The sequence below is a fragment of the Lolium rigidum genome, chromosome 1, assembly GCF_022539505.1.
Source record: "Lolium rigidum isolate FL_2022 chromosome 1, APGP_CSIRO_Lrig_0.1, whole genome shotgun sequence".
In the NCBI taxonomy this organism is placed as follows: Eukaryota; Viridiplantae; Streptophyta; class Magnoliopsida; order Poales; family Poaceae; genus Lolium; species Lolium rigidum.
This window is the reverse complement of record NC_061508.1, coordinates 231,556,643-231,628,731: the sequence shown is the minus strand read 5'-3', so window position 1 is coordinate 231,628,731 and position 72,089 is coordinate 231,556,643. Positions and strand designations below refer to the sequence as shown.

The following is a 72,089-nucleotide window of genomic DNA, read 5'->3' as shown; positions in this document are numbered from 1 at the left end:
ATAGCTAGTACATATATTTGGCCAATGAGAGGTACATACGTACACTGGTCTGCATTGTCTTATATCGAGCAGAATCTTAAACCGAGCAACCAAGTTAGTGGTATCTAGAATAGACAGCAGCTCAACTATTGTACAGTATTTAAATTAAACGGAGATTCAGGGAGTGCGTGCCTGCATGATGCATGCTGTATATGTAGAAGTAGCTGTAGCCAGGTACTCAGGTAGCATCTCTGATCTCTGCGCCTTGTCTTCTTCTCTCTGAGATAAGGCGTTTTTTTAGAAAAAAAAAACTGTAACGGCATACCCTAATGCAGGGGGAGGGGAAAAATATATAGGATGGAAAAGGTAAAAAAATGGGCTTCACAGTGCAAATTGGACAGCACTTTGATGGGCTGATTCAGAGAAAGCAGGATACATTCGTCAGTGGGCCAGATCGGAACAAGGCCCGAATCTACATCTCGAACTCTCGATAACGAAAGGAAGAAAGGAAAGAGCTAATTACACCTATAGTCCTACAACTTGTACATCATGTGAAGGTTTAGTCCTACTACTTGCAGAACGTGAAAATGTAGTCCTACAACTTGTCTACTATGTGAAGATTTGGTCCTCAGTTAATCAGAAGATGACATGTGGCGTTATAGATTTTGCAAAAAGATCCTTCATATTTTTTTATTTGCGCAAGTGAGCTCTGTAGCCATCTTAATGCAGGCCCCACCGGTCAGTTCCGCTGAAATAATAAAAATTACTGCGCGCGGCTGGGCTGGGTTTCGATCCCGTGACCTGCTGCTACACTGAAATGGTGTTTGCCGCTAAGACAAGCATCATATGTGGTCAATGTTCTGCACGTATTATTGTTATCAATAATTAGGATGATTTTTTCACCACCCTTAGAAGACATGAAGCTACCCAATTTTAGCAGCACACACATTTTTTTGGGAAAATTGTATAGCATGTAATTTAAAAAGATTAATGGATGAATGTTGTCGTTTTATCTTTGATTGTATATATATAAGATGGATGCATGTTTTCATTATTCTTGAGAGCTTTTAACCATCTATGCTAGCCAATTTAAGAATATAAAAAATAGACTATTCCGTTAAATGATTCTTGGGTCGACTGTGAAATACAAATGCATGGCCCTTTGTTCTAAACTAGTTTAGTGTATACAACTTTCGCAACTAAGCATTTGTTTTTAGAAACTTCATAGTGCCGATTTGTTATTGCAAACGCCATAAATAGATGTATTTTTCCCTAGCTTCGGAGATGTCCATGAAGAATTAAGTAATGTACACCCCCATTTAGCTAGATCTAGAACATGTTTGTAAAACTTTATAGTGCACGATTCGTTATTGCAAGCCTAGATTTCATGAATAGATATATTTTCTCTAGCCTCAGAGTATTTTTTATAAGTTCCCTTATTATTGGGATGATGGAGAAATAACTATTTTTAAGTCGACGCTAAGGACGGTTTTTTGGAAAAGAATTATATTTGTATGTAAAATACATGAGAATATGTCACTTGTGAACTTTACTAGACACATTGATAACTACCTGGTATAAATTATTTTTAAATTAACCGAGAAATCATCACCGTCTTTGATATATTGTCTAAATGTATTCTAGGTGTTTATAGTTGTGTATTCTATTTTTACTACAACTCGTGAAGTAAGTAAAATATAGGAGAAACATGGACATGTAAAATTTGTGAAAACATTAGTATTATGTTTCATTTGATAAATATACATTAGATTACAAATACAATTCAACATATATATACTATGTTATATGATAGAGTGTTTTGTCTTTCAATATTATAATACAGAGTAAATTGAGTTTTAATATACATGTGGTAAATAATAGTTTTCTAAAGGTTGTGTTTTTCTATTGTTTTATACTACTTACTACTTTGTATAAAAACATGTCTTCTCCATTCAAGCGGCCTGTAATTTTTGTGTAGAAATTAGACCACCTATCATATGCGAAAATTTATCTTGTGAAAAGTATTATTTCTAAAACTGAATTTTATCTTTTTACAAAAGTCATTTTTTATGAAATAACTTTGTGAACGCATAACACCCGAAGATGTACGTGCAAAAAATTTATTTCATTTTTTTTGAAATTCAAAATATGTGTAAGTGTCATCCTGGCGAGAAATAGCAAAAAAGACACTAAACAAATGTATAAAGCTATAACGTAGAACATCAAGAAATGTATGGTTAGGAGGCAGTTCGTCTGTATCTTGCGAGTAGGAAACCTCGTCCCAGCAAATAAAATTTTATTTGTTTCCTCTTACTTTTCTATCTAGCTATCTTAGATAAAATAAGCTAACGTCCTCCTGTACATCACAACGAGCTTCATGACCTAGTGGCTACTGTTGTTTTACTGTAAACACGAGATCGCGAGTTCGAACCTCTGTAGGCGCATATTTGATTTTATTTTTCGGATAGGCATTGACAGTTGGGTCCCACATGTAAGAAGACGTCAAGGGTCCAATGTGCCAGCTAAAAATATTAGGGGTGCTTCTGCAAAAACTGTTATGCCACATGTCAGATTTTGATTGATTGAGGACCAAATCTTCACATGATTTTCAAGTTGTAGGACCATGACTTCACACTTTGCAAGTAGTAGGACTAAACCTTCACATGATGGACAAGTTGTTGGACTATAGGTGTAATTAGCTCGAAAGGAAAAGGGTCTATATGCGCAAATGCTCTACACCGACTAGATCCACGCGTATCGCGTGTGGCACACCCTGCATGCGGTAGGAGAGCCCAATTAGGTGCTGGTATTTTTCTGTTTTCTTTTTACTTTTTTCCTTTTATATTTCTTGTAAGATTTTGAAGCACTCCCGCGTTGGGACGGCCAATCTAAGTCTTTTTTCTATTTCCATTTTTTATTCTTTTCTTATCTCTTACTTTCTATCTAGTTTTTATTTTCTCCTTTAACTATTTTACATTCTTTCTTGTTAAAATGTTTATGGGTTCAAAATATTTTGAAACCATAAATATATATATATATATATATAAACCTAGTGAACATTATAAGAAACGATGAATTTTTATAGAAACACATGAAAATAAGTTTTTAACTCACTATTTTTTTTACAAAAATATAATTATACAAAAACCAATCAACACTTTGTAAACTGGTGAACTTTTTTTGAAACCAGTTTTTTATTTTAACCTAGTGAAATATTTTTGGAGCTCATGAAATAGTTTTCGAAACAGCTGAACAATGTTTTGAATCCATGAAGAAAAAAATTAAACCTTCAGATCATATTTCCAAACATGTTAGCGAACTTTCTTAAGACCATGAACATTTTGCCAAACAAAACGGACATTTCGAAAACATAAAAAGAAATAAAAATAAAAATTGAACCAAAAAATAAAAAAAGGAAGGAAATTAAAAATAGAAAGCAATTACAAAAATTAATAACCATCAACGAAAAATCTAAGCAAAAAAACCAAAAAAAAAACATCATGGAATAAGAAACAACAAAAAACCACAAGAAGCAAAGAAACAAGAAGAAAACGATGGAAAAGAGACAAAATCGCGAAAACCAGCTAGGTAAACCGATTTGACAAAACAAAAACAATGAATGTTGGGCCGACCCAACGTATGTTGTTACAGCTGCCTGCATCGATGTGGGGGGGGGGGGGTATAGGATTTACCTGGCTGGTTTAATGATTATCAAATAAAATTGCATGTGTGGACTCATTTTTATTTTCACATAGATTTGGTCAAAGTTTGGGTGTTTTTCGTAACTCTTTGTTGCTGGTATCAGATTTTCTTCCTTCTATGATTTTTTTCTTTCTTCTTTTGGTTTAATGTTTAATTTGATATGTTGTTGATTTATATTCTCAGTGTTTTCTCCTTATATTTTTATTATTTATTTTCCATTTCCCTTTTGAATTTTTTATTTGTTTTTATTTGCACATATACATGCATATTTTTGAAAAATATACATCGTTTTTTCATTTGCATGAACATTTTTTAATGTGTATGAATAATCTTTGAATGATACATGTGACCTTTTTAAACAATGTAAAAACACATTTTTTCCTGTAATATAGCATAGACATGTATGAACGTTTATTTATATGTATGTGAATAGTTATGTTGTTCTGCGGTAATATTTTTGTCTTATACAACAATTTTCTTATATTTTGATTAAAACAACTCGTATAAAATAAAATAAAACTACATACTCCCTCCTAGCTAAAATGTACTGCCTAGAGAATTTTTAATGGTGAAACGTTATAAAATTTGACTAATTATGTAGGAAAATCAATATCATTAGATTTCTCACGATGTACACCTTTGGTATGGTATATGTAGATATTTTTATTAATAAAAATAATTAAAGTTAACACCATTGGACTTATTAAAAATCTCATATGCACTAAAAAGGCAAGAAAATAAGCCTCCCTCCATTAGCAGACAGAGATTCATGAGAATGTAATTGCGGTCAGCTAATTCAGCTGTGGGTGTGGCAGCCGCCACTAGAGCGACAGGTAACAGAACCATACGTGACGTCGCGATGAAGAACGTTTCCTCACTCGCAACCAATTGGCAGCTGGAGCATGTTTCCGTTGTTGAATTTCATGGCATCAACCGGTAATATTGCTTGTGTATTTTTTGTCAAGTTCAAACACGCGTGAGTGAGCGCGCGCGCCCGTCCTTATTTGGATGGTTTCCCTTTGAACGAAGGCGAAACCCCAAACGAAAGGAGAAAAAGTATACACACGCAACGCAAGCTGAGAAAACTTCAACGGCGCCGGCCGTGTAGTTAATTTCGGGAGAGGAACTGCATCTGCCACACACTGAGTGCATCCATCCGTTATTGCAGAAACAGCTGGTGCCATTACTGCCGAAGTTGACCTAACATGATGCTGCTATACTAATTAATGAATCGAATACGTTTGTGTGGAACCTAAATGAATCTGGGCTATTCTCTGTTAAATCTATGTACCTTGATCTTATGAATGGTCATACTAGATTTTTACGGAAATACTTATGGAAGATCAAGGTTCCTCTAAAAATTAAGATTTTTATGTGGTTCTTAAGTAATAGAGTACTGCTTACTAAGGATAATTTGGCAAAGAGAAAATGGACATGATGTCCAAAATGTTGTTTTTGTAGCAACAATGAAACTATTGATCATCTATTTCTTCATTGTCCTTTTGCAAGAATTGTTTGGCGAATGACATTCTTTGCATATAACATTCCACCTCCTTCCAATATAACTAATATGTTTGGTAATTGGTTAAATGGAGTGAATAAGAAAGATAAAACATTTATTCGAATTGGTATTTCGGCAATTTGTTGGTCGATTTGGACTAGCCGGAATGATATTATCTTTAATAAACAAAAATGCACAAATTTTTTGCAGGTTATCCTTCGTGCGGCACATTGGCTACAACTATGGGCATGTTTGCTCCCGGTGGACCAGCGGGATACCATGGTTACTGATGGCGTGTATTTCACACGTTCGTTGGGCAACCCCAAGAGGAAGGTATGATGCGCACAGAAGCAAGTTTTCCCTCAGAAAGAAACCAAGATTTATCGAACCAGGAGGAGCCAAGAAGCACGTTGAAGGTTGATGGCGGCGGGATGTAGTGCGGCGCAACACCAGGGATTCCGGCGCCAACGTGGAACCTGCACAACACAACCAAAGTACTTTGCCCCAACGAAACAGTGAGGTTGTCAATCTCACCGGTTTGCTGTAACAAAGGATTAACCGTATTGTGTGTAGATGATTGTTTGCAGAGAAAACAGTAAAACAAGTATTGCAGCAGATTTGTATTTCAGTATTAAAAGAATGGACCGGGGTCCACAGTTCACTAGAGGTGTCTCTCCCATAAGATAAAAGCATGTTGGGTGAACAAATTACAGTCGGGCAATTGACAAATAGAGAGGGCATAACAATGCACATACATGGCATGATAAGTATAGTGAGATTTAATTGGGCATTACGACAAAGTACATAGACCGCCATCCAACTCGCATCTATGCCTAAAAAGTCCACCTTCAGGTTATCATCCGAACCCCTTCCAGTATTAAGTTGCAAAGCAACAGACAATTGCATTAAGTATGGTGCGTAATGTAATCAACAACTACATCCTCGAACATAGCGCCAATATTTTATCCCTAGTGGCAACAACACAGCACAACCTTAGAACTTTCTGTCACTCGTCCTAGTGTCAATGCGGGCATGAACCCACTATCGAGCATAAATACTCCCTCTTGGAGTTAAAAGCAAAAACTTGGCCAGAGCCTCTACTAGTAACGGAGAGCATGCAAGATCATAAACAACACATATGTAATAACTTGATAATTAACATAACATGGTATTCTCTATCCATCGGATCCCGACAAACACAACATAGAGTATTACAGATAGATGATCTTGATCATGTTAGGCAGCTCACAAGATCCAACAATGAAGCACAATGAGGAGAAGACAACCATCTAGCTACTGCTATGGACCCATAGTCCGGGGGTGAACTACTCACTCATCACTCCGGAGGCGACCATGGCGGTGTAGAGTCCTCCGGGAGATGAATCCCCTCTCCGGCAGGGTGTCGGAGGAGATCTCCGGAATCCCCGAGATGGGATCGGCGGCGGCGGCGTCTCGGTAAGGTTTTCCGTATCGTGGTTTTTCGCATCGGGGTTTCGCGACGGAGGCTTTAAGTAGGCGGAAGGGCAGAGTCGGGGGCTGACGAGGGACCCACACCACGGGCGGCGCGGGCCCCCTTGGCCGCGCCGCCTTGTGGTTTGGCCACCTCGTGGCCCCACTTCGTATGCTCTTCGGTCTTCTCGGAAGGTTCGTGGCAAAATAGGCCCCCGGGTTTTCGTTTCGTCCAATTCCGAGAATATTTCGTTACTAGGATTTCCGAAACCAAAAACAGCAGAAAACAACAACCGGCACTTCGACATCTTGTTAATAGGTTAGTTCCGGAAAATGCACGAATATGACATAAAGTGTGCATAAAACATGTAGGTATCATCAATAATATGGCATAGAACATAAGAAATTATCGATATGTCGGAGACGTATCAAGCATCCCCAAGCTTAGTTCTGCTCGTCCCGAGCAGGTAAAACGATAACAAAGATAATTTCTGAAGTGATATGCCATCATAACCTTGATCATACTATTTGTAAACATATGTAGTGGATGCAACGATCAAAACAATGGTAATGACATGAGTAAACAAGTGAATCATAAAGCAAAGACTTTTCATGAATAGTACTTCAAGACAAGCATCAATAAGTCTTGCATAAGAGTTAACTCATAAAGCAATAAATCAAAGTAAAGGCATTGAAGCAACACAAAGGAAGATTTAAGTTTCAGCGGTTGCTTTCAACTTGTAACATGTATATCTCATGGATAATTGTCAACATAGAGTAATATAACAAGTGCAATATGCAAGTATGTAGAAATCAATGCACAGCTTCACACAAGTGTTTGCTTCTTGAGGTGGAGAGAGATAGGTGAACTGACTCAACATAAAAGTAAAAAGAATGGTCCTTCAAAGAGGAAAGCATCGATTGCTATATTTGTGCTAGAGCTTTTATTTTGAAAACATGAAACAATTTTGTCAACGGTAGTAATAAAGCATATGAGTTATGTACATTATATCTTACAAGTTGCGGGTCTCATGCATAGTATACTAATAGTGCCCGCACCTTGTCCTAATTAGCTTGGACTACCGGATCTTTGCAATGCACATGTTTTAACCAAGTGTCACAATGGGGTACCTCCATGCCGCATGTACAAAGGTCTAAGGAGAAAGCTCGCATTTTGGATTTCTCGCTTTTGATTATTCTCAACTTAGACATCCATACCGGGACAACATGGACAACAGATGATGGACTCCTCTTTAATGCATAAGCATGTGGCAATAATTATTATTCTCATATGAGATTGAGGATATGTGTCCAAAACTGAAACTTCCACCATGAATCATGGCTTTAGTTAGCGGCCCAAAGTTCTTCTCTAACAATATGCATGCTCCAACCATAAAGGTGGTAGATCTCTCTTACTTCGTACAACACGGACATGCATAGCAACTCACATGATATTCAACAAAGAATAGTTGATGGCGTCCCCGCAAACATGGTTATCGCACAACAAGCAACTTAATAAGAGATAAAGTGCATAAGTACATATTCAATACCACAATAGTTTTTAAGCTATTTGTCCCATGAGCTATATATTGCAAAGGTGAATGATGGAATTTTAAAGGTAGCACTCAAGCAATTTACTTTGAAATGGCGGATAAATACCATGTAGTAGGTAGGTATGGTGGACACAAATGGCATAGTGGTTGGCTCAAGTATTTTGGATGCATGAGAAGTATTCCCTCTCGATACAAGGTTTAGGCTAGCAAGGTTATTTGAAACAAACACAAGGATGAACGGTGCAGCAAAACTCACATAAAAGACATATTGTAAACATTATAAGACTCTACACCGTCTTCCTTGTTGTTCAAAACTCAATACTAGATGTTATCTAGACTCTAGAGAAACCAAATATGCAAACCAAATTAGCAAGCTCTAAGTATTTCTTCATTAATGGGTGCAAAGTATATGATGCAAGAGCTTAAACATGAGCACAACAATTGCCAAGTATCAAATTATCCAAGACATTTTAGAGTTACTACATGTAGCATTTTCCAATTCCAACCATATAATAAATTAACGAAGATGAAACTTCGCCATGAATACTATGAGTAGAGCCTAAGGACATATTTGTCCATATGCTACAGCGGAGCGTGTCTCTCTCCCATAAAGTGAATGCTAGGATCCATTTTATTCAAACAAAACAAAAAACAAAAACAAACCGACGCTCCAAGCAAAGTGCATAAGATGTGACGGAATAAAAATATAGTTTCGGGGAGGAACCCGATAATGTTGTCGATGAAGAAGGGGATGCCTTGGGCATCCCCAAGCTTAGACGCTTGAGTCTTCTTATAATATGCAGGGGTGAACCACCGGGGCATCCCCAAGCTTAGATCTTTCACTCTCCTTAATCATATTGCATCATACTCCTCTCTTGATCCTTGAAAACTTCCTCCAAACCAAACTCGAAACAACTCATTAGAGGGTTAGTGCATAATAAAAATTCACATGTTCAGAGGTGACAGAATCATTCTTAACACTTCTGGACATTGCATAAAGCTACTGGACATTAATGGATCAAAGAAATTCATCCAACATAGCAAAAGAGGCAATGCAAAATAAAAGGCAGAATCTGTCAAAACAGAACAGTCCGTAAAGATGGATTTTATTAGGCCACCAGTACTTGCTCAAATGAAAATGATCAAATTGAATGAAAGTTGCGTACATATCCGAGGATCATGCAAGTAAATTGGCTTAATTTTCTGAGCTACCTACAGGGAGGTAGACCCGGATCCGTGACAGACAAAGAAATCTGGAACTGGCGCAGTAATCCAAATCTAGTACTTACTTTACTATCAAAGACTTTACTTGGCACAACAAAACTCAAAACTAAGATAAGGAGAGGTTGCTACAGTAGTAAACAACTTCCAAGACACAAATATAAAACAAAGTACTGTAGCAAAATAACACATGGGTTATCTCCCAAGAAGTTCTTTCTTTATAGCCGTTAAGATGGGCTCAAGCAATTTTAATGATGCACTCGCAAGAAATAGTATTTGAAGCAAAAGAGAGCATCAAGAGGCAAATTCAAAACACATTTAAGTCTAACATGCTTCCTATGCATAGGAATCTTGTAAATAAACAAGTTCATGAAGAGCAAAGTAACAAGCATAGGAAGATAAAACAAGTGTAGCTTCAAAAATTTCAAAGCACATGGAGAGGTGTTTTAGTAACATGAAAATTTCTACAACCATATTTTCCTCTCTCATAATAATTTTCAGTAGCACCATGAGCAAACTCAACAATGTAACTATCACATAAAGCATTCTTATCATGAGTCTCATGCATAAAATTATTACTCTCCACGTAAGCATAATCAATTTTATTAGTTGTAGTGGGAGCAAATTCAACAAAGTGGCTATCATCATATATAGGAGGCATATTGTAATCATAAAAGAAAATTTTCTCCTCAATGCTTGGGGGACTAAAAAGATCATGCTCATCGAGCCAGCTTCCCCAAGCTTAGAATTTTCCATAGCATTAGCAACAATGGTGTTCAAAGCATCCATAGTAATAACATTCCCATTAGCATGCATATAAAGTTCCATAGGTTTTTTAATTCTCTCTTCAAACACATCATGTCCTAATTCAAGATAAAGTTCATAAAGATCTCTCATATTTTTGTTGTTTTCCATTATGCTTAACTAGTGAAATAAAAACATGCATGATATTAAGTAAAGTAAAACAAGTAACTAATTTTTTTGTGTTTTTGATATAGAGTGCAAGACAAGTAAATAAAGTAAAGCTAGCAACTAATTTTTTTGTGTTTTGATATAATGCAGCAAACAAAGTAGTAAATAAAATAAAGCAAGACAAAAACAAAGTAAAGAGATTGAGAAGTGGAGACTCCCCTTGCAAGCGTGTCTTGATCTCCCCAGCAACGGCGCCGTGAAAATATGTCGGCGTGTAGTTGACGTGGGAGTTAGAAATCTTTGTGGTGTAGCTTTTCTTCGGTTCCCGGCAACGGCGCCGTAAAATATGCTTGATGGCGTGTATTTCACACGTTCGTTGGGCAACCCCAAGAGGAAGGTATGATGCGCACAGCAGCAAGTTTTCCCTCAGAAAGAAACCAGGGTTTATCGAACCAGGAGGAGCCAAGAAGCACGTTGAAGGTTGATGGCGGCGGGATGTAGTGCGGCGCAACACCAGGGATTCCGGCGCCAACGTGGAACCTGCACAACACAACCAAAGTACTTTGCCCCAACGAAACAGATGAGGTTGTCAATCTCACCGGCTTGCTCGTAACAAAGGATTAACCGTATTGTGTGGAAGATGATTGTTTGGAGAGAAAACAAGTAAAACAAGTATTGCAAGCAGATTTGTATTTCAAGTATTAAAAGAATGGACCGGGGTCCACAGTTCACTAGAGGTGTCTCTCCCATAAGATAAAAGCATGTTGGGTGAACAAATTACAGTCGGGCAATTGACAAATAGAGAGGGCATAACAATGCACATACATGGCATGATAAGTATAGTGAGATTTAATTGGGCATTACGACAAAGTACATAGACCGCCATCCAACTGCATCTATGCCTAAAAAGTCCACCTTCAGAGTTATCATCCGAACCCCTTCCAGTATTAAGTTGCAAAGCAACAGTACAATTGCATTAAGTATGGTGCGTAATGTAATCAACAACTACATCCTCGAACATAGCGCCAATGTTTTATCCCTAGTGGCAACAAGACAAAGACAACCTTAGAACTTTCTCGTCACCGTCCCAGTGTCAATGCGTGCATGAACCCACTATCGAGCATAAATACTCCCTCTTGGAGTTAAAAGCAAAAACTTGGCCGCAGCCTCTACTAGTAACGGAGAGCATGCAAGATCATAAACAACACATATGTAATAACTTGATAATTAACATAACATGGTATTCTCTATCCATCGGATCCCGACAAACACAACATAGAGTATTACGTATAGATGATCTTGATCATGTTAGGCAGCTCACAAGATCCAACAATGAAGCACAATGAGGAGAAGACAACCATCTAGCTACCGCTATGGACCCATAGTCCAGGGGTGAACTACTCACTCATCACTCCGGAGGCGACCATGGCGGTGTAGAGTCCTCCGGGAGATGAATCCCCTCTCCGGCAGGGTGCCGGAGGAGATCTCCGTAATCCCCCGAGATGGGATCGGCGGCGGCGTCTCGATAAGGTTTTCCGTATCGTGGTTTTTCGCATCGGGGTTTCGCGACGGAGGCTTTAAGTAGGCGGAAGGGTAGAGTCGGGGGCCGACGAGGGGCCCACACCACGGGCGGCGCGGGCCCCCTTGGCCGCGCCGCCTTGTGGTTTGGCCACCTCGTGGCCCCACTTCGTATGCTCTTCGGTCTTCCGGAAGGTTCGTGGCAAAATAGGCCCCCGGGTCTTCGTTTCGTCCAATTCCGAGAATATTTCGTTACTAGGATTTCGAAACCAAAAACAGCGAAAACAAAGAATCGGCACTTCGGCATCTTGTTAATAGGTTAGTTCCAGAAAATGCACGAATATGACATAAAGTGTGCATAAAACATGTAGGTATCATCAATAATATGGCATAGAACATAAGAAATTATCGATACGTCGGAGACGTATCAGTTACTGGATGCAACCGGCTCCTGGAGGTCACTCAGGACTGCTATTTCCAGGCTACTGGATGGCGACACACTAGCAGAATTCTAGATGGATAGTTCTTTGTATACTTTCCATCGGCACTTGTTCTGTTTCGATATTTTAGTTTTCTCCGGTTACCAGACTTTCGTTATGTAATAAGTACTACACTGTCACGTTTTTATTTAATAAAAGGCTGTGTGCATCGATTGATGCAGAGGCCGGGGCTATGCTCCCGTATCTAAAAAAAAAATTTAATGAATCGAATGGATCCACTGCTAACCATCACCAGCAGCAAATCCCCTCCCTGGCAATCGATCGCTGGAGCGATCACTTTCCTTGGCGCGGCAGCGCTCGCGCCATGCGCGAAATTAATTCCCTTTTTGTCTTGTAGTGTTTAATTACATTCACATGTAGCTTTGTGTTCACACTAACAGCTCACGTTCCTACTTGCAAATTGCATACAACCAAGAGCGTTCACACTACATGCATGCATAAAGTATCTCATAGGTTTGCATTTAATGAGCTAACTTTTGAGCACGAGGCTAGCTCTCACAAGTTGCCTGCATGCATGCACAGAGCATCTCGCTCTTTTTTTTTCAGCACGACGCATACTTTCAATTCTCTTTATTTGCAATTCCCTTTTGACAATTCTCTTTTTTTGCAATTCCCTTTATGTTGTTATTTCGTACGGTAATTCATGTTTTTTTGGATTAATTTTTTTAATTCCCTTTTTCGGGCCGTGGTTTTTAAGGGGGAAAATAACGGGTGGAAGATCCACTTGCAACTCAAATGAACTACCACTTGCTACTCAAATTAAGTACTGTTTTTAAGTTGTAAGCTAACAAAAGTTGCTAAAATTTCTAAATGAAATTTACTTTTTAGGGTTGCTAGGTATTTATATTTACCGTTGATAAATAACGGGGCACCGGGTTGATAACTTGTAAACAAAAAAAGGGTCGCTACATATTTTAAATTAAATAAAAAAATTAGGGTTAATATTTATTTATATTTACCATTGATAAATAGCGAGTCACCGGGTTGATTGCTTGTAAACTAAAACAGAGTCGCTAAAATATTCTAAATGAAATACTTTTTAGGGTTATTATTTATTTATTTTTACAGCTTGATAAATAACGAGGCACCAGAGTTGATAGCTTGTAAAATAAAAAAATGTTCGCTAAAATATTCTAAATGAAATACTTTTTAGGGTTGATAGTTTTTTTATAATTACCATTGATAAATAACGAGCACCGGGTTGATAACTTGTAAACTAAAAAGAGTCGTCAAAATATTCGAAATGAAGTTAGATTTTTAGGGTTGGTAGTTATTATATTTACTGTTCATAAATAACCGGACATCGGGTTGATAGCTTCTTAACTAAAAAATATTCGCTAAAATGTTTAAAATAAATTAACTTTTGGTTGATAATTTTATACATTTACCGTTGATCACTCAAGTACGGAGGGGTTGATTATTCAAAACAGAGAGGCTTGATAACTTTTAGCCCGAAAAAAAGTTTCTCAAAATATATCAACATGGGTGCTAGTTTTGAAGATCTCGTCGAGACGAATTTATTGGTGAAAGCGAATCTTAATTTGGAGTTGTCATTTGAAAGTTTAAACGTTTTGAATTTTCAAATTTGGAAAAGATTCCGCTGACATCAGCAGATTCGTCTTTTTGTGCATGCATGCAGAACTTTCACTCAATAACTTGCACCAGGTTGATAATTTTATACATTTACCGTTGATCACTCAAGTACGGAGGGGTTGATTATTCAAATAGAGAGGCTTGATAACTTTTAGCCCGAAAAAAAGTTTCTCGAAACATATTAACATGGGTGCTAGTTTTGAAGATCTCGTTGAGACGGATTTATTGGTGAAAGCGAATCTTAATTTGGAGTTGTTATTTGAAAGTTAAAACGTTTTGAATTTTCAAATTTGGAAAAGATTCCGCTGACATCAGCAGATTCGTCTTTTTGTGCATGCATGCAGAACTTTCACTCAATAACTTGCACCAAGTTGATAATTTTATACATTTACCGTTGATCACTCAAGTACGGAGGGGTTGATTATTCAAATAGAGAGGCTTGATAACTTTTAGCCAGAAAAAAAGTTTCTCGAAACATATTAACATGGGTGCTAGTTTTGAAGATCTCGTCGAGATGGATTTATTGGTGAAAGCGGATCTTAATTTGGAGTTGTCGTTTGAAAGTTAAAACGTTTTGAATTTTGAAATTTGGAAAAGATTCCGCTGACATCGCAGATTCGTCTATTTGTGCATGCATGCGTAACTTTCACTCAATACCCTGCACCAGGTTGATAATTTTATACATTTACCGTTGATCACTCAAGTACGGAGGGGTTGATTATTAAAATAGAGAGGCTTGATAACTTTTAGCCAGAAAAAAGTTTCTCGAAACATATTAACATGGGTGCTAGTTTTGAAGATCTCGTCGAGACGGATTTATTGGTGAAAGCGGATCTTAATTTGGAGTTGTCGTTTGAAAGTTAAAACATTTTGAATTTTGAAATTTGGAAAAGATTCTGCTGACATCAGCAGATTCGTCTATTAAAGCTTGCATGCAGAACTTTCCCTCAATATCCTGCACCAGGTTGATAATTTTATACATTTACCGTTGATCACTCAAGTACGGAGAGGTTGATTATTCGAATAGAGAGGCTTGATAACTTTTAGCCAGAAAAAAGTTTGTCGAAACATATTAAAATGGGTGCTAGTTTTGAAGATCTCGTCGAGAAGGATTTATTGGTGAAAGCGAATCTTAATTTGGGGTTGTCGTTTGAAAGATAAATCATTTTAAACAATGGTTTCTGCTACATATATTCGATGGGTGACCCTAAATTTGCATGCGGTGATTAGCCACGCTAATTAGGAATGCACGTGACGCGAGGAGAGAGAAGAAAAGGTGGTCCATCCCTGCATGCCTTCTACTTATTATCACTGCACTAATTAAGCTGTCGGAAACCGATCGCTCCATAAAAACCTGGCGGTCGTGCGCCAGCTAGGGCCGCCCCACCAGCAGGCAGCAGATCTATCATCGAACCAAACAAAGTTTAACAAGACTTTTTCTTAATCAATCAGATTCCTCGCAGTCAGATTAAGAATTATTGCTAGTAGGAGTACACTTGACTAGGGCGCTAGACTAGATTCTCCGTACTGCATTCAGACAAGTTCTTGCTGCTCTCCGCTTCATATTATATTAGCCACTACCTCTATGTTACTATCTTCATGCATCGTGGGTAACAACATATGTGTATGGTGTTATGCAAAGTCATACTAGTTCAGTCTAGTTCTAGGAAAAGTAACATGGGAAATGCACTTTGGCTCATAGGAGCATATGCTCCCATTATGTGAATCCACATTTCCCATGTGTCAAAAAATTCTAAACTAATTTTTTACATGTACATCTAAACATTTTATGTTGGTACACAAGTTTTCAAAAAAAACTAAAAACAATTGTGGCTCCTGTAAAAAAGACAAGTTTTGATGCTATAACACGACTACGTACAGGATATTTTTTTGTCTTTTTTGTACACGCCATATAAAATGTTGTTTTTCCACGAAAATTTGTGCACTAACATAGAATGTCACGATGTACACCAACAAATTTATATCAGAATTTTTTAACATTTTTAAAATTGTTTTTTAATTATTTTATATAATGAGAGCATTTGCTCCCATGAGCCAAATTGCCACCTCCAAGTAACATGCTTATGTTACTCATCTATGTTATTATCTTCATAGTGGGGAGTAAGACTAGTCATTGTGGGGTGTAACATATAGTAGTGTCATGCACATGACACTACTCTATGTTACTACCTTCATAATGCATACTCCCTCCGTCCCAGTTCGCAAGGCAAATTGCCAAAAAATATTTGTCCCAAAATCCCTCACCTCCTAGGCACATTTTGCATTTAATGTGGGAGTAAACCAATTCATTTTTGCATGCAAACACTCCTCTTTTCATCTCCCACCACGCACTAGTACTCCATGCATGTGAAACCACCGCGCACTAGTACTCCATTGTAATATCCCAAGATTTGGGGTTACAAAAATAGAGGAAACAGATGTGTGCATTGCATTCATGCATAGAAAATCTGGGGAATTTTCGCGCGTTTGTTTAAAACCTCCAAAGTGATCGAGGTTTCTCTTACATCGGTGGAATTGAGTTAGTCATCGATGTGAGTGCGACAAATTTCGACATGACCTTTGTGAATTCATGTGTTTTAGGAGAACAATTTGAATTCAAATTCAAATATGAAAGGTAGAAATTCAAATAAGAATTTGAATTGGAACTTTAAACCTAAACAAGTATATAAATATAATATGTAATAGTAAACACATTTGATAATTCCAAATGAATACATAATTCAAACTTTATTATAAATAACATTATTCAATAAATTACAAGTTATAAAAGAAATACAAAATTATAAAAGAATACAAGAAATTTCTAAACTAAATCTTCATATTCCAAATCTTCCCAATTTTCTTATCCTTTATCTGGAAAATAAACAATAAAGACAAGAAATGTTGTGTTAAGGTTAAAATGTCTGTCTCCGCATTTTGGGAGACATTTTAATATTGGAAACTAGCTATTAGGAATTAAGAACTTGTCTTAATACCCAAACGTGATTAGAGGGAGTAAATCTTAAATAGGCAACAAGAGACAATCCAAGAAGGCTGATCACTATTCCATCAGAGGCAACAACGAGGCATTTTCATTGACAATCACTAATCATTTCTCAAGCAACAAGGGACAAGCAGACAACAATTGATTGATTCCATTCAATTCTAGGCAACCATGCTATATTATCTTAAAATTCCCTCTAATCTAGCTAGAAACCATAAAGCTCACCATTTTATTTAATTGGATCATGTTTGACATGGAAGGGTCAAAATGATCCTAAGCACTTAATGCGAAGTCAATTGCTAATTAAGCAAAGTCTAATTAATACTTGAGCTATCAATATTTAAGCTCATCAATTGAATCCATTTAGTCACGGAGGACCAATAGGAGATATACACTTGGTTGTATCTCAAATAAAGTCCAACAAGGGATAAGTACAAGGTTGAGCCGTGCCTTGCAAATGAGGCAAACAAAGTCAAGTTTGCAACCTGCACATGGAGAGGGAGCAACCTACCTAGCAGCTCACACACACACATGCAATCTCTGTGTTGTCACAAGCACATGAATAGTTCGGCTGTATATAAACAGCCCAGCAGCTGTCCTACCAGCTCTTCTAGCACATCCAAACTTATCCCAACCGCACCACATCTTGAGCACACCAACAGAATCATCTGCAGCTCCTTCACAATATCTCCACTAACCAAACCAACCAAATCATATCAATAGTTCAGTTGATAGCAGTTAACCATTCATCAGCTAGATCATAAAGAAGCAGATCAGGAAGTAAAGAGGAGCAGGCATGCTACCAGAAGCAAATTATCACAGAAGCTAGAAGAACCAACCGGCTATCAAGCTATAGAGCAACAGGTAGAGACCAACCACTAGCTTCAATATATCACACAATATCTTTTCTTCCATAGACATTTTCGGGGAAATAGAACCATATACACAGTAAAATCATCTAGCTACCCTTCAACTAGGTTTTCACCTAGGAAGATAGAAAGATATATTCCTCTCAGATCTGCATAGTGGTGCTATGCTGAATTATCATAGAGGATAAAATAAGCAACATATATCTGTTCTTATTACAAATAGTGCCTCGGCCTTTGCATCACTGGCAAGGCTACAAGATCAAGCCAAATCTGTTCTTATCAGTTATAGCTATTTAAAAAGGAGAACATCATGATCCACCAATAAAATCCAACCATGCAAACATCATATCTAGTTGATAATCAACAACTAGATCACATTCAAGAACTCAGGAAAGGCATCAGTTTGTGCATTTCAACACAGCTATTGTCCAATATCATATATGCACATGCTTTAGTCATCACCACAAGCCGACAGTTAATAACCAACATACTACATGAATCTACTTAGGGTTCAGGAAATCATCCCAGGCCAACCAAGTAGTACCATAGTTGCAGCACAGTAATAAAGTATATATCTAAGCTCATAAGCAAGCCACCAAACAAAGCATCAATCTGCAAGCAAATATGGATGCATCTCACATTTCCAAATTTAGTAGTAAGATACATAGGGATATAGTTGAATTATTTCAGTTAACTGAACTGTCCAGGTTCAGTTTCGTCAAATATGGGGTGAGCAAATCATCCAAGTTGAGGTACCAAATTAAGCATATTACACATATCAGGTAGTTTAGTACTTGACTAGCTCAAGTCCAACAAGGCACAGTAATCACACACACTTATCAGAAAATGATCAATTGAATCCCAATATTTAACCCACTATAAACAGACATGTACCACCAGGAGCACAAGTATGATGCAATAGTCATTTTACAACCCCAACATTGTAACCAGGACATAGACAGGGAGGAGAGGAATTTAGCTCACAGTGGAATACATGGCATAGGCGAGCTATTCGACACCGAGGTTGCGCTTGCAGCGCCGTCCATCGATGTCGAGCACCACAGCTCACAGCAGCAGCTCCATCACGAGCAACAGCAGTATCGGCAATGGCAAAGGCCACAGGGCAGCGGACCGAGGCGCCAGGGTTGCGTCCGCGGCACCGTCCTGCTAGCGTCACGTAGAAAATGTGGAGGATGATGAGGAAGCCGAGCTCGTCGTCGAGAGGCAAAACCAGAGGGACAAATGCGGGAGCCGGTCAACCACCTAGCCACGGCTAGGGTTAGCCGAGGGCAGGGCCACGCGAGGGCGGCGCAGGGCGATGTTGAGGCAGAAGTTTTTGGAGGTGGAGTTCGTGGAGGCGTCACGCCGGGGTGAGGCGCCGCCGGAATCGGCCGGCGACGGCCGAATTGAGCCAACATCGAGCTAGGGTTCTCGATTTGGGGACGGACCAGATACGGCTCGAGAATCGAATCGAGCGGAGCCGAGAGGTAGGGAACGCCGAGGGGAGCCAGAAAACCATATCGCCGGCGCCGGAGTTGACCAAGAGCGGCCGGTGTAGTGGCAGAGACGGCGACTCAATCGGGGTCGTGGGCGAGTGATTGAGACCGAGATGATCAAAACGAGGAGGGGGAAGTTGTGGAGCACCTCGAGGCGAACAGAACCGCGCCTTACCGGTGTCGGAGACGGCCGGGCGCGGCCGGGAGAAGGCGAGAGCACGGCGTCGCCATGGAGAGCTCGGACGTGTGCATCCCCGCGTGAGAGGGGAAAGAGAAAGACGTAAGGACTGGGCTTTCCTTGCGTGAGATTTCGCCTCGTACATGGTCGTCCTGGCGTGAGAGTTGGCCTGGTACATGTGCGTATACGAACATACTGTGTACGTACGTGTGTGCTAAGCCCAATCAATTTAACTAGTTTATTAGTGTGTACATTTGAGCTACTAAGCTAATTAGACCAGCCCAAAGAACTAATCTACTTAAGTACTTGTGTGTCTAGTTTATTTTCTAAAAATAAAAATAAAAATTATAAATCTTAATCAACTCTCAATTTGATGTTAAATATTTAAGAAATCAAATTAGCTTAATTAAAAGCATGAGGATTTCTAATGTAAATTTTAGTTACTATAAAATTCCTAAAATCAAGTAAAATAGCAACAAGCACCTAATAATCCAAACAACAATAATCTAACTTTTATCTTAGTTCTAAAAGATTATTTCCTCAATTATTTTAAACTCCTAAGAATAAGGAAAAATCATAAATAAGTATTGAGTCACATTAGGAGGTCATTTATATTCCTCGTTAGCCCTTATAGTTGTAATATCATTGTTAAATTGTATTTAAAAGTTGTTTCTTAAATCAAACCCTTATTCAACAAATTGTTCCTTCAAAATTAAATGAGATAGAATAAAACCCTAATTTCATCGTGAACGAAACCCTAATTCTATTTTTTTGGTGAAACCCTAATTTAGTAAAACCCTAGGAGCTTATGAATAGTAACAACATTATCTTAACAACTACCTATGGGTCTTTACCAAGTAAAATACATGCTCAAATTCAAACAAGAGTTATACATGTACCATGTACCATACATAGCCATACTTATAACCTATCGGTAGAGCTAAGTGATTGTCCTTGAGTGCATAAAATTACTTCTAAATCCTATCCCCAAGTCGTATGTCTTAACTAACAAATAAACTTTATCACACCATCCAATCACCTTGACTGTTGATGAATTACATATTATTAGCCATAAGATATCAAACTTAGCAGAGACTTGGTAGTAATATAGATTCATTATGTGTTGTGTCATCTATTACTCTTAGTTGGTCTTAACCATGTATTCCTCCAATAATAGAAATCTTTGCACCTAATGACTACCTAGGAATCAATAGAGAATTACAGAAAACCTAGGGTTACTAACTCTTAATTGAACCACATCTTATGCATTAAGAAATATGTTCTTAAAAAAATATTCTTTTGAAGTATATAACTAATAATCATTAACATGTCCTATAGTACTAAAACTAACAATTGTTCTTTACACGTTAAGAATATAACAACCACTATTCCTTATGTGCCAGCATTGTTATTCTTATGATCATTATGTATTAACCACTTGTATATGATACCAAGTTAACCAAAACACTAATAAGAACCTTGTTTGTGAATCACTCTAAAAGTGCAACACACCCTAAACCAATCATTACAACTCACTAATCCTAAATCATCGGGGTTAGGTCACACTTAGAGCGATTGCATCTCATACTATGCATTATTGCATCCTTGCCAATCTTTTAAACATCGTCCTTACCGGACGATGATGCTATTTCAGAATTTGGATTTATTGCGTATCGAAGGCCTTGCCTGCATAAACTTGCAGTCAAGAAAGGCAAGTTCATCGCTTGCTCATGTCATTTGAGTATTTTTACCAAATTACTTGCAAAGTACTATGTTTATCACTATTGCATAAAAAGGAAAACCACTATTTTCATAACTATGAATATGACTATGTGGTGGGAAATGGAACCATGCATTGTGTTGATATGGTGGAGGTTCCATTGCAAGGGTTTATATCCATCTAGGATTAAACAACAAATGTCGTCCAGTGATTCTTGTGCCGTAATACCCGTATTAATCATAAGATCTGGAGTGGGACGGAATAGTCAATTGTATTTCCACCTCTTGTACATCAACGGATGCTTTTTACCGTAGACACTTGTATTCCAAGGGGCAAGCGGTGGGCTGGGGAAGCCTTAAGTCCCCACGGTAGAGACCGTAGACACTTGTCGCCCGAGGAGCAAGCGGTGGGCTGGGGAAGCCTTAAGTCCCCACGGTTATTGCGGTCTATGATGGGTTGCATCTCCCGACGAAGGAGTTCATGGTAGAGACCTGAACTGTTGTCGTGGTCGGGGGCCGTCCTTAATTGGTATAAGAGCACCGGCGAGGACCCAGGGTCAGAGTTTGCAGCAAAGGGTGGGTGTGCGAGGTAGCGGAGGAATATGATTGGCTATGACCTTATACCGGGCCTCACACCAAAGGAAGTGTGGACGGGTCGCCCCCGGTTGGCACCAAGGTTAAGATCTCTTATGGGTAAAGCAACACACCTCTGCCGAGTGTAATGAATCATGACCTGTCACTCCCTGTTCCGGGATATGGAACTGCGAACGCTGCCGGAAAGGAGCTCCATGAAGTTCTAGTAAACCGGTGAAGGCTGACGGACATAGTTCTTCTGAATAAAAGCAACCTTTTGAAGAAATGATTATGAAAACCTGCATTGGTATTGGACTTTCTGGTCTAATGTTGTAGCTAGTGCATTAAACACCTCTTTCCTATAATGAACTTGTTGAGTACGCTCGTACTCATCCCACTCTTAAATCCCCTGCTTAGATATGGAGGCATCGAAGGAGGATCTACAGGCAACTCGAAAGCCGAGCAGTCACAACTACTTCAAGAGACAGGACCCTGTCAGAGGAGTCAGATACCACATCCAACAAGGAGAAAACCTAGTTTAGCCATAGAAGGGAACTAGCTCCCTAAACCTAGCTCCTACTTAGCTAGAATCTATTCATAGCCTCTATAGCTAGTTAAATACTCTACAAATAGAGTTCGTGATAAGACTAGACTACGAGTCGTTCTTCTGGAGTTTATTTGCAGTTTTACCTCATTGTAAAGTAGGAGGTTGTGATGATCTTATGTAACAGAGTCAATGTTGTAATTCTATAGACATGCCTTGGACCCACATATGTTTCTGTTGTACCACTCTGAGCGATATAATACTAGTGGAACAGTGTTTCATTGGTGTTATATCAGACTTGCATACTACACCATGCAGTGGTATGCTGGGTCACCACATCCATGCATGTGAAAGACAAAGTTTTTGCATGTTTTAACGTGCAAATTTAGAGCCAATGAGAATTCACCTTGGGCCAAGATATTTGAAAACTTTGCCTTGCGAACTGGGACGGAGGGAGTAGTAACTTAGATGTAGTATCATGTATGAGTGTATTAATTAGTTTGTAGACTCATTCAATCTTGAAAATTGTGATGTTAATGGTAACATAGCTAGTTACCACAACCATCTATTTCTTCATTTAATATGTCATCAATTTTCCTAGTTGGCAATGCATGTATCTCTATGTTAGAGCAACTCTAACAGAGCCCGTAAACGGGCCAAAACCGAAAAATAACCGCCGTTTTACGGGTTCGGGGCGAAAAACGGCGCCGATCAGTGACCGTAAAAGGGCCAAAACCGAAAAACTTTTTTCGGGCCGAGACCGAAAACTCAAAACGGCCTGTATTTGTAGGGGTCGATCGAGCGAACCGAACGCTCGATCCCTATCTAGGGCGCGCTGAAGTTTCAGCTGACGCAACCGCTCGCTCGCTCCTTCCCCCCACGCTCCCCGCGCCGCCACCACACTCCGCCGCTGCCGCCCCGCCCATTTGGCCCGAGCCCCGCAACACGGAGGTAGCGCCGGTCGCCCCGCACCCCATCCGCTGTTCCTCGCCCAACTTCGGCTGCCGCCCCCACCGCCGCCGCCGCCGCTCCGTCGGAATCGAGGATGAGCTCGGGCGACGATTTCGATCTGTCGGATTCGTCGAGCTCCGACCATTCCGACCTCGACGAGCTGCTCCAGGATGACGACTTGGAGGCCACCATGCTCCTCCTCGCCGTCAAGGACCTGGAGGACCGCGCGAAGCTGCTGAATTGGAGGCGCGGCTCCGTGTTCGGCCGGAACCACATCCAGCGGAATCGCCTCCTCGGCCACGAGCAGCTGATGGAGGACTACTTCGCCGAGGTACCTACCTATCCTTCCCATCTGTTCCGTAGGAGGTATCGCATGCGGCGTAGCTTGTTCGTCCGAATCGTCAAAGACTGCGAATTGCATTCGAATTACTTCAAGCAACGTAGGAATGCCGCCGGGGTGATGGGTTTCAGCGCTTTCCAAAAGATCTCTGCTGGTATGGCATCCCTGCGGATTACACCGACGAGTATCTTCGAATTGGCGAAGATACTACCACGGAGTCAGTCCGCAGGTTTGCTCGCATGATTATCAAGTTGTACGGGCCTACGTATCTCCGAGCTCCCAACGAGGATGACACCAAACGGTTGATGGAGATAAATGAGAAAAGAGGTTGGCCTGGAATGCTTGGTAGTCTCGATTGTTGATAACCCACAAGTATAGGGGATCGCAGCAGTCTTCGCGGGTAGTAAAACCCAATTTATTGATTCGACACAAGGGGAGACAAAGAATACTTGAAAGCCTTAACAGCGGAGTTGTCAATTCAGCTGCACTGGAAACGAGACTTGCTCGCAAGAGTTTATCGAGTAGTAACGGTTTTATAGCGATAGCGATAGTGAAATAACAGCAGACAGAGTAACGGAGACAGCAGTAGTGATTATAGTAAACAGCAGGATTAAAATACGTAGGCACGGGGATGGATAACGGGCGTTGCATGGATGAGAGAAACTCATGTAACAATCAAGCGGGGCATTTGCGGATAATAATAAAACGAGTGTCCAAGTACAAAGCAATCAATAGGCATGTGTTCCAATTATAGTCGTACGTGCTCGCAATGAGAAACTTGCACAACATCTTTTGTCCTACCATCCGGTGGCAGCCGGGCCTCAAGGGAATCTACTGGATATTAAGGTACTCCTTTTAATAGAGTACCGGAGCAAAGCATTAACACTCCGTGAACACATGTGATCCTCACATCACTACCATCCCCTCCGGTTGTCCCGATTTCTGTCACTTCGGGCCATTGGTTCCGGACAGCGACATGTGTATACAACTTGCAGGTAAGACCATAAATAATGAATATCATGATGAAATAATAACATGTTCAGATCTGAGATCATGGCACTCGGGCCCTAGTGACAAGCATTAAGCATAACAAGTTGCAACAATATCATCAAAGTACCAATTATGGACACTAGGCACTATGCCCTAACAATCTTACACTATTACATGACCAATCTCATCCAATCCCTACCATCCCCTTCAGCCTACGGCGGGGAATTACTCACACATGGATGGGGGAAACATGGCTGGTCGATGGAGAGGCGTCGGTGGTGATGGTGGCGATGATCTCCTCCAATTCCCCGTCCGGCGGAGTGCCGGAACGGAGACTTCTAGCTCCCGAGACGGAGTTTCGCGATGTGGCGGCGTTCTGGAGGGTTTCTGGCGACTTTGACTTCTTCCCGTGCGTTTTTAGGTCGAAGGCAATAAGTAGTCCGAAGGAGGGCGTCGGGGGCTGACCGAGGGGGCCACACGCTAGGGCCGCGCGCCCCCCTCCTGGGCCGCGCCGCCCTAGGGTGTGGGGCCCTCGGGCCTCCACCTGACTTGCCCTTCGGCTCCGTGAGTCTTCTGAAAAAATAGGACCTTTCGTATAAATTCCGAGGATTTTCCCGAAAGTTGGATTTCTACACAAAAACGAGACACTGAACGGTTCTGCCGAAAACAGCGTTAGTCCGTGTTAGTTGCATCCAAAATACACAAATTAGAGGCAAAACAATAGCAAAAGTGTTCGGGAAAGTAGATACGTTTTGGACGTATCAACTCCCCCAAGCTTAGCTTATTGCTTGTCCTCAAGCAATTCGGTTAACAACCGAGCGATAAAAGAACTTTCACGAACACATTTGTTCATATGATGTAAATATTCTCATGCTATGGCTAACACTTAGGCAGTTCATAATAAGATACATGCAAATAAGATCATCTAATAGCTATATCAATCATGGAAAGGTACCAACAATTAATAATAAGCATCATGAATCATGTATATAAGCGAGGATTGCAATGTTCATAGAATGATATGATAAAGTGGTATCTCGCTTGCCCATATTTGATCGAGCAAAACATAAATGCTCGAGCACCTCTCGAAGTTCATAGAAAGACTAGAAATAGTGATTGTCAAAGATAAAAGCATCAAAGTTATACCACAATCAATCATATTTCGAGACAAGCATATTATACTAAGAATGACAGTTGTGCTCTCAAGAAAGTGCTCAAAGAAAGGATGGAGACTCAATGTAAAAGTAAAAGATTGACCCTTCGCAGAGGGAAGCAGGGATTAACATGCGCTAGAGCTTTTCATTTTTGAAACAGGAGTAAAATTGTTTTGAGAGGTGTTTGTTGTTGTCAACGAATGGTAATGGGTACACCAACTACCTCGCCAACCGGACTTTCAAGAGCGGCTCCCATGAAGGACGTTATCTCTACCAGCAAGGTAGATCATCCCTCTTCTCTTTTGTTTACACACGTATTTTAGTTTTATTATGGGTGACACTCCCCCCAACCTTTGCTTACACAAGCCATGGCTAACCGAATCCTCGGGTGCCTTCCACCAATCGCATACCATGGAGGAGTGTCTATTTGCAAAATTAAGTTGCTTACTGATGAATCAGAGCAAAACATGTGAAGAGAATTATTAGTGAAAGTTGATTAATTGGGGCTGGGAACCCCATTGCCGACTCTTTTTGCAAAATTATTGGATAAGCGGATGTGCCACTAGTCCATATGAAAGTCCGTCAAGAGTAAATGACAAGATTGAAAGATAAACACCACATACTTCCTCATGAGCTATGAAACATTAACACAAATTGAGAAGCATTTTGAAGGTTTAAAGGTAGCACATGAGAATTTACTTGGAATGGTTTGAAATGCCATGCATAGGTATTTATGGTGGACACTCGGAATAACTTGGTTTTCATGTGTTTGGAAGCACGAGCAGCGTTCCCGCTCAGTACAAGTGAAGGCTAGCAAAAGACTAGGGAGCGACAAATCAAGAGAGCAGTAACTGTCATAATCATGTTTGCGGCAAAATAAATTAACTGAGGCATAAAAGTGATACAAGAATTCTGAAGCAATGTAAATCATCGAGGATTAATTGACTTTTGTTCAGTCATATGCATGTGTGAGCATGTGCCAAGTTAATTCAAACGAATTATTCAGAGGAGGATACCACAATATCATACCTATCTATGAATAGAACAATGCAAGCAAACATCCATGACATGCTACTCATATTAATAAATTGGAGCTAAACATGAGAGATCATGAACTACTAGACTTTCTTAAATGACATATACCTCACATGGGCCAACTAAGCATGCTCACATGGATGAGTATATGTACAAAAATGAAAACAAATAGAGTTCATACCAGCCTCTCACCACAATCAGATCGTCGAATATCGTCATTATTGCCTTTTCACTTGTGTAGCTTGAATAATATGGAATGAAAACCACGCTCCAGCCACCGAAGACCATTGAACTCATAATGAACTTTACAAAACCAAAAAAGAACAGCAAATATTTTTTGCGTTTTCGAATTTGGAAACAAGAACAAAAGGAAACAAGCAAACAAAGCAAAATCTTTTTAGATTTTCTTATAGCAAACCAACGATAGCAAATAAAGCAAAATAAAAGCAAGAAACCAAAGTAAACAAATGGTGAAGAGAAACAACAGAAATATTTTTGGTCTTTTTGTGTTTTAGGAAAGAAACAAAGCAAGAACAAGAAAATGAAAACTAAAAGAAACACAAAAAAGCAAGATGGCAGAAATCTGCCAAAACTTGACAATGAGTACGATGAATCGATTTTTAAGAAATTCTTACGCTGCTCAGCTCGAAAAGTGTTCAACTAATGAAAGTTAGATAATAACCTGGGGAACATGCACAAAAATTGGCTTCGTAAAATAACGTTCTGGCTATTTTTGGGATTTTTTTGGTAACAGTCCAGAATCTGTTTTCAATCAGCACTTCCCCAAATATCATCTTCCTCTCATTAGAAAACCACTCAAAGAAACTAAACAAGTATATACAAGTATCCAGCAACCATAATATGCAAAGAATGAGTGATGCCGGTATACCTCCCCCCAAGCTTAGGCTTTTGACTCTTCTTGATCACATTATATCACCCTTCTCTCTTGACCCTTGAAAACTTCTGCCACACCAAACTTCTCATAAACTTCATTAGAGGGGTTAGTACTCAAAAACTTTAATCCACTTTAGTCCTGTAGTGACACATTGCAAGAACTCAATAAAACATTAGCTACAGCTCTCCACGTCTAGAAAGCCTCACTTAAAGTCCACAAGAGACAATGCAAAAAACAGAGACAGAATCTGTCAAAACAGAACGGCCAAGTAAAGACGAATTTTTAAGAGGTACTTCCGTTGCTCAAATCGGAAAACTCAAAACTAATGAAAGTTGCGTACATATCTGAGGATCACTCACGTAAATTGGCAGATTTTTCTGAGTTACCTACAGAGAACCCTACCCAAATTCGTGACAGCAAGAAATATGTTTCTGTGCAGAAATCCAAATCTAGCATCAACCTTCTATTAGAGACTTTACTTGGCATAATAATGCAATAAAGTAAAGATACAAATGTATTGTTACAGTAAGTAAAACAAGTGGAGGAAGAAAGGGATGTTGTTTAGTTCCTCTATGCATATAAAATGAATTTGTTAACAAGGTTGATCAAGTCTTGCCACCAAATAAATTTTACATAGCATATGAAGAAATAAACCTCAAATCAATCATGTTACCTTGAATTGTATTGATATGGATCCAATCATAAGATTTTGATATCCTTCTTTAGGCTCATATATAGGACAATCGATAGTTCCAACTTTGATAGTTCTCACATTAGAAATAGTATTAACTCCACATACTTTATCAATCCTCTTGGGGAAATAGACGGTGTGCTCCCTATCATCAACATTGAAAGTAACCTTCCCTTTATTGCAATCAATAACAGCCCCTGCGGTGTTAAGAAAAGGTCTCCCAAGAATAATAGACATATTATCATCTTCGAGCATTTCCAACACAACAAAATCAGCTTAATATCAAGCAGTTATTAGTAACTTGAACAGGAACATCCTCACATATACCAACAGGAATAGCAGTAGATTTATCAGCCATTTGCAAAGATATATCAGTAGGTATCAACTTATCTAAGTAAAGTCTCTTATAAAGAGAAAAAGGCATAACACTAACACCGGCTCCCAAGTCACATAGAGCAGTTTTAACATAATTATTCTTAATAGAACAAGGAATAGTAGGTATACCTGGGTCGCCCAACTTCTTTGGAACTTTGCCATTGAAAGAGTAATTAGAAAGCATAGTGGAAATTTCCTCATTGGGGATTTTCCTTTTGTTAGTAACAATATCTTTCATATACTTTGAATAAGGAGGCAATTTAATAGCATCAGTCAAAGGGATTTGCAAGAATAAAGGTTTCATCCAATCACAAAATTTATTATAGTGTTCTTCTTCCTTTGATTTTAGTTTCTTAGCAGGAAAAGGCATTTACTTTTGCACCCAAGGTTCCCTTTCATTACCATGTTTCTTAGCAATAAAATCTTCTTTAGTATACTTTTTATTTTTATCTTGCTTTTCAGTGTTCATCTTCAACTTCTTCTTTATCGTAAACATCATTCTTATCATTACCATTATTATTATCATGTTCATTACCACTTTCAGTTTCAGCATCGAAAATAGAAATACTATTAGGATCATTAACAGGTTCAGAGGATTCTACAACATTTTTATGTTTCTTCTTCTTTTTCTTAGAAGGAGCACTAGGTCCAATGCGTTGAGAATCTTGTTCAATTCTTTTGGGATGCCCTTCAGGATATAGAGGATCCTGGGTAGAGACACCACCTCTAGTTGTTACTTCATAAGCATGTTTCTCTTTGGAATTATTTTTCAATAAGTCATTTTGCACTTTAGTGAGTTGATCAATTTGAGTTTGAACCATTTGAAAATGTTTAACAAGCATCTTAACATCATTGGAGGTTCTCTCCACAATATCATGCAAATCGCTAATAGCTTGAGAATTTTCCATTAGATGATTCTCTACTCTCATATTAAAATTTTCTTGCTTAACAATATAATTATCAAACTCATCTAAGCATTGCGCGAGAGGTTTTGAATACGGAATATCTTCCCTAGTAAAGCGCCGAAGGGAGTTTACCTCAATCATGGATGAAGGGGGAATTATCTTACATATATCTTCTATGGGAGGTAGATTCTTCACATCTTCGTATTTAATACCTTTCTCCTTGAGAGACTTCTTGGCTTCCCTCATATCTTCATCATTCAATTTAATTAAACCCCTCTTCTTCAATATTGGCATTGGAATTGGTTCGAGCGTAGTCCAATCATCATGATTCCGGCCTATTTTAGCCAATAATTCTTCAGCTTCGTCCGGAGTTCTTTTCCTGAAAACACAACCGATGACCCACAAGTATAGGGGATCGCAACAGTCTTCGAGGGAAGTAAAACCCAAATTTATTGATTCGACACAAGGGGAGGTAAAGAATACTTATAAGCCTTAACAACCGAGTTGTCAATTCAGCTGCACCTGGAAAAGCACTAGCAACAGGGGTGATGTGAAAGTAGCAGTGATATGAGAGCAATAGTAACGAGTAACACAGCAGCAGTAATAGTAATATGAGAGCAATGGCACCAGAAGATAGTTGATACTACTTCCAATGACATGTAGAACGAGTATATGATGATGAAAGATGGACCGGGGTTCCCAGCTATCTACACTAGTGGCAACTCTCCAATAACAAGTGTTGGGTGAACAAATTACAGTCGGGCAATTGATAGGATTGAAATAGCATTAAGACAGAATATCAAGATCATTAATCATGTAGGCATGTTTTCCAATTATAGTCGTACGTGCTCGCAATGAGAAACTTGCACAACATCTTTTGTCCTACCAGCCGGTGGCAGCCGGGCCTCAAGGGAAACTACTGGATATTAAGGTACTCCTTTTAATAGAGCACCGGAGCAAAGCATTAACACTTGGTGAAAACATGTGATCCTCACATCACCGCCATCCCCTCCGGTTGTCCCGATTTCTGTCACTTCGGGGCCTTTGGTTCCGGACAGTGACATGTGCATACAACTTGTAGATACAATCTAAGCAATAAGTATAAAGCTCAAATCTAAGATCATGCCACTCGGGCCCTAGTGACAAGCATTAAGCATAACAAGATTGCAGCAACAATAACTTCACAAACTTTATAGATAGACAATCATAACGTAACAATCCATCGGATCCCGACAAACACAACACCGATTACATCGGATGAATCTCAATCATGTAAGGCAGCTCATGAGATCATTGTATTGAAGTACATGGGGGAGAGAATACCAACTAGCTACAGCTAGAACCCGTAGTCCATGGGGGAACTACTCACGGAGCATGATGGAGGCGATGGCGTTGATGGAGATGGCTTCCGGGGCACTTCCCCGTCCCGACGAGGTGCCGGGACGGAGACTTCGTCCCCCGAATTGGAGTTTCGCGATGGTGGCGGCGCCCCGGAGTCTTTCCGGAGTTTCGTCAAGTGGTACGGTGTTTTTAGGTCGAAAGGGATTTTATAGGCGAAGAGGCGGCGCGAGGGGGCACTCGGGGGCGCCACACCACGGGCCGGCGCGGGCCCGAGCCAGGCCGCGCCGCCTTATGGTGTGGTGGCCCTCCGGCCCCTCTCCGACTCTTCTTCGGTGTTCGGAGCCTCCCGGAAAAATAGGATGTTTGGTCTTCGTTTCGTCGAATTCCGAGAATATTGCCCGAACAGCCTTTCTGGAACCAAAAACAGCAGAAAACAGGAACTGGCACTGTGGCATCTTGTTAATAGGTTAGTTCCGGAAAATGCATGAAATCATCATAAAGTGCAAGCAAAACATGGAAGTATTGTCATAAAACAAGCATGGAACGACAGAAATTATGGATACGTCGGGGACGTATCGGCATCCCCAAGCTTAGTTCTCGCTCGTCCCGAGCAGGTAAACGATAAAAATAATAATTTCTGTAGTGACATGCTACTTACATAACCTTGATCATACTATTACAAAGCATATGAAATGAATGAAGTGACTCAAGGCAATGATCTATAGTTGCTAACAAGTAGATAACATATAGCAAAAACTTTTCATGAATAATACTTTCAAGACAAGCATCAAAAGTCTTGCGCAAGAGTTAACTCATAAAGCAATAAGTTCAAAGTAAAGGCATCGAAGCAACACAAAGGAAGATATAAGTTTTAGCGGTTGCTTTCAACTTGTAACATGCATATCTCATGGATAATTGTCAACACAAAGTAATATAATGAATGCAAATATGCAAGTATGTAAGAATCAATGCACAGTTGACACAAGTGTTTGCTTCTAAGGTGGAAGGAAGTAGGTAAACTGACTCAACATAAAAGTAGAAGAATGGCCCTTCAAAGAGGAAAGCATCGATTGCTATATTTGTGCTAGAGCTTTGGTTTTGAAAACATAAAGAGAGCATAAAAGTAAATTTTTGAGAGGTGTTTGTTGTTGTCAACGAATGGTAGTGGGCACTCTAACCCCCTTGCCAGACAAACCTTCAAAGAGCGGCTCCCATGAATTATTTTTATTTTTGGGTAGCACTCCTTCCAACCTTTCTTTCACAAACCATGGCTAACCGAATCCTCGGGTGCCTGCCAACAATCTCATACCATGAAGGAGTGCCCTTTTATTTTAGTTTTATTATGATTACACTCCTCCCCACCTTTGCTTACACAAGCCATGGCTAACCGAATCCTTTGGTGCCGTCCAACAATCACATACCATGGAGGAGTGTCTATTTTTGTTACTTAATTTGGGACTGGGAATCCCATTGCCAGCTCTTTTTGCAAAATTATTGGATAAGCGGATGAAGCCACTAGTCCATTGGTGAAAGTTGCCCAACAAGATTGAAAGATAAACACCACATACTTCCTCATGAGCTATAAAACATTGACACAAATCAGAGGTAATAAATTTTGAATTGTTTAAAGGTAGCACTCAAGCAATTTACTTTGGAATGGCGGGAAATACCACATAGTAGGTAGGTATGGTGGACACAAATGGCATAGTGGTTGGCTCAAGTATTTTGGATGCATGAGAAGTAATCCCTCTCAAGAACACAAGTATGAACCGGTACAGCAAAACTTACATAAGAACATATTGCAAGCATTATAATACTCTACACTGTCTTCCTTGTTGCTCAAATACTTTTACCAGAAAATATCTAGACCTTAAGAGAGATCAATTATGCAAACCAATTTTAACAAGCTCTTCAGTAGTTCTCCACTAATAGGTTTAAACTACCTGAAAAAAAACTTAATCATGATCTACTTGAGAGCTCAAAACAATTGCCAAGTGTCAAATTATCCAAGACATATGAGGCATTTTCTTTTCCCAACCAAATAAAGATAAATATTGCAGCTTCCAACTTTTATTCATTGAACATTAAAAGTAAAAAACGAAGAACAAGTGTTCATATGAAAAAGCGGAGCGTGTCTCTCTCCCACACAAGGATTGCTAGGATCCGAATTTATTCAAACATAAACAAAACAAAAAATAAACACACCGACGCTCCAAGTAAAGCACATATGATGTGACCGAATAAAAATATAGTTTCAGGGGAGGAAACCTGATAAGTTGATGAAGAAGGGGATGCCTTGGGCATCCCCAAGCTTAGACGCTTGAGTCTTCTTGAAATATGCAGGGATGAACCACGGGGGCATCCCCAAGCTTAGACTTTTCACTCTTCTTGATCATATATCATCCTCCTCTCTTGACCCTTGAAAACTTCCTTCACACCAAACTTCTCATAAACTTCATTAGAGGGGTTAGTACTCAAAAAAAAATTTGAATCCACATTGGTCCTGTAGTGGCACATTGCAAGAACTCAATAAAACATTAGCTACAGCCCTCTACGTCTAGAAAACCTTGCTTAAAGTCCACAAGAGACAATGCAAAAAACAGAGACAGAATCCGCCAAAACAGAACAGCCAGTAAAGACGAATTTTAATAAAATACTTCCGTTGCTCAAATCAGAAAACTCAAAACTAATGAAAGTTGCGTACATATCTGAGGAACACGCACGTAAATTGGCATAATTTTCTGAGTTACCTACAGAGAATTAGGCCCAGATTCGTGACAGATAGAAACCTGTTTCTGCGCAGAAATCCAAATCTAGTATCAACCTTCGATTAGAGGCTTCACTTGGCACAACAAAACACAAAACTAAGATAAGGAGAGGTTGCTACAGTAGTAAACAACTTCCAAGACACAAATATAAAACAAAGTACTGTAGCAAAATAACACATGGGTTATCTCCCAAGAAGTTCTTTCTTTATAGCCATTAAGATGGGCTCAGCAGTTTTAATGATGCACTCGCAAGAAATAGTATTTGAAGCAAAAGAGAGCATCAAGAGGCAAATTCAAAACACAACTTGTAGATACAATCTAAGCAATAAGTATAAAGCTCAAATCTAAGATCATGCCACTCGGGCCCTAGTGACAAGCATTAAGCATAACAAGATTGCAGCAACAATAACTTCACAAACTTTATAGATAGACAATCATAACGTAACAATCCATCGGATCCCGACAAACACAACACCGATTACATCGGATGAATCTCAATCATGTAAGGCAGCTCATGAGATCATTGTATTGAAGTACATGGGGGAGAGAATACCAACTAGCTACAGCCTAGAACCCGTAGTCCATGGGGGAACTACTCACGGAGCATGATGGAGGCGATGGCGTTGATGGAGATGGCTTCCGGGGCACTTCCCCGTCCCGGCAGGGTGCCGGGACGGAGACTTCGTCCCCCGAATTGGAGTTTCGCGATGGTGGCGGCGCCCCGGAGTCTTTCCGGAGTTTCGTCAAGTGGTACGGTGTTTTTAGGTCGAAAGGGATTTTATAGGCGAAGAGGCGGCGCAGGGGGGCACCTGGGGGCGCCACACCACAGGCCGGCGCGGGCCCAGGCCAGGCCGCGCCGCCTTATGGTGTGGTGGCCCTCTGGCCCCTCTCCGACTCTTCTTCGGTGTTCTGGAGCCTCCCGGGAAAAATAGGATGTTTGGTCTTCGTTTCGTCGAATTCCGAGAATATTGCCCGAACAGGCTTTCTGGAACCAAAAACAGCAGAAAACAGGAACTGACACTGTGGCATCTTGTTAATAGGTTAGTTCCGGAAAATTCATGAAATCATCATAAAGTGCAAGCAAAACATGGAAGTATTGTCATAAAACAAGCATGGAACGATAGAAATTATGGATACGTCGGGGACGTATCAACAACCAGCACAACTATCCAAATATGCCCTAGACTCAATGGTTAGTCCACTATAAAATATATCAAGTAGATCATTCTTTTCTAAATCATGTCCAGGTCGAGCTCTGATAAGAGAACAAAATTTTTCCCAAGCCTCGTGCAATTTCTCTTCATCTCCCCGGTCAAATCTATAAATTTTCTGTAAAGCAACATGTTGAGCACTAGCAGGAAAGTATTTTCGAAAGAAAACTTCACGCAAATCAGTTGGACTTTTAATAGAACCAGGAGGCAAATTATTATACCAAGCTTTAGCATCATCCTTTAATGAGAAAGGAAAAAATTTAGCGACAAAATAAGTACGCATCTTGATATCATCAGAAAACAAGCTACTCATAGAAGAAAGTTCAATCATGTGTTCTACAGGCACTTTCTTTTTCGAGTACCACAAAAGGGTGCTTTCTCTACAATAGCTATATGAGATAGATCAAGAGAAAAATCATAATCTTTATCCTTAATGCATATAGGAGATGTGGCAAATTTAGGATCAGGAGATAACTTATGTCTAACGAAGATATTGTGTGAGAAACTTTTTAATTTTACTTGCATCAGCAGTAGCATTGCATCTATTAATAAAATCATCATTAAGCTCCACATAATCTTCATCAGGATCATCACTAGAATAATCAAGTTCAGGTGAATTAGCAGGTGTAGTAGCATTAGGAGTTTCAGTATTTTCAATTTGTCTAGACCTAGCAATTGTAGCATCTAGAAAGGATCCCAATGAGCCACTATCATCAAGCACAGCAGAAACATTATCAATATTATGAGAATTTTCAGATTCAGCAGAAGTACCAGCAAGTGAAGCTTGTGGTGGTGAAACAAGTTTATCAATCACAGATGGTGAATCAAGAGCAGCAGAGGTACTCAGAGTTGTACCTTTTCTTGTAGTGGATGGTAATATGGCGACTTTAGGATTGCGAGTTTTACCCATGATGGAGAATTTGCAGCGAACAATATCAATCCAAGTGAACTTCCAAATAAAGCTATGCTCCCCGGCAACGGCGCCGTAAAACAGATCTTGATAACCCACAAGTATAGGGGATCGCAGCGAGTCTTCGCGGGTAGTAAAACCCAATTTATTGATTCGACACAAGGGGAGACAAAGAATACTTGAAAGCCTTAACAGACGGAGTTGTCAATTCAGCTGCACTGGAAACGGACTTGCTCGCAAGAGTTTATCGATAGTACAGCTTTTATAGCGATAGCGGTAGTGAAATAACAGCAGCAGAGTAACAGAGACAGCAGTAGTGATTATAGTAAACAGCGAGGATTAAAATATCGTAGGCACGGGGACGGATAACGAGCGTTGCATGGATGAGAGAAACTCATGTAACAATCAAGCGGGGCATTTGCGAGATAATAATAAAACGGTGTCCAAGTACAAAGCAATCAATAGGCATGTGTTCCAATTATAGTCGTACGTGCTCGCAATGAGAAACTTGCACAACATCTTTTGTCCTACCAGCCGGTGGCAGCCGGGCCTCAAGGGAATCTATCGGATATTAAGGTACTCCTTTTAATAGAGTACCGGAGCAAAGCATTAACACTCCGTGAACACATGTGATCCTCACATCACTACCATCCCTCCGGTTGTCCCGATTTACGTCACTTCGGGGCCATTGGTTCCGGACGACGACATGTGTATACAACTTGCAGGTAAGACCATAAACAATGAATATCATGATGAAATAATAACATGTTCAGATCTAAGATCATGGCACTCGGGCCCTAGTGACAAGCATTAAGCATAACAAGTTGCAACAATATCATCAAAGTACCAATTATGGACACTAGGCACTATGCCCTAACAATCTTACACTATTACATGACCAATCTCATCCAATCCTGATGTCTACGTTCCCCCTCCTTTCCTGTAGACAGTGTTGGGCCTCCAAGAGCAGAGGTTTGTAGAACAGCAGCAAGTTTTCCCTTAAGTGGATCACCCAAGGTTTATCGAACTCAGGGAGGAAGAGGTCAAAGATATCCCTCTCATGCAACCCTGCAACCACAAAGCAAGAAGTCTCTTGTGTCCCCAACACACCTAATAGGTGTACTAGTTCGGCGAAGAGATAGTAAAATACAGGTGGTATGAATAAGTATGAGCAGTAGCAACGGTGCCAGAAAATAGCTTGCTGGCGTGTAGTTGATGGTGGTAGTATTGCAGCAGTAGTAACACGATAAAACGAGAAACAAGCAGCGATAGCAGATATTTAGGAACAAGGCCTAGGGATTACACTTTCACTAGTGGACACTCTCAACATTGATCACATAACGGAATAGATAAATGCATACTCTACACTTTTGTTGGATGATGAACACATTGCGTAGGATTACACGAACCCTCAATGCCGGAGTTAACAAGCTCCACAATAATGCTCATATTTTAGTAACCTTTAGTGTAAGATAGATCAAAAGACTAAACCAAGTACTAGCATAGCATGCACACTCGTCACCTTCATGCATATGTAGGAGGAATAGATCACATCAATACTATCATAGCAATAGTTAACTTCATAATCTACAAGAGATCATAATCATAGCATAAACCAAGTACTAACACGGATGCACACACCTGTCACCATTACATCGTGCGTAAGGAATAGAACTACTTTAATAACATCACTAGAGTAGCACATAGATGAATTGTGATACAAAACTCATATGAATCTCAATCATGTAAAGCATCTCATGAGATTATTGTATTGAGGTACATGGGAGAGAGATGAACCACATAGCTACAGCGAAGCCCTCAGCCTCGGGGATGGATTACTCCCTCCTCATCATGGAGGCAGCGATGGCGGTGAAGATGACGGTGGAGATGGCTCCGGGGGCAATTCCCCGTCCCGGCAGGGTGCCAAAACAGAGTTCTGTCCCCCGAATTGGAGTTTCGCGATGGCGGCGGCGCCCCTGGAGTCTTTCTGGAGTTTCGTCAATTGGTACTCGTGTTTTTAGGTCGAAAGGGGTTTTATAGGCGAAGAGGCGGCGCAGGGGGCACTCGGGGGCGCCACACCATAGGCCGGCGCGGCCGGGGTCCGGCCCGCGCCGCCATGTGGTGTGGTGGCCCCTCGGCCCCTCTCCGACTCTTCTTTGGTGTTCCGGAGCCTTCCGGGAAAAATAGGAGGTTTGGCGTTGATTTCGTCCAATTCCGAGAATATTGCCCGAACAGCCTTTCCGGAACCAAAAACAGCGAGAAAACAACAACCGGCCTTTCGGCATCTTGTTAATAGGTTAGTTCCACAAAATGCACGAATATGACATAAAGTGTGCATAAAACATGTAGATAACATCAATAATGTGGCATGGAACATAAGAAATTATCGATACGTTGGAGACGTATCGGCATCCCCAAGCTTAGTTCCGCTCGTCCCGAGCAGGTAAAACGATAACAAAGATAATTTCGAAGTGACATGCCATCATAATCTTGATCATACTATTTGTAAGCATATGTAATGAATGCAGCGATCAAAACAATGGTAATGACATGAGTAAACAGGTGAATCATAAAGCAAAGACTTTTCATGAATAGTACTTCAAGACAAGCATCAATAAGTCTTGCATAAGAGTTAACTCATAAAGCAATAAATCAAAGTAAAGGTATTGAAGCAACAAAAAGGAAGATTAAGTTTCAGCGGTTGCTTTCAACTTGTAACATGTATATCTCATGGATAATTGTCAATATAGAGTAATATAACAAGTACAATATGCAAGTATGTAGGAATCAATACACAGTTCACACAAGTGTTTGCTTCTTGAGGTGGAGAGAGATAGGTGAACTGACTCAACATAAAAGTAAAGAGAATGGTCCTTCAAAGAGGAAAGCATCGATTGCTATATTTGTGCTAGAGCTTTTATTTTGAAAACATGAAACAATTTTGTCAACGGTAGTAATAAAGCATATGAGTTATGTACATTATATCTTACAAGTTGCAAGTCTCATGCATAGTATACTAATAGTGCCCGCACCTTGTCCTAATTAGCTTGGACTACCGGATCATCACAATGCACATGTTTTAACCAAGTGTCACAATGGGGTACCTCCATGCCGCCTGTACAAAGGTCTAAGGAGAAAGCTCGCATTTTGGATTTCTCGCTTTTGATTATTCTCAACTTAGACATCCATACCGGGACAACATGGACAACGAGATAATGGACTCCTCTTTAATGCATAAGCATGTGGCAACAATTATTATTCTCATATGAGATTGAGGATATATGTCCAAGACTGAAACTTCCACCATGAATCATGGCTTTAGTTAGCGGCCCAAAGTTCTTCTCTAACAATATGCATGCTTAACCATAAGGTGGTAGATCTCTCTTACTTCAGACAAGACGGACATGCATAGCAACTCACATGATATTCAACAAAGAATAGTTGATGGCGTCCCCAGAAGCATGGTTATCGCACAACAAGCAACTTAATAAGAGATAAAGTGCATAAGTACATATTCAATACCACAATAGTTTTTAAGGCTATTTTGTCCCATGAGCTATATATTGCAAAGGTGAATGATGGAATTTTAAAGGTAGCACTCAAGCAATTTACTTTGGAATGGCGGAAAAATACCATGTAGTAGGTAGGTATGGTGGACACAAATGGCATAGTGGTTGGCTCAAGTATTTTGGATGCATGAGAAGTATTCCCTCTCGATACAAGGTTTAGGCTAGCAAGGTTATTTGAAACAAACACAAGGATGAACGGTACAGCAAAACTCACATAAAAGACATATGGTAAACATTATAAGACTCCATACCGTCTTCCTTGTTGTTCAAAACTCAATACTAGATGTTATCTAGACTCTAGAGAAACCAAATATGCAAACCAAATTAGCAAGCTCTAAGTGTTTCTTCATTAATGGGTGCAAGGTATATGATGCAAGAGCTTAAACATGAGCACAACAATTGCCAAGTACCACATTATCCAAGACATTATAGCAATTTACTACATGTATCATTTTCCAATTCCAACCATATAACAATTTAACGAAGAAGAAACTTCGCCATGAATACTATGAGTAGAGCCTAAGGACATATTTGTCCATATGCTACAGCGGAGCGTGTCTCTCTCCCATAAAGTGAATGCTAGGATCCATTTTATTCAAACAAAACAAAAAACAAAAACAAACCGACGCTCCAAGCAAAGTGCATAAGATGTGACGGAATAAAAATATAGTTTCAAGGGGAGGAACCCGATAATGTTGTCGATGAAGAAGGGGATGCCTTGGGCATCCCCAAGCTTAGACGCTTGAGTCTTCTTATAATATGCAGGGGTGAACCACCGGGGCATCCCCAAGCTTAGAGCTTTCACTCTCCTTGATCATATTGCATCATTCTCCTCTCTTGACCCTTGAAAACTTCCTCCACACCAAACTTAAAGCAAACTCATTAGAGGGTTAGTGCATAATCAAAAATTCACATGTTCAGAGGTGGCACAATCATTCTTAACACTTCTGGACATTGCCCAAAGCTACTGTAAGGTAATGGAACAAAGAAATCCACCCAACACAGCGAAAGAAGCAATGCGAAATAAAAGGCAGAATCTGTCAAAACAGAACAGTCCGTAAAGACGAATTTTAAAATGGCACCAGACTTGCTCAGATGAAAATGCCCAAATTGAATGAAAGTTGCGTACATATCTGAGGATCACTCACGTAAATTGGCATAATTTTCTGAGTTACCTACAGAGAATTTTGCCCAGATTCGTGACAGCAAAGAAATCTGTTTCTGCGCAGTAATCCAAATCTAGTATGAACTTTTCTATCAACGACTTTACTTGGCACAACAAAACACAAAACTAAGATAAGGAGAGGTTGCTACAGTAGTAAACAACTTCCAAGACACAAATATAAAACAAAGTACTGTAGAAAAATAGCACATGGGTTATCTCCCAAGAAGTTCTTTCTTTATAGCCATTAAGATGGGCTCAGCAGTTTTAATAATCCATTCGCGGGAATAGTATTTGAAGCAAAAGAGAGCTTCAAGAGGCAAGTTCAAAACAAATTTAAGTCTAACATGCTTCCTATGAAAAGGAATCTTGTACACAAATGAATTCATGAAGAACAAAGTGACAAGCATAAGAGGATAAAACACGAGTAACTTCCAGATTCTCAACATAAAGAGGGGAAACTTAATATTATTAAGATGCATATAACCATATTTCCCTCTCTCATAATAACTTTCAGTAGCATCATTGATGAAATCCACAATATACCCATCACTTAAAACATTCTTATCATGGTTCATATGCATAGAAGTATCATTAATTTTGGCATAAGGAGAGTTCTTTTCATTAATAGTAATTGGAGCAGGATTATTATCAAGAATTTGAACATGGTAAACAAGTTGCATATTAAGGGAATTGTTTTTGGTAACCCAATCATGACTATGACAAGTTTCATAAGGATAGTTAGAACCTATATCATAGCATTCTTTGTAATGAACATCAGAGATCGGAGGCACAGTGTCATCATAAGAAATAGAATAGTTATCTTTCACAATCGGTTTATCCGTGTCCACACCATTATTGTTATTAGAAGGAGATGTATCAAGAACATAATGACCAGTAGCTAAAGGATTTGCAAACACCTCTTCCCCAAGCTTAGAGCTTTCTATATCATTATGGGAGGAAGCATGGATAACACTGACACTATGGCAATCATTATCATCATCATTTTCGAATTAATTTCCCGGAGATTTGCAATATCAAAAGTAGTGTGCTCATTCAACTCATGATTGCTAATGTATGTAAAGGGCATAGGAAGATCATCGTATTTAGATTCATTATCACAATAATCATCGGGAGCAACATACTTACGGTTACCTATCGTTATCTCATATACGCGGGGATATCTTTGTTACCTCTTTCTTTTTATTCCCCTTATTCTTCTTCTTCTTCTTCGTTCCCTTCTTCTTCTTCTCCTTCTCCTTTTCCTCGTTCCCTTCTTCAGGAGGGAGAGGCTTGAAGGGTGGCTTGTCCGCATAACCTGATTTACTTTCAGAAACAATAGAAGAAACTTGGGAGGATCCCTCCTTTTCATTAATTAGTTGAAAACACACAGCGGTCCTATCATATTTTGGCAAGGTGTCATCTTCTAAAATATTTTGTATGTAAGTATTTGTATGGCTATTATCAATGCAATAAGAAAAACACCCATGCAGGACATCATCAATATCAAGATCACTCATATGTAACAAAGAGAGTTTTCTCGACAGTTCTTCACACCCCAAAAATAAAGTAAGTTCATCATGCTGATTAGGAGTAATTTCATCATCACAATACAAATTTGCAGCACTCATTGGGTTCAAATTATCATTGGAGGAGCATTGAAAATTAAAATGACCCACTTCATGGCAAACTTCACAAATAAAAGGATAAAGGGTACAAACTTTTTTACCAAGATCATCTAAAGCCCTAAACCACTTTCTAGTTTTTTCATTAGCATGATGGATACAATATTCATCTTTGATTTGATTAATTCCACAAGTTCTATGTATTCCACAAAAATTAACATGCTTATAGGAAATAGCATTCTTAGGAGTTTGAGCATGCTTATTGCAATTATTAACAACAATTTCATTCTTCATGCAAGCCTCTTTAAAAGGTTCATGATACTTATCAAAATTCTTTTTAGGCAATTCAAAATGAGAAGCAAAGGCTTTATAAAGATTTGCAGCAACTTGAGAGTCAAGACCATAAGTAGCACTCATATTTCGAAATTTATCGGTATCCATAAAAGCTTCAATGCATTCATAATCATAATTTATACCTGACTCTTTTCCTTTGTCGTTCTCCCATCCTTCAGCGTTGTCCTCAATCCGATCAAGAAGATCCCACCTAGCTTCAACCTCCTTGCTTGTGAAAGATCCCTCCAAACACGCGTCCAGATAGTCCTTGTGTTGTCCTGAAAGCCTCGCATAAAAATTATTAACAATAACATTACGGGGAAGCTCATGAATGGGACATTTGAGCATTAGTGATTTCAATCTCCCCCATGCTTGAGAAATACTCTCCCCATCACGAGGATAAAAGTTATAAATATAATTCCTATCAATATGCACTTCATGCGGAGGATAAAATTTAGAATAAAAGAGAGATGCAATTTCCTCCCAACCAAGAGAATGTCTATTCTCCAACAATTTATACCAATGCGCCGCTTTACCAGACAGCGAAACAGAGAATAGCTTCTTCCTCACTTCATCCATAGAGATACCTGCACACTTGAATAACCCGCATAATTCGTGCAAAAACAGTAAATGATCTCTAGGATGAACGGTTCCATCCCCTTTATAGTGATTGTCCATAACACGTTCAATAATTTTCATAGGTATTTTATACGGAATACTTTCAGCAGGTGGATTCAAAATATCAGAAGCATCATTAGAGTTATCGCATATGGGAGATAAAGCATTATCAGAACAAATTTTCTCCCCTAAAGATGGGAAACTAAAAAGATCACAAAAACTAGCTTCCCCAAGCTTAGACTTCTCCATAGCATTAGCAGTAATTGCATTCATACTAATAACATCGTTACTAACATGCAAATAAGGTTCCATAGTTTTTTTAATTTTCGCATCAAACAATTCTAAATCAGGAAAAAGATTAAAAAGCTCACCGATTTTTTTGTTGTTTTCCATTATGCCTAGCTAGTGTAAACAAGAAACAAAAAGTTGCAATTGCAGGATCTAAAGGAAATAGCTTCGAGTACTTACAATGGCGGAAAATAGCTTGGTACCCGAGATCCGGAGTGTGAGTACCTTTTACCTTTCCTCCCCGGCAACGGCGCCAGAAAATAGCTTGATGCCTACGTTCCCCCTCCTTTCCTGTAGACAGTGTTGGGCCTCCAAGAGCAGAGGTTTGTAGAACAGCAGCAAGTTTTCCCTTAAGTGGATCACCCAAGGTTTATCGAACTCGGGGAGGAAGAGGTCAAAGATATCCCTCTCATGCAACCACTGCAACCACAAAGCAAGAAGTCTCTTGTGTCCCCAACACACCTAATAGGTGTACTAGTTCGGCGAAGAGATAGTGAAATACGGGTGGTATGAATAAGTATGAGCAGTAGCAACGGTGCCGAGAAAATAGCTTGCTGGCGTGTAGTTGATGGTGGTAGTATTGCAGCGGTAGTAACACGGTAAAACGAGTAAACAAGCAGCGATAGCGATATTTAGGAACAAGGCCTAGGGATTACACTTTCACTAGTGGACACTCTCAACATTGATCACATAACGAGAATAGATAAATGCATACTCTACACTTTTGTTGGATGATGAACACATTGCGTAGGATTACACGAACCCTCAATGCCGGAGTTAACAAGCTCCACAATAATGCTCATATTTTAGTAACCTTTAGTGTAAGATAGATCAAAAGACTAAACCAAGTACTAGCATAGCATGCACACTTGTCACCTTCATGCATATGTAGGAGGAATAGATCACATCAATACTATCATAGCAATAGTTAACTTCATAATCTACAAGAGATCATAATCATAGCATAAACCAAGTACTAACACGGATGCACACACTGTCACCATTACATCGTGCAGAAGGAATAGACTACTTTAATAACATCACTAGAGTAGCACATAGATGAATTGTGATACAAAACTCATATGAATCTCAATCATGTAAAGCAGCTCATGAGATTATTGTATTGAGGTACATGGGAGAGAGATGAACCACATAGCTACGGCGAAGCCCTCGGCCTCGGGGATGGATTACTCCCTCCTCATCATGGAGGCGAGCGATGGCGGTGAAGATGGCGGTGGAGATGGCTCCGGGGGCAATTCCCCGTCCGGCGGGGTGCCGAAACAGAGTTCGTCCCCCGAATTGGAGTTTCGCGATGGCGGCGGCGCCCCTGGAGTCTTTCTGGAGTTTCGTCAATTGGTACTGCGTTTTTAGGTCGAAAGGGGTTTTATAGGCGAAGAGGCGGCGCAGGGGGGCACCTGGGGGCGCCACACCATAGGCCGGCGCGGCCAGGGTCTGGCCCGCGCCGCCATGTGGTGTGGTGGCCCCCTGGCCCCCTGGCCCCTCTCCGACTCTTCTTCGGTGTTCTGGAGCCTTCCGGGAAAAATAGGAGGTTTGGCGTTGATTTCGTCCAATTCCGAGAATATTGCCCGAACAGCCTTTACGGAACCAAAAACGGCGAGAAAACGAGCAAGCGGCCTTTCGGCATCTTGTTAATAGGTTAGTTCCACAAAATGCACGAATATGACATAAAGTGTGCATAAAACATGTAGATAACATCAAGAATGTGGCATGGAACATAAGAAATTATCGATACGTTGGAGACGTATCAAATCCCTACCATCCCCTTCAGCCTACAGCGGGGGAATTACTCACACATGGATGGGGGAAACATGGCTGGTCGATGGAGAGGCGTCGGTGGTGATGGTGACAATGATCTCCTCCAATTCCCGTCCGGCGGAGTGCCGAACGGAGACTTCTGGCTCCCGAGACGGAGTTTCGCGATGTGGCGGCGTTCTGGAGGGTTTCTGGCGACTTCGACTTCTTCCCGTGCGTTTTTAGGTCGAAGGCAATAAGTAGTCCGAAGGAGGGCGTCGGGGGCTGACCGAGGGGGCCACACGCTAGGGCCGCGCGCCCCCCTCCTGGGCCACGCCGCCCTAGGGTGTGGGGCCCTCGGGCCTCCACCTGACTTGCCCTTCTGGCTCCGTGAGTCTTCTGAAAAAATAGGACCTTTCGTATAAATTCCGAGGATTTTCCTCGAAAGTTGGATTTACGCACAAAAACGAGACACCAGAACAGTTCTGCTGAAAACAGCGTTAGTCCGTGTTAGTTGCATCCAAAATACACAAATTAGAGGCAAAACAATAGCAAAAGTGTTCGGGAAAGTAGATACGTTTTGGACGTATCAATTGTATGCATTGGACATGGAAGAATTGTCCAAAAGCATGGCATGGACAGTACTGTGGCAAGAGCAAAGATGCAACCATTGTCCTTGAGGCCGTAGCATCACAAGATTTGTGGATTTGGCACCGTTTTTTGGTTTGCCGGGGACACTCAATGACATCAACGTCCCGCAAAGGTCTCCTTTGTTTGCTAAATTAGCAAATGGGGAAGCACCCACTTGCAACTACAAGGTCATGAACAATGAGTACACAATGGGCTATTACCTAGCCGATGGCATCTATCCGGATTGGGCAACTTTTGTTAAGTCTGTCAAGGATCCCCAAGATAGAATAGAAGCTGAATTTGCCAAGGCTCAAGAAGTAGCTCGCAAGGACATTGAGAGAGCTTTTGGTGTTTTGCAAGCAAGGTTTGCCATTGTTCGTGGTCCAGCCAGATTTTGGGACAAGAAAACCCTTGTCAACATCATGACATGTTGTGTGATTCTTCACAACATGATCATCGAGGATGAAAGAGACTTGAGCTTGCCACTGCTTCTATGACAATGTTGGCACCCGAGTGGAACCCCAACGCAATCCGGATCGCATTGAAGCTTTCCTTGAGGCACATCGGCGGATTGAGAATTCCACTACCCATGCCCGGCTCGTCTATGATGCGAAGATGCACCACCGGCGGCGACATGGCCGTCGCCTTTGATCCTACCATTCCATTCATTTGCTTGTCACATGTATCATTGTTGAGACATTTGTGCATTTGTCCAATTTTCCCGAAGTTGTTGTAATTTGGTTGAGACATTTTACATTTGTTCAATTTTCCCGAAACCTGTTGTAATAATTTGGTTCAGACAATTATTTATGTGTTGTAATAATTTGGATGATTATTTGATTAATTAAGATACATTGTTCTATGTGTTGCATATGAAAAACCCTGCTTTTACGGGTTCGGAACCCGTTCTGTTTTTCAGTTTTCGTTACGGGCTCTGTTCTGCGCCTGCCATTTTCCGGCCTGTAAACACGAGTTCGGTGCACTGAACTCGGGTTTTTCGGTTCGCGTTTTTACGGGCTCTGTTAGAGATGCTCTTACTACCTTAGTTACTCCCACTATGAGTAGTCTAAGACTGCTCAGGCTGGTCATAGTGGGGAGTAACTTAGACTAGTAACATATGCCATGTTACTAGTCTAGGTTACTACCTTCATAGTGGGTAGCAACTTATATGTGGTGTCATGCATTGTATCATTTATTATGTTGTAGACTCATCTTGCCTTGATGTGTGTGATGTTATGGTAACATAGCTAGTTAAAGCAATTCCAATAGTATAGCCAATTGCTGGCTATAACAAGATGTCATGTCATTTGTAGTTAACATATAGCTAGCATGTACAATAGTTGGCTATGAGAATGAAGTACTTTACTAATATATGGCCCACCTTTCACTCTCACAAAGTGCATAGGAGCACGTGCAAGAGCTGGCTATTGCATAGTAGCCCAGCTCTCTTCTCTCTCCTCTTCTCTCTCCTCCAACTCATCTAAAATATATTATTTAATATCTTATAGTCAGCTGACTGGACTCTATTGTACTTGCTCTTACCACATCACTCTCTTTCTTCATTTATTAGCATGCCATGTCACCAAAATGCCTTGAGATGTGTGATGTTACTAGCTATGTTACTCCCACTATGAGTAGTCTCATAGTGGGAGTAACATAGCTAGTAACATCACATATATCAAGGCATTTTGGTGACATGACATGCTAATAAATGAAGAAAGAGAGTGAGGTGGTAACTAGCTATGTTACCATAACATCACACACCCCAAGGCAAAATGAGTCTACAACATAATAAATGATATAATGCATGACACCATATATAAGTTACTACCCACTATGAAGGTAGTAACCTAGACTAGTAACATGACATATGTTACTAGTCTAAGTTACTCCCCACTATGACCAGCCTAACATATATGTGATATCATGTAAACTCATATTTATTGCATTGTAGACGCATCTTATTTTGGAAAATTTGATGTTATGGTAACATAGCTAGTTATAACTCACTCTTTTGCTTCATTTATTTTCATGCCATGACACCAAAATGTATTGAGGTGTGTGATGTTACTACATATGTTACTTCCACTATGAGTAATGTTATTATGTTGTAGACCCATCTTGTCTTGAAATGTGTGATGTGATGGTAACATAGCTAGTTACCGTCTCACTCTTTTTCTTCATTTATTATCATGTCATGTCACCAAAACTTTTTAAAATGTGCTAGTTACCGTCTCACTCTATGTTACTTCCCACTGACTAGTCTTACAGCAAGTGAATAAGTGAAGAAGAGAGACATGAGAAAGTGAGGGGAATGAGCTCTCATACAAGAGCTAGTGATAGCATGTGCCCATAGGCACTTTTTAAGAGCATGAGGTGGGTCATATGTGAAGTAGAATTACCTGGTTAAGAATGTTCATAAAAGGATGTTGAAAGTTTATCTAAACTAGAGACTATTTAGTGTATAAATACATTTTGGATAAATTTTTGACATCCTTTTATGGATGGAGGGAGTACACTTTATAGCTAGCCATTTTATATATTGACTATAAATTGGCTACAAGTGATATGGTAAATTGGTAATAGTTTATGGCCAATAATTAGCTCTACTATTAAACTTACTCTTGGGAGGTCAACATCTAATTAACCATGGGTGCTTGGTGGCACAGAAGAGGAGGCCCACGATAGATTATCTACAACAGGTAGGGATCGGGGGTTATACGCTCTTTTCTATAAACGAGGTAGGCTTGTGATTGTCCGCATCCATCACTCAATCATGCAATTCAAAGAAATGGTTTACTTATCTTCTTCTAAAGGATGGAATTGCTAGATTTTCAGTAATCTCAATTGAGGAGGAAGCTAGTCCCACTTAAATTCGAAAAGAAGACCTCTATTGTGACAGAAGATTCCTCGACCTAGACTTTCGAACTCGACCTCAATAATCTAGATTGTATGGGCGGGAGAGCTAGCCAAAACCAAACCATCACTACTTCCTATTTCTGAATTCTTTTCTGCATGGAGAAACTGATTTAGCTTGTGTGCTGAAGATAACTTCATTTACGTTCAATACTAGTCACGCAATTCTTTAGGAGGATGATGCGATCAACTTCACTCCACTCTGCATTTTATTTAGAGCATCTCCAACAGGCGCCGGAAAAATCGGCACGCTATACGTAGGTTTGAGCGTGCTATAAACACATAGCGCGCGCAGCGGTGATTTGTGCCCCGCCGGAAGCGGCATTTTGCCGTACGTGCTTGGGCGGAAAAAATGCTCCTCCGCCGGGCGCGCCATTTTGCAGCGCGCGGCGCGGCCCGAACGGCTAGTGCGACCGATTTCTCGATTCAAAATAAATCAAATTTAAATAAAACACGAAATTTTAATTGAAAATAGGAAAGATATTAAAAGTTCAACGATACATCGCGACATTTTATTGTAAACTAGGCTAATCCTACTCCGATTCCCAGTCGTAGTCCGACGAGTGGCTGCTCGGAGTAGTCTCCGACACCGGCGTCGAAGTCCACTCGAAGGAGGAGGAGAGGATGATGGTGGACGGTCCTGCGCCGTTTTTCTTCTCCTCCTCCTTCCTCGCCGCCTTCTCGGCCCTTGCCGCGGACTCCGCTCGGCGCTTGTCGCGGCTCGCCTTTTTCTTCGCCTTCGCCGCCGCCTTCTCCTCCTCCTTCTGCGCGTAGAAGGCCTCAGTGGCGGCGACGTCTTCGGGGAATTGGCGCGCCCACTCGAGGCGGAGGGCCTCGTCGCGCTCGGCCATGAGGAGGCGCTGCTCGAGCTCCCGTTGGCGGCGCTGCTGCTCCGCCTGCTCCCGCGTCCAGACATCGTGGAAGTTCATAGTCCGGCGGGAGCGTCCGAGGCGCCAGGCGACGGCGTTGTACGCCAGCGCCGCCTCGTGCGCGGTGTCGAAAGTTCCGAGGCGGATCCGCTTGTCGCCGGAGCGGATCTCCGCGTCGAAGCGGCCGCTCGGCCGCGCCCGAACGCCGTGGTAGCTGGAGGCGGGGCGGCGGCGTGGAGGCATCTCGACGGAGGCACGGAGGCGGAGCGTCGGCTGGAGGGAGAGCGGTGGGGAGTGAGAGATGCGGAGTGGCGCGTGGAAAGTTCAGACGGTTGGTCGCTTTCGCGCTTGTTAGCGTGCACGGCAGCGCACGCGGCAACTTTCCCGCTCGAAATAGCGCAAACGCGCAGGCGCGGCAATTTTTTTAGCGCGCGCGCTTTTTTCCCACGTCCGCTGAAGCTCCGCGCGGGCATCCGCGCGCGTCAAACCGATAGTTTTTTTAGCGGGCGACTGTTTTAGCGCGCCTGTTGGAGATGCTCTTAGGCGGATGGCATCCCATAGGTCTTAATAATATCCTCTACCAGACCTGCCACATATCCTGACCCCGAGTAGTACCTGATAATGACAGTTAACATCCACGGCCCACCGCACGACAGGCCATTCTCTCGATCGCAACTGCTGCTACACAGAAATTACGCGTGAAATCCTCGTGGTTTTTCAATTGACTTTGAAATGCAGGTCAAAATATCAAAAAGAAAAAAAAAGAAAAAAGGAAAAGAAAATCAGTGTACATCTTGGCATTCTACGCGTGTTCACAAAGTTGTGTGATGAAAACCCAATATTCTCATGTCTGTCATGTGCAGAAAGACAAAATTTGGTGGTTAAAAAGATTTTTATGAGACATTTCTTAATTTCCTGTATAAGACACACAACAAAAATTCCCACAAAACTTGTCGTGTGCATATAAAATTTCGAGATGTATAAATTGTATGGTTGCATTCTTCTTGCAAATCTGTTTCATTTTATACAAAATTCACGAACATATTATAAGTACAAATTATATAGTATTTAAAATTGTAGTTTGGAGACGGAGGGAAATTCCAAAGCAAGTTATGGTTATGGAGGGAGAGAGCTTCAGTTGGCCAGAACGCTCACCGTAATACGATGACGCAGCACGACACCCCTCGTCTCCCTGTTGGGTTATCCTGCAATCTGCTGTTGGTGTCTGTCACTCTGTCCCTGTTCCGTTTCTTGTGGGTTTTAGTGTGGGCTGTCGTTGCGTGACACGAAACCAACTATAGTCCGCATCAGCAGCCCTATCCTCTAAACAATCCGCTGCTAAACCTACTCTCCCATATACCCACTGGCACCCGGGCCCACGTGCACTCGGCCCCACGTGTCATCCAGCGGGTAGCATCTCCAACTCAGTGCAGCCGGAAAAGCGCCTTGGAGGCTAGCTGTAGCTGGGCAGGCTAGCGCCGCACGCTTCGACGCGGCGCGCGGGCCCACGCAGCATGTGCCAGCTCGCGAAGACCGCGTCTACACGTCTACGAGCGCGCCGGCGGTCGCGGGCGGGCCCACGTGGCGGGCTGGGCGCGTCGGGCGCCGTGGACCGCGTGGGCCCCGCAGCACCCCCCAACCACGGCGCCGGGCGCACACGCCGTCCAAAGCTCTCGCACGCCTCTCGCCTCCTTTTCTTTTCTTTTGCTTTTTTTTTCTTTCACTTTTCCTGTTCTTTTTGTGGTCTTGCTCTTTGGCAATTTGCTCCCCGCGGTTTCTGCGATCTGCTCGGGCGTCCCTGGGCGGAAGTAAAAACCCTGGTCAGCTCTTCTTCTTCCGTTTTGGACACGGTTGTTTGACCAAGGACGGCGTCGTGTTGAAAGACTTTGTTCTACTCTACGGCAGGGAAAATGTGGATCTCCACTGCCCACATTTTGAGCGCTAGCTCCTTACATTCTTCGTGGCTACCACTAGCAATGGCTGTGACAACTCCTTATGGTAGTAACCACATCACAAACTCATTCGTGGTAACAGCCAGATTTTGCACACCATATATAAGTTTGTATTGCAAGAAAAAAATGAAAAATTTGAGCTTCAAGAAACATGTGGAGCTGGGAGGGGTGGGGGCGGGCTGCGGGGGAAACCCTAGGTTCCCTTCTCCTCGCCACTCGGCGGCCGGCGGAGGAGGGCTGGCGTTCGGCTGCGGTGGTGCCTAGGCGTATGCGGTGTCTTCGGACTACGCGATCTGCTTGGTGTCTCCGGCGGCAACCATGGCCAGCCTGGGATGGTCGCCGGCGTGGGGGCCCGACCTGAATAAAGGCGGCGCTCCTAGAGCCTCTCTTGGATGAAGACCAAGACCTACCGGAGGCCTCGCCCGGAGTGTTGAGTTCCGGAAGGCACCGCCGGCAAGTGTAACAAACATACCAAGTGACAGCTCATCCATGGTGAAGTCAGAAGAAGAGGATATCATGAAGGCTTGATTGGAGGACTAGCTAATGGAGGTTCAAGTCTTTACGTTGTTGAGGGGCTTGCTTGGTGTTCCGGACTTCGCAGCAGTGATATGCATGTGAAGTTCGGAGTCTTACCTTTCAGAGTGAAAATCCAATGTCTAGCCTTAGCTGGTTGTGCCTCGCAATGTCCTTGTTGAAGGCATTGTTTTCAGAGCGAAGACTATCTTCAGCGTGAAAACCTAAGAACTTTGATCGGGCGACAGCGGCGCTGGTGCACTATTTCCTTATTGTAGGCGTCGCTTTTGAAGAGTCTGAATTTCAGGTGTTGTCTTGGTGGTGGTTGTATTACTGTTGCTTAATTTGCTGGAATACTGTAGCGGGATTTTTATTTTTTAGTTTTCCTTTTCTCTTTTTTGGCTGTGTGCATCTGTAATGTTTTAGGGCATTGAGTTGTTGCAGAGGCTGGGTGTAATTGCTATCCTTCGATATTAATGTATTCCCTTTATCGGAAAAAAAACATGTCGAGCAAGATATCGTTAGGTTTTAACCGTGAAACTAGCACAACTGTTATTACCACTCAAATATTACTTGTTTTGTCCATACTTTTCCTCTTGTCCAAAATACGGAGCAATATAACAGATGTAACGGATAAAGACGACTGACTAGGGACTAAATTGAAGTGTAAGATAAAAATGTTTAGGGACTAGATAGGCGTACAATAGATCGATTAAAGTGGGAAAGCACACCCCCTTTGCGCACACACGTGTAAAAAGAGTACTCCCTCAAACTTGTAAAAAGAATAGTCCCTCCAACTTCTGTAAACAAGGGGTGCATGTTTTCGCGCCACAATATAAAATCCATCCTAAACTATCTCTAGCTTCTCCTAGGTTCGTCTCCCACAAGGCCACAACATGTAGCTCCTTCCCCTTGTCGAACGCCTCCTTCTCCCATGGCTGATTTGCTGCTGCACACACGACCAACCATATGTGTCACCCGATGGCAGTCTCCTCTCCATATCCATCAAGCCGAGCTTTCTCTTAGGGTGCCCTCTTCCCTACCAAATCGTGTCGGGTCGTCTGGTATTTGGTGGTGGCAATGGCTCTGTTGTTGCCGTTCACTTGGTCCTTCCACGCGGTGGCGACTCCTATGGCTTGATGTCGGTGTAGTGCATCCCATCGGAGGAAAAGGGAACAAGGAGTATGAGTTTCTTTTAGAAGCTAGCGTTTGTCTGCACCCTATGCCTTACTTTGTGAAGATTTGGCCAAAAACTTTAGTCCTTGTTCACTAGAAGGATGAAGTATGTCTTCATTGCTGCTCCACACACGGCCAACCAGATGTGTCACCCGATGGAAGGTTCCTCTCCGGATTCATCGAGCGGTGATTTCTATTAGGGTGCCCTCATCCCTAACAAATGGTGTCGGGTCGTCTGGGATTGGCGGGGGCAGCAGCGTCTCTGCTCCTGCCATTCACCTGGTCCTCTCGCATGGCGGACAACGCGGCGATGATGGCAGTGCCAATCACCGGGTCCTCTCACACGACGGACGACGCGATGGGGACGACTCCTATGGCCTGATGTGGGTGCAGTGCATCCCAACGGAGGAAAATGGAAACACGGTGTATACATTTTTTTTGGAAGCTAACGTTTGTCTGCACCACGTTCCTTACTATATGGCGATTTGGCCAAAAAAAATTAGTCCTTGCTCACCGGAAGGATGAAGTATGTCATCAGCAAAGAACTATATAAATATTCAAGTTTGTCGCAGAGTTACAATTTCAAGTAGGCATTATTCAGCATTTATCTAACATGACACGATAAAAAAAACAAAAGAAAAGATGGCTAGTGGAGAAGTATAAGTTAGTCAGTACTACAACCATGGCCATTGAACCGGTTGACCAAATATAGCACTAGATCACACATTGCCATTTTCAGCAATATAATTTTCGTAAACAAAGAGGAGAATGGTTAGGAAATAGTTCCTATGAAACGCTATGCAACTGATCTGATCTGACTTTGAAGATTGGCTTGGATAGTCATCGCAAACATACCGTCAACATTTCAAAAAAAAAACATACCGTCAAGTTTGACGACGATGGTGACAACCAAGACAAATACTCCCATACCTAGGAAAGACCAGGGTGCCTCTAGAAAAAACAACAGGGTGCAATCTGCAAAACGAGAAATTGTATTGAAATTTCTAATAACCATACCTTCCATACTCTTCTCTTTCTCTGTCTCTCTCTCCCCTCGCAGTGGGATCACTGCTGCACGAGCCACCTCTGCCATGGCTCCGCCGCCGCCGGGGACGAGATACTAAGGACGCTTCTCGAGCCAGTCACGGTCGATCCGGGTTCGTGCGTGCTATTTCCTATTTCCATTCTTCTGCTCCCCTCGGAAGTGATCGATCTTGTGGTTCTAGATTAGTATCCCCTATTCCTCTCTTCCCCTTCCCGAAGAATGTTCTTTTCATGGTGCTTGCGGGTCGCGAAGGACGCGATATTAATTAATAGTATAAAAAATTTGTGCCGCTGTGTACGAAACGAGGGATTTTCCGCTTATTTTGCTCGTCTATTTCGTGGAATCAGGCTTGGATTTGCCCGGGAGGGAAAGAAAGATCAGAGATTGAACTAATTGAAGAGACGGCGGAGAAGATGGCTTCGGAAATGGTGAAGGCGGCGACCAGCGAGAAGCTCAAGGAGATGGACTGGGCCAAGAACATCGAAATCTGCGAGCTCGTCGCGCAGGATCCAGGGTAATCTTGCCATTCCCTTTGCATACTGCTCCCTTGTTCAGAAAATTTCAGTTAGGCCTGTAGCATTGCGACCTTGCTTGTTCAAGATTTAGTTTATGATTTGCCACGTAGTATATTACTGTACTCTGCATTCGCTGAAAAATATATTCCGTCCCCGTGTTGTGTGAACGGCGAATCGATCTGAAGGAGTCATCGGTTCTTCTTGGCTTATAGATTTTCTTCAGAAATCTGTGGCTCATAGGGTGCCGTTTGGAAAGAAGGCTTTTGTTTCCTCAAATGATCCATTTTTTTCTCTCCCTGTTACTGTCACCAGGAAAGCGAAGGATGTGATCAAATCTATAAAGAAGTGTGTAGGAAGCAGGAGCAAGAATGCTCAACTTTATGCTGTCATGGTGAGTTATATGTGCCGAATCAGCTCTCGTTATGATCAATTGCGGTGGTTGGGACTCTAGATTAGTAATATGGACCTTTTTCTTGTAGTATATATTTGTTAATATCTGGACACATAGCTATGCCTCTATGCTATGCAAAACGAACTAAACAGATCCTTTATTTGGTTCGGCAAAAACCAGCCTCCTTGGGTACCCAACCTCTGCTTTGCTTAAAATAGCACATCGAGATACCTAAGATGCTTGTTGTGTGTGGTTAACTGTGTGTAGGTCGGTTATTGATCTAAATTTCCTTCTACACTATAACTAAATAACCTGTCATATTCCGTGGAGAAATTTAGTAAATCAGTTGTGACAAACATATATTTGCGTGATATTTCTTCCAGCTATTGGAGATGCTCATGAATAACTGTGGAGAGCCTATCCACAAGCAAGTCATTGACAATGGGCTTCTCCCGATACTTGTCAAAATAGTGAAGAAAAAGGTGACTTCTTTTTCGCTGATTGTTGGAGGACAGTTGTGCGCCTTTACTAGTTGATGTTGACATAACAAATAGTCTTCATTGCAGACAGAATTGCCAGTTCGGGAAAAGGTATTTCTTTTGTTAGATGCGACCCAAACATCCCTTGGTGGAGCTAAAGGAAAGTTCCCCCAGTACTATGGGGCATATTATGAATTAGTGGTATGTAATGTATTTAATCATACATCTTGATTTCCTTGATTTCTTCCATGAAGTTGTGACACAGTGAGGTGGTCTCTTGGTAGTATATAAGGAATTACTTTAATACAATATTTTTCCTGCGCAAGAGCCCAAGAGTAATACATGTGCTTATCTTCTACCAGAGTTTATTTTTGAGAGAAGTTATAGGTAGTGATATCTATTGGTAGTTCTATGATTTAAGCGTCAACGACCTCTACAATTCCAATATAATGAGTATGCAGTGATTCTTTGAATATTTATAGTTTAGAGTAGAAAATAGGTACTACTTATATCTTATATATATTTTCTTGTTCTTAGTCTGCAGGTGTGACCTTTTCAAATCGTCCAAATGTTATCGTTACAGAAGTACAACATCCAGTGCCAGAAGCAATAATCGAACCAAATAAGGACAACCTATCTAGCAGATTGAATGACAGACATAATGAAGCTCAAACACCGCCGGTTTCTGACACGAGGTATTTATGGGATTTATAGTAATCATGTAATTCTGTAATTGTAAGCCATCTTCCACTTACCCCAGCATGTTGTCATTCCAGTCTATAGTTATTGAAAATAGTTACTAATAAATAGTCATAAGCTCATAATTGCTTTTGACACTCGATTCTCATCATCCCGTGTCATTTAGCAACAGTTGTAGATCTGCATTGTACATGCCTTGAGCTTATGAGCATTGTGTTGGGTAATATGGTTTTATGCTATGATTTGGAGTAAGGGCAAGCACTCAGATGTCACAGCGCGAGAAGGTGTCACGTTTCTAATTCAAGGAATCCATTTCTGTGACTCAACTAGACCAGTTGGTTGTTCTATCGGATGTCTTCTTTGTTTGGTCTGAGCTATCCTTGTTGACGTCGCATGGTAGGAGCAAGTAGCATGGTGTTCAACTATTCACAGATGTGGGTGAGCCCACATGTAGGAGCAAATAGCAAGGGCCAATACATCATGTTTCAGCACAATACTATTTCATATTTCGTAGCATGAATACTTAGAGAGACAGTACTATCATGTATGCCCTCTATTACTTGTTAAGAAGATTCTTTTTGGTATGACAAACTATTGCATTCCTGTGTTGATATACATGCCTTTTGGATGGATATTAAATTGACAGTACACTTTGTGTCTCAGTATAATTCAGAAAGCATCTAGTGTCATGGAAGTTTTAAGGGATGTGCTTAATTCCATGGATCCTAGACATCCTGAGGTATATATTAACCATTATTTACATTACCAATTGTCCTTCCTAAATATTAACCTAGTGTGAACTCTTACATCAGAGTTATCCATTTTGTAGGGAGCAACAGATGAGTTTGTGTTAGATCTTGTGGAGCAATGTACATTTCAAAAGCAACGGATAATGCATCTGGTCATGACGTCAAGGTAAGGGTTGGTGTTGCTGGTCTGTTTTTCCTGCTGCTTTCCATGATGTTTCCTTTTTGATTTTGCTCCTTCGGCATGCTAATTCTCATAAGGTGTGATGTGTGCTTTGCTATTACCATTTGGTAGGGATGAATTGGTGGTATCGCAATGCATAGAGCTGAATGAAGAGTTGCAGAAGGTTCTTGTACGGCACGATGCATTGCTTTCAGCTCACCCAACTACGGCGACGGTTCCATCTAACCTCGAGGAAGAACATGAGGAGGAAGACGATGAAAGTCTTTATCGGAGGTAGGTTCTATCATTCTCCATCCCTTCATTTGGTTGAAAGCGGCTTCTTACCAAGTTCCCCTCACCAAAACAGATTACGGAAGGGGAAGGCCTTATCTCAAGACTACCTAGACGAGTCCATTCCACCGTTTCGATCCATACCCGAGGAAAAGCTGCGCCGCCCTCTCACCATCCAACCAGTACCTCACCCCGACAAGAAGCCCACCGCGCTGAACATCCGCTCGCCAGACCACCCAGAGGCAAAGCCCGACCCTTCTGCCGTCTTGATCCCGCCTCCGCCCGCCAAGCATGCCGAGAGGGAGAGGTTCTTCCGCGAGAAGAGCATGGATGGCCTGCCAGGCCACCTCAGGGGCCCGTCGTCGAACAGCAGCAGCACGTGCAGCGGCAGCACGGATTACGGCGACTTAGGGGAGCGGTAGCGGTATGGTATATACAGTTAATTTTGGTTCTTCAGGATGATCTTCTGCTTGCTCGGCTATACATTTATCAGATTGGAGAGGGGGAGGCTGCCGCCTCCTCGCATTCCCTAGTTTCTACTACTGACCACCTCTGTACACAGACTTGTTTGGCTTGATAGTAGTTCTTTTCCAGTTTCTTCAGCTGACTGACATTGTTGTAGACAATTGGTCGGTTCTGTGCTGTCAGTTACTGAGTTATCAGCTTTATAGATAGATAAGATACATGTGTCGTGTGGGTAACGAGATTGTGATCCATCAGCACCTGCTCGCCTTTTGCTTGGTGCTTTGTTCTACTTTGTTTTGAGTTTTCTGTGTCACTACTACTTTGTGTGTCAGAGGCTAGGCGTGCTCTTCACTGCTTAGAGACCTTTTAGCCGGCAGTCAATGCAATGGATCATGGCCAGGTGGAGAAGGCTTTGCGCATGTGAATGCATGGATCTCTATCCCTCCCTCGGCCACGAGATCAGGTAGGGTTTCTAAGAAAAGGTGACAATGGCTTTGAGGCAGGTTAGGCCGGTTGGCTGGATTTGTAAGAAAAGATCTCCCACCTTGATCGGGTGAAAATGCACTAGATCATGGTTTAACTGTTTCAAACAAAATTCTCAAAAAATATATTACTGTTAAAAGCAGTATAGCTTTTCTTCTGACATGGAACATGTTACCACTGTTCTGAAATGTAGCTTTCTAGCCTTACATTTTGGAACGGGGTATATATTACAAGTTCTTAGGGGGTGTTTGTTTGGGCTGCGGCTGGCTGGCTGTGCAGAAAAAGCTGATGTGCAAGAAAAGCTGCTGTTTCGAGTTTTACTGTTTGGCAACTTCGCTGGCTGTCTAGCTGTATGCTGACAAATTGTCTGAAATACCCTCATTGTACAAACATATATGTCACTCAGATAAACATATGAATATTCATTTACAAAATAATAGAACACCCATTTAGATACAATTTATTTAGGATGCATTCTTCCTCTCTAATTAAATTTTCAGTTAAAGAAAAGAGAAAAAGAAAAAATAAAATAAAAACCAGCCGGGCAACACTGTCGTCTCTCTCCTTTATCCTCTCTGTGTTTCGTTCCGTCCTCCACCCGAGCGGAGCTTCCCTGACCCCGCACATCACCGCTGCTCTAGCACCTCCCCCACCTAGCTCCGCCGCCGGCCGCTGCTCTCCTTCTCCCCCTGGCCTCTCCTCCTTCCCTCCCGCACGAGCTGCTCCCTAGTGCCTCGCTCGCCCGCGCTTGATCCCCGACACCTAGTCGCCATGGTCGTCCGTTGCGTGCTCTCCGATGCCCAGCCGCCATGGCCATCCCCGACCACAGGTAACCGTCGCGCCGTCACTGCCTCACCTTCCTCTACCTCCTGGACGAAGGAGTCGCCACGGGGGCTCAGAATCAAGCAGATCGCCGCCGTCTTCCCGAAGCACGGAAGAAGCCCTCCGCCGTCCTCCGCACGGGATGGGGAGGAGCTCAGCCCAGGGGGGTGAGGGCGGACAGGGGGCGGTCAGCCGATGGCGCAAGTCAGGGGGGGCGTCGATGGATCTGGGGCGGCGGGGGTCCGGCGAGGATGGCAAGGAGGTGGTCCGTCGGTCGATTGGGTAATGATACGGGGGTGAGGCTCAGGATGGCAGTTTGCTCGTAATTTCCTCAAATCAAATATCCAAAGAGAAAACGATTCGCTCGCAGCCGCGGGAAGCACCTCCAGAGGTGCTTTCCCTGGTATGCCTGTTTTGCTCCGTGGCTTCGGCGAAGCCTACCGCCAACGCACATTGTTTGGTTCATCTGACCTGCTTTTGCTTTTGGAAAGCCACTAGAAGCTGAAACAAACACTCCCTTAGTATGTTCTGCAACACAGCTTCAGCAACATGCTCTGCTGCACGAGCCAGAAAATGCGCCGCCTTGTTACAAGTCCTACCACTATGAGGGAAACTAATCTAAAGGAACTTTCGTCGCCAAATTCTTGATGTCAAAGACCAGCTTTCCTGTGTGAGAGCTTGAACAAACTTATGGTCTGACAATGTATTAATGGCCAGCAGCCACATGGCTCCCGGAAGTGTACCAGAAATGACGGAAGGAAGAAGTTGCTATCGTAATAATTCGAATTTTCTTTGTTACAGTATATTTTTCAGTGCTTTCTTAGTCTTTATGTGTCACATGCTAATCAAGAAAAGACACTGAATGTACACGAAAAGTTGTGTGTATGGCGAACATAAGAACACCACCCGCCTCTCATCTACCGTGGCGTTCGATGATGAAACAATGCAATGTACTTTGTGTTCCATACAAGTAAACTGTTGGAAAAACAAAACCGGGCCAACTCGCTCCAGCAGCTTATACAGTACTAGCAATTAAGCCAAATGAGCAACATGATATTTCAGCGGCTTTTAGAGCTGGAGACGCCTGGAGTGGGCTGGTCGTGCAAAGGTTTTAAGCTGCCTTTGCATTGAAAAAGAGAAATCTGTTGCATTTAAAAAGAGAAATCAGGTATGTACAAACCCCCACGCTGACTACTCCTGGGAGACTGGGACACTGTAGATTGACAGAGAAGGAATACTAGCAGTGAACTGCCACTAGTTCACAACTCAAGGCTTTTTGACACAACTTAAATCCTGGGGCACCTCCTCACAGTCACGACTTTTTGATGGTTGGGATGCACCGGAATGGACCTAGAACCCGTGAATCAAAGTCGACCAAGTTACCTTCACTGAGATCAACCCGAAACCAGTCTTTATGTCTCGAGTAGCATGCCCATGTGTGTCCGCCTTGAAGGAACAACCATGTTCAGCAGAACCAGCAGATGACTCCGCGCCTATCCTGAACTTCAAATCCATAGTGGAACCCTCCCCTAGAGCAATGACAGACCTCTTTAAGCCACGCGACTCACCAATGGCACCATCAAAGAGCCGGATTTCTTCATCAAAGCCACCGATGAAACAACGGAGACACAGATCGAAGCTGCTTTGCACTTGTGATATGGTAACTTCTACGGTTGCCTCAACTGCACGACGAACACGTGATGAAGTAAAGTCAATTTCACCATGATCGCCAGCGATGCGTGTCGTGAATGCACAATTCCATATTCCACCCATGTCCTCTATGATCGATATACCATCGATCAGCTGTAGATCATCATCTTCTTTTTCGCCTGTCTTGATCCTCATGTCATATTCGATTAGAATAACGTTATACATATCTATCCCTCTCTTAGGGCCAGACATCTTGATGAGGGAACCCTACAAAATTTCTAGTATTTAGTAGCTCTTCGTATGATAGTAAAAACAACCGAAGCTAAATATTACTTATGACAATATTTGCTGAAGGAATACTTTGCAATTGATGACCAAAATATGTGTAACCTATCAAACTCAATGGTTGCAGAGTGCAAAATGGTGTTACAGAGGGAAAACTGGCGCCTGATATTTATTTGATTTTGTTAGAATCCCAAATATGTAATTGCATATGACAGTTGAAATGAAAAGAGAAAATAAAGCAACTTCTTTATTGATGTGCTCACTCAAGCTATGAATCTTCATATGCCCACAAACAGAAGATGTGTGGTGTACTATGCAGGACCCAAGAGTCCACAACTATTCTGTTTGATTATATTGGAATAAATGATACTCACTTAGTTTTGTAACTTGCAATTTTTCACAGTAAACCATCATTTCACAATATAAACATGGTAAATTAGTGGCTTTACAATCCAAACTACAATTCTGCTACTTTTGGTTTTGGACAGATTAATCACATGGAAGCGTCTTTAATGATGCAAAAGAGATTAAGTGGTTGTTGTATGACATTGACAGTATGTATGATCAATCTCATCTGTTCTATGCATGTGCTAAGTTAAGCCTTGTAATGCCAAATGAATAAAGTAATTTGAAATCAGGAATAAGTCTACTTAACCCCAAGTACCATGGTTCGTCTACTTAGTCCTCTCAAGCATAAAATCAGGTTTGACCCCCAAAGTATCTCATACCATCTAAATCATTCCCTGGGGTGGTATTGCCCACTTGGCAGGGTCCACCTAATATAAGGACTGCCCAGGGGATGACTTTGACCGTATAAAAGCCGAATCATTTGTTTTCCTCTCAAGGGGCTTATGTACGAACCTCAATACAATGGGTGCTAGGTAGACTTATTCCTTGAAATAATTGCAGATAAGTATGGATGTGCACCTGCTCCACGATGATGGGATCATCCCTGCTTAAATTGACAACATAATTAAGCAATGGATCCAGACCATCCCGCACTGCTATGTATCCATACAACTCCACTGGGCCACTATCCACAAAAAGTTTAGCCAACTTTATTGAAAAACACTGCAACATGTGACGCGGAACATGCTGAGTGCATCTTCCATTACGGATGGTGCAATTTGTGGGATTTGATAACATCATAGGCTCCACCCGAGCTTCATAAAAAATAAACGTTATATTGTAATTGCAAATTCATACAGGAAAAAATTATTAGCTATATGAGAAGCAAACATGGGGCTTGAGGATTCCATCGCCCTGTTAGAAGTTCTCCTTTTCATCTAAGTGAAAATTAACGGTCTAATAGGAAACTCACTCCCTCAAAAGGTTTTTGCTAAAGGAAAACCCAAAGAATAAGAGATAACTCCTAACATTTAATCACTGCAGAAAGGAAAAGCTTCATTCTACTCCAACAAATACTTGATGAAAATCTAATTTTGTTTCTCTTTCTAGACTAGAAATCCTCTTTTAAGTACATTTTTCTGATGGTAGATAACATCATATCCAATATTATAAATTGTTTTTCATAATTTTCCATGACCGTTTCCATAGGTTGGGAGCAACTAAACCTATTGAATACACAGGATACAAAACAACGTGCTAAGAATAATGGAAGCTTATAAACATATTCCGGCATGATGCCATCTATCAGAGCAACTCTAGCAGACTCCGTAAGAATCCATTCCTTATAGCGGTTTAAAGGAACATCTTTGTAATTTTTCTCGGTGTATAAGGAAGGCTGCTTTGATAGATTCCTTATAATCTCTTTTTTTTCTCTTTGTGAATATAAACTTACTGTGAACCTCCATATAAATTTCTAATAATTCAAAAATTACATGTTGTTACCACATAAAATTTAACAACATTTCAAATTTGAATGAAGTTTGCAAAAAATTGTAAAAATAGTACGTCTCTTTCTTATTCAAAAAGTTCTACTCGCGCATTACCAAATAATAAAACATGTACATAAAATATTCCTCCTCAAGTGAGTTCATCTAGACATTTGATCACACGAGTTGCCATAAAACGACCTTGCACACAATTTGTCAAACACCTTGGTGGGGCGCCGATCGCTGCCGGTCTTTACTCGACAGGAGGCCAGAGCGTGCTCGCCAGGGGGAGCAGAGAACCGTAGGACCTCCCACTACCCAGCGCTAGTTGACCTGCGGGTCGAGGCAGCCATGCCAGAGCTCTCCACAGCCAGTCTCCGGACGGGCGTAGTGGGCTCTCCTTCGACCACGGGGGGAGCGTATCAGGAGGTGCGAAGGACCTCCCAGCGGCAGCAAGGGAGGCCGGAGATCGGCAGCAGCGGGGAAGGCAATGTATCAAGGAGGTGGCCAGAGGGCTCAGACGGATGACTGAGAGGGGGGATGGTGGTGGCATCAGCAAGATGGCGCTAGGAGGAGGGCTCACGCGTGGGAGATGGGCTTCGGTCCTCTTTTCCCACGGGAGGGCTTGGTCGGTTTTCCTTAAATTTGAGAAATAAAGTAGTTTTAGGGAAGATCCTTTAAAAAATTAAGGAATGGGGTGTTTTAAGGAATCTGCCTGAGTAGGTTTTTCCTTATATACGGAGTTCGTGAGGAATATAAGGATTCTGCTAGAGTTACTCTCACCTCACAGAAGTGACGAGAAACCAAAAGGATAAGTATCATTACGGAATGTGTTAACAAAGCATCATTATGGAATGTATTGAAACCATTCTAATAAAAAGTGGAAATTGCACAGACCACCAATCTCATCAATCTTTCAGGCAAGTGTTGCAGATGTTGCGCAGAGCTGGTTGGTCTGTGCAAAAATATCAAAAGTGGTAGTTTTGTGCAACAGGTGCCTCAAAATTTAGTGGCTTGTGCAATTTCTTCTACTCCCTCCATCCATATAAGAATGTCGGAGATTTGTCTAAATTTCGATGCATCTCGACACTCATCTATACACTAAAGAGTGTAGATAAATCGAAATTTAGACAAACTTGCAACATCCTTTTATGGACAGAGGTAGTAATAAAAAGGAAACTTGCGGAGGGAAGGGGTAAAGGTGAACCAAATTACTGAAGACAGTTATCTGGACAATCAAAAGAAATTTATGGGAGATATGATCTCCCATGAATCACGACCTAGAGTATGGTCGTTTTTTTTTCCTCTCCTACTTTTGCAAAACCTAACAAATGCAACCCTTGAGTAACATTTGACGAGATTTTCTTTTTTTTATCTCTGGCAGTGCATCAAAATTTAAATTGTAAAAGTAAACAAAGGAAACATAAATTGGCCTCAAGATTTCAACAGAGAATATATGAATTGATCATCCAATAGCTTGAAAAATGTGCTCATAACAAACAAACAAAAAGGAAAAGAGATATTGACCACTTACTCTCACTACGGTCCGCAACCCGATAGTTTCTTTTCCATACATGAGTGCTCGTGTTATACAGAGAACCATCACGGTGTGTGCTTTTTGGAAGAATTTCCACAGGGCTGACATCTTCTTCATCATTACTGAGTACCACTGCCCACTTGCGCTCCTTGGTTGGCCTCCTTCTAACCTCCAATGATGTGCCCCTTGCCTCTACCTTTTTCATGCCTTGGCTGATGGCAGAGTGATTGTTGATAGATGAGATAAGCGATCGCCTACCTGGTTTACCAGACTTATAACCTTTCGCTCCACTGGCACTGGCCATACACCGAGATCCATGAGAAAATCTATCACCAAAGAGCATAAAAGGGCAATATCAGCATCCAACGCAAATCTCTCTTTTTTTTGGTCCTTTTCCTTACTAAATCAATAGAAAGGGCTAAATAAAAATCCATAGTTTCTCAGAATCCAGATCCAAACTACACCAACTGATTAAAGGTGCAAACTTTATCATCGGATCAGGATAACATACCCAGAAATAAGATGGAGAGCCGGATTTGGAGCCACCGTGAGTGGGAAATCTCGGCGTGCAAGCGCAGAGTGAGGCCAAGCAGAGGCCACGAAAGAGAGGAGAGGTCGCGAGGTAGAGGAGAGACGGTGCATTGGGACAGGAGAGGTGGCGACGCCGGGTCGTCGGAGTAGACGACGAACCGAGTGAAGGATTTGCATCTGAGCTCGCGGCGGGGAGGAGAGGTGGGGTGTGGCCGTGTGGGTTAGGGAACGGAGAAATAGGGGGAAATAGCACGGCGCTGGTCTTCTTTTCCCAGCGTGTTTGGTTGGGGAGAGCAGGGGAGTTGGAGGTGCAGGAACTTTTACCCAAAATCTAATTCTTGCCTGGGCACTGCCGTGTCTTACGTGGTGCTCCCTCGTTTGGCCCGTCGGATCGCGATCGAGCGGAAGGAAAAGAACCGACGCATACGTCCAAACCAGCGACGGCCTCATTTTCCTTTTCTTTTTCGTTGTCTTATGAAATTGGCACCAAAAATGCTCGACTTACGGATGAGTTCTTACGGAAACCGCCTACGTGAATGATGTGGAACAGGCCCACTGGTTCAAATGTTTTACCTCCGCGTGATTTCCGGACCGTAATCCCTCTCCCCACTCCCCACGTCAGCGCGTAGGTGTGTTTCGTAAGAATGAGTCCGTAGCTGTAGCATTACTGAATTGGCACCACCGGGTTCATCCCCTCCCAGGCTCCCACCCCCTCGCACACGAGCGCTCTGCTCGATCTCCACCGCCGAATCAATCTCGTCGGCGGCGAGAAATCCAATGGGAAGCCCCGGTGTAGTGTCCCTGGTCGGTTCGATTAGTGGTGGAGGAGCTTCGACGGCAGATCAAGGCATCCGCGGCGAGGGGTCGCCGTCGCCGGGCTCCGGGAGGGTTCCTTCGGCGGCGCGACGTTCCCAATCCTATACTTCTAAGGTGGTGAGGGCGTCGGAGGAGGACTTGGTGGAAGGGATTCTACCGCGCGGCACAGCAAATCGATGCTACTGTGGCGGGGCGGCCGTCGGCTGAGGGGTGGTTGAAGGAGAGCAATAGCGGTGTGATACGTCTCCAGCGTATCTATAATTTCTTATGTTCCATGCTACTTTTATGACAATACTCACATGTTTTATACATACTTTACATCATTATTATGCATTTTTCGGCACTAACCTATTAACAAGATGCCGAAGCGCCAATTGTCTGTTTTCTGCTGTTTTTGGTTTCGTAAATCCTACAAAGAAAATATTCTCGAATTGGACGAAATCAACGCCCGGGTCTTATATTTCACTGAAGCTTCCGGAGAGCCGAGAGGGACCGTAGGGGAGCCCCGGGGGCCCCACCCCACGAGGCGGCGCGGCCTCGGCCCTTGGGCGCGCCCGCCTATGGGGGGGCCACCCCCTGGCTCCTCCGAGGCTGCCCTTCCGCCTATAAAGACTCTCCGTCGCGAAAATCCTATTACCGAGAGCCACGATACGGAAATACTTCCAGAGACGCCGCCGCCGCCAATCTCATCTCGGGGGATTCAGGAGATCGCCTCCGGCACCCTGCCGGAGAGGGGAATCATCACCGGGGGGCTCTACATCACCATGCCCGCCTCCTGATTGATGCGTGAGTAGTTCATCCTTGGACTATGGGTCCATAGCAGTAGCTAGATGGTTGTCTTCTCCTCTTGTGCTATCATGTTTAGATCTTGTGAGCTGCCTAACATGATCAAGATCATCTATTTGTAATGCTACATGTTGTGTTTGGTGGGATCCGATGAATATAGAATACTATGTCAAGTTGATTATCAATCTATCATATATGTGTTGTTTATGTTCTTGCATGCTCTCCGTTGCTAGTAGAGGCTCTGGCCAAGTTGATACTTGTAACTCCAAGAGGGAGTATTTATGCTCGATAGTGGGTTCATGCCTCCATTGAATCTGGGGCAGTGACATAAAGTTCTAAGGTTGTGGATGTGTCTGTTGCCACTAGGGATAAAACATCGATGCTTTGTCTAAGGATATTTGTGTTGATTACACTACGCATCGTACTTAATGCAATTGTCTGTTGTTTGCAACTTAATACCTGGAAGGGGTGCGGATGCTAACTCCGAAGGTGGACTATTTAGGCATAGATGCATGCCGGATGGCGGTCTATGTTCTTTGTCGTAATGCCCCGATTAAATCTCATTGTGATCATCATGATATGTATATGAATCTTTATTTGTCAATTGCCCACCTGTAATTTGTTCACCCAACGATGCTATTTATCTTATTGGAGAGACACCACTAGTGAACTGTGGACCCCGGTCCATTCTTTTACATCCGAAATACAATCTACTGCAATCTTTGTTCTTTGTTGTTCTTCGCAAACAAACATCATTCTTCACACCATACGTTTAATCATTCGTTTTCAGCAAGCCGGTGAGATTGACAACCTCACTGTTACGTTGGGGCAAAGTATCTTGATTGTGTTGTGCAGGTTCCACGTTGGCGCCGAAATCACTGGTGTTGCGCCGCACTACACTCCTCCACCAACAACCTTCACGTGGCCCTTGACTCCTACTGGTTCGATAACCTTGGTTTCATACTGAAGGAAACTTGATTCTATACGCATCACACCTTTCACTTGGGGTTTCCAACGGGCGTGTGCTTCACGCGTTATCACGGTGTGGTGCTGGTGAGTCCTTTGATCCCTCTCGTTTCTAACGCCATTGGTGCTTTGGGGCTGGCGTTCTGCTCGCGATGCGAGCTCGATTTCACCTCCGGTTTTGGTCACGGGGCGCCGAATCGTTCGTTCTCATGGTGGTGCTAGTCTAGTACGACTGCGCTCTTTCTATTGTAGTTGTTTGTGTTCAGTAATAGTGTGCTCGTCTAGTATTCACGGGAGATTTTCGTTTATGCAGAACGCTCGTATTATTACTCTGTTAGGGATCAGATAACTATGTTGGAATTTGGTCTCTCTGTTTTCCGGACTGCATAAGGATTCACAACTCTACCAATATGTGACTATGCTTATATTGTAATAAACAAATTTGGTTGATTTTAGCTAACATCTCTACGTGGCAATGACTTAATTAATTTGTTATCGAGGGATTGAACAAGTTTGGCTCCGGACTGAGCAGTCTATGTAAAAAACAAGGCATTCATGCATAACCACACCGGAGATCTAAGTTCTTAGTACTAACACATTCTATAAGTAGAATTTAAGGTTCTACATACACACATTAAATCTAAAGGTTATTAATTGTCCATTACAACACCATACGTAAATAAGTTCCAAGGGACATAACATGTATATGGCGGCAAGGCATCAGGCTGAGGCATGCATGGTAGATTCAAATGTTGCGACGCCTCCTCTTGGAAATCCCGCGGAAGGGGGAAGGCGAGGACCCAGCACAAACCTGCCACTCACGGGCGCTGTGGCGAGTGTCCATAGCATGCATCTCAAGGGAAGCCAGCGAACCGTCCTTCACCTTGTAGGGACAGAAGGGGCAAACATGTCGTCCCCTATGCAGTGTCTTCAGCTTCCGAGACTCGAACCTCCTCAGCTGACTCTGCACGTAGGACTCAAAGTTGTCCTCATCGACGTCATCATCTGTGTTGTACTACAAATAAAATTAGTTAGTCATGTGCTTCATACATTAGGGACAGTAAACCAATACAAGAGGCTGCAGACAAACTTAACAGACATTTACTTGATGATTGATCATATATAGAAAGCTTAGAAGTGCAATCTCCATTTATATTGGTGCATATGCAAGATAAAATCAAAAGAAGCGCTATTGTGTATCATATTTTTTGTTGCATCCGTATCAGCGGCTGTGGGAGTTACTCTTATGCAATTTAAAAATGGTGTTACCAACTCCGAACAACAACATGTTGAAGAAGAAGTGCAGGAGATCTGCGTGTCATTATATTAAGGTTAAGAGGTGAGCAAAGAAGCCCCATTACATCCACATTTACATCAACCACCTAGTACACCACTTTGGGTGATGCCGCTGCCGGCTAAACCGGCCTCCTAATGTACATCGCTCATCGTTCCACCTCTACATGCTAACGAGGCCTGCCATTTATCTAAGATGAGGCCTAGGATTTGCTAATTTTGATAATTTTTATCAAGTTTTGATATTTTATTTGGGGTTCTTTTTTCTAAAATACATACTACATATTCTCTGTAACACGCATATACACACATTTTACCTACTAAGATTTCCTATGCACCCATAAGTACATATGAACGCACACACAACTTGAGATTGATAAAATCAAGATAGAAACATGCGATAATCAAGTCAATAAAAACCATTCGCCATCAACAAAAACATGATCGCCTCTTGCTGAAAAAGATCCGCTAAGACAAAACACCAAATCATCACTCTGATGATCCTAACCATCGAATGGTTCTCATTGACAACATCGATATGATCTTACTTGCAATAATTACTTGCAATAATTAAATCGGTATGGAGAGAGTAGCACAAATAGTTTTACTAGATGATCTTACTTGCAATATGAATTCGATGTTGATATGTCGGACATTGTATATTATCAATGATTATTTTACCAATTGATTAACTAACACTCATCTCCAAATCAATGATTACTTTGCCAATCAGTACATTATTAACCGTAGCAGCATCTTTTTCCCCATACAAGACACAATTCAGAGCATCCACTATCAGTCAAGGTAAAAGTATATCCAAGAATTTGTTGACAATGTCCAAGAATTTCACCACAGCGGTTACTAGATCTACTACATCTACTACATCGGTTACGTACCGATCCTACCTACGGATATCGAGCAGCGGTTAGATCTACTACATCGACATAGCAGCGGTTACCAGATCTGAGAGGGGAGACAGAGATTTACCTCGTAAGGCTCGACGTACTGGTTGGCTTCGTAAAAGGCGTCGATCTCCTTGTAGATCGCCTCCGTCTCCTGCAGCCGCACCCTCAGCGAGCGCACCAGCACCGGCAGCAGCCGCCACCGCACCAGCGCCGCCGCCCAGAGCAGCACTGATACGTCTCAAACGTATCTATAATTTCTGATGTTCCATGCTAGTTTTATGACAATACCTACATGTTTTGTTCACACTTTATATCGTTTTGATGCATTTTCCGAACAAACCTATTAACGAGATGCCGAAGTGCCGCTTCCGTTTTCTGCTGTTTTTGGTTTCGTAAATCCTAGTAAGGAAATATTCTCGGAATTGGACGAAATCAACGCCCAGTATCTTATAATTCCACGAAGCTTCCGAACACCGGAGAGGGGCCGGAAGAGAGGCCCGGGGCCACCACACATGGTGGCGGCGCGGCCCAAGGGGGCGCCCCTCGGTGTGTGGGTCCCCCAGACCCCTTCCGACTCCGACTCTTCGCCTATAAGATGCCTCGTGACCTAAATCTTCGAGACGGAAAAACCACGATACGAGAAAAGTTCCAGAGCCGCCGCCATCGCGAAGCTAAGATTCGGGGGACATAAATCTCTGTTCCGGCACGCCGCCGGGACGGGGAATTGCCCCCAGAAGGCATCTCCATCGACACCACCGCCATCTCCATCAACGCTGCTGTCTCCCATGATGAGGAGGGAGTAGTTCTCCCTCGAGGCTAAGGGTTGTACCGGTAGCTATGTGGTTAATCTCTCTCTCTGTACTCCAATACAATGATCTCATGAATTCCTTTGCATGATTGAGATCCATATGATGAGCTTTGTATCACTACTAGTCTATGTGCTACTCTTGTGATGTTATTAAAGTAGTCTATTCCTCCTCCATGGTGTAATGGTGACAGTGTGTGCATCGTGTAGTACTTGGCATAGATTATGATCATAATCTCTTGTAGGTTATGGAGTTAATTATCACTATGATAGTATTGATGTGATCTATTCCCTCTTCATAGTGTAATGGTGACAGTGTGTATGCTATGTTAGTACTCGGTTTAAATTGCAAAGATCTATTATGCTCTAAAGGTTACTTAAATATGAATGCTGAATGTTGTGGCGCTTGTTAACTCCGGCTTGAGGGAGCTCTTGTAGCCCTACACAATGAATGGTGTTTGTCATCCAACAAAAGAGTGTATGTAGCACAAGTCAGAGAAGTTATTTATTTATTATGTGATCAATGTTGAGAGTGTCCACTAGTGAAAGTATGATCCCTAGGCCTTGTTTCCAATACTGCAAACACCGCTTACTTACTGTTCTCTATCGCATGTTTACTTGCTGCCATATTTATTTCAGATTGTTATTACCACTCATATTCATCTATACCACCTGTGTTTTACTATCTCTTCGCCGAACTAGTGCGCCTATACATCTGACAAGTGTATTAGGTGTGTTGGGGACACAAGAGACTTCTTGTATCTTAATTGCAGGGTTGCTTGAGAGGACTATCTTTGACCTCTACCTCCCTGAGTTCGATAAACCTTGGGTGATTCACTTAAGGGAAACTTGTTGCTGTTCTACAAACCTCTGCTCTTGGAGGCCCAACACTGTCTACAAGAATAGAAGCACCCATAGACATCAAGCTATTTTCTGGCGCCGTTGCCGGGGAGGTAAGGTAAAAGGTATTCACATCCTCCGACTACTAAGCTATTTCCTAGCATCATTGCTTTGGTGTGTGAGTGCTCGAAGCTATCTCCTTTAGATCCTGCAATTGCGACTTTTTGTTTCTTGTTTTTATTTTCACTAGTTAGGCTTAATGGAAAACAACAACAAAAATAGAGATCTTTATGAACTTTATCTTGAATTAGGACATGATGTGTTTGAAGAGAAAATTAAAAAACCCATGGAACTTTGTTTGCAAAATAGTTGTAGCAATGTTATTAGCATGAACTCTTTGAACACTATTATTGCTAAAGCTATGGAAGAATTTAAGCTTGGGGAAGCTGGTTGTGATATTT

The 72,089-nt window shown here is 41.9% G+C and overlaps 2 protein-coding genes across 3 annotated transcripts; one reads left to right on the top strand and one right to left on the bottom strand.

The window, feature by feature from the left end:
* The first annotated feature begins 54,322 nt into the window (after positions 1–54,322).
* LOC124691329 (TOM1-like protein 5) lies at positions 54,323–58,331 on the top strand. Of its 2 annotated transcripts, none has more exons than XM_047224618.1 (10): positions 54,323–54,437; positions 54,673–54,839; positions 55,153–55,231; positions 55,615–55,713; positions 55,798–55,911; positions 56,248–56,405; positions 57,073–57,148; positions 57,239–57,324; positions 57,451–57,612; positions 57,686–58,331. In XM_047224618.1, the coding sequence occupies exons 2-10, from the start codon at positions 54,739–54,741 to the stop codon at positions 58,029–58,031; spliced, it is 1,221 nt and encodes a 406-aa protein (XP_047080574.1). In that variant the 5' UTR covers positions 54,323–54,437; positions 54,673–54,738; the 3' UTR covers positions 58,032–58,331. The 2 variants fall into 2 exon arrangements, with proteins under 2 accessions (XP_047080574.1, XP_047080566.1); XM_047224610.1 differs by having other exon boundaries at positions 55,786–55,911.
* A 2,155-nt stretch (positions 58,332–60,486) lies between these two features.
* On the bottom strand, positions 60,487–65,493 carry LOC124691322. Its single transcript, XM_047224599.1, has 4 exons — positions 65,198–65,493; positions 64,684–65,012; positions 62,242–62,477; positions 60,487–61,296 (listed from the first exon to the last, which is right to left on the bottom strand). The coding sequence occupies exons 1-4, from the start codon at positions 65,392–65,394 to the stop codon at positions 60,730–60,732; spliced, it is 1,329 nt and encodes a 442-aa protein (XP_047080555.1). The 5' UTR covers positions 65,395–65,493; the 3' UTR covers positions 60,487–60,729.
* Positions 65,494–72,089: the final 6,596 nt, after the last annotated feature.

What these genes read in the sequence shown, in the direction of transcription:
- LOC124691329 (XM_047224610.1), top strand. Translation starts at nt 54,739, where the DNA reads ATGGCTTCGGAAATGGTGAAGGCGGCGACCAGCGAGAAGCTCAAGGAG. An exon ending in CCGCCGGTTTCTGACACGAG is followed by an intron (nt 56,406 to 57,072) that starts GTATTTATGGGA and finishes TTTGTGTCTCAG; the next exon opens with TATAATTCAGAAAGCATCTA. An exon ending in GATGAAAGTCTTTATCGGAG is followed by an intron (nt 57,613 to 57,685) that starts GTAGGTTCTATC and finishes TCACCAAAACAG; the next exon opens with ATTACGGAAGGGGAAGGCCT.
- LOC124691322 (XM_047224599.1), bottom strand. Translation starts at nt 65,394, where the DNA reads ATGCAAATCCTTCACTCGGTTCGTCGTCTACTCCGACGACCCGGCGTC. An exon ending in GCTCTCCATCTTATTTCTGG is followed by an intron (nt 65,013 to 65,197) that starts GTATGTTATCCT and finishes CTTTGGTGATAG; the next exon opens with ATTTTCTCATGGATCTCGGT. An exon ending in ATCCCATCATCGTGGAGCAG is followed by an intron (nt 61,297 to 62,241) that starts GTGCACATCCAT and finishes GAAATTTTGTAG; the next exon opens with GGTTCCCTCATCAAGATGTC.